The sequence below is a fragment of the Pagrus pagrus genome (genome assembly GCF_965226575.1).
Source record: "Pagrus pagrus genome assembly, chromosome: 21".
NCBI classification, from domain to species: domain Eukaryota; kingdom Metazoa; phylum Chordata; class Actinopteri; order Spariformes; family Sparidae; genus Pagrus; species Pagrus pagrus.
The window spans coordinates 16,224,730-16,280,914 of record NC_140208.1 but is presented as its reverse complement, the minus strand read 5'-3'; the positions used below and the strand labels follow the sequence as shown (position 1 = coordinate 16,280,914).

The following is a 56,185-nucleotide window of genomic DNA, read 5'->3' as shown; positions in this document are numbered from 1 at the left end:
AATGTTGCTGCAGCGCTGGATGAACAGGAGCAGACAACGAGAGGAACTCGACTTAAAATACCTCGGTGATTGCAGGGGTCCCGGATTCAGATTTGATTGAATGTTTTTTATAAAATCGTTTTCTTCTAATGCGCTGAAGCGTAAACTCACAGGTGCTTTGGTATGTTTCTTTTTGATGCCAGATAAATATCTACATTTCATATAGGAATACAGGCTAAAATAGATAAAGAAGAGCTAGATTATTTTAGGATCAGACAACAGCAGAAACTCAGTTTCTTTTCCAGTATTTGTTAAAAAAAAAAAAAAAAAAAAAAAGAAAAGCTCCCAACAGGAAACGCACATTCTAAACCCGACGGAGTAAAATAAGGAGAAAAAATGTGGACACATATTTAAAAAGAGCCTTTTTCTGATTTTCTTATAAAAACATAAAAACACACCCTTTCAACATATTCACCCTTCGCCTAAAAGCAGGGCTTACAACCACAAATGTCTTCACATCAGTTGTACAGTTTGACCCCAAATCCAAACCTCCGATTCTGTTCAGTGCATTGAGAGAGAAGGAGACTAACCCCACTTCCTCCCTCCGTCAGACCCTCCCAAACCCACCCACACACACCCTAAAAAAATCTAAATAAAATAATCTTCTCTGCAAAAGGAAACAACAAAAACAACAAGAACAAATATATATGTATACTATTTACAACATGTTATATTATGCATAATGCTGTACAAAGCACACACACACACACGCTCATGCACACGTACGCACGCACACCAACACTCACGCTCCGTTCATAAAGACAATCCAACAACCTGTACATGTGTCTCTGCACCTGAATAGGAGGATACAAGAGAGAGGTATTGACGTGTATGGCTTGACAGGAGAAGAAATCGTTTTCTGCACGCTAAGCACTGGACAGATTAATATTCAGAGTGTTAGAGACATACAGACGGCGCGTCATGGCGCCATCTTTGCTTGGAGAGCGCATGTGTGCACGTGCATGACCACACATACAGTACAAACACGCGCGCACGCTAAAGCGCTATTTACTTAGAGCTCATTAAATGCCAAACAGGGTCATCGCAGCCACTCTGCAAACACACACACACACACACACTCACACACGCATTTACACACAAAGTCCGAACTACAGTGTTTTTTGGTCCTGTTGGGGATCTCCCAATCACGTTGTCTTCTTCAAACTACCAGTATAAGACCATTAAAACCCTCCAAACCAGTGTGGTTTACATGAAGTCTCTCCTTCCCATATAGCCTCTCCTGCTGGAGAGCAAAGTCTGCCACCTTTCCTCCATACTGTACTCCAAAGTGCTCATGTCCTTGGGTCCTGTTCTTTTGTCGCAGTGACGAGATACTCCATTACTTCAGCCACAGGAAGGCTGAAGACTCTCGCTGCAATAAGGAGCCACACCTGATAAAGAGGTTAAATCTGGATCAGACTTTCACAGACTCCTCTAAGTGCCAGTACTGTCGGGCTTTATCCAGTGGGGCTAGCTCCTTCTCGTACAAGGGACAGATCAACACGCAGAGCATCAACTCTTTGTCTTGGTTTCCCTCTGTTCTGAGGACCATCCTGGAAGCAGTCAACTCCAGCCTTCAGGTCAATATTTGGATTTCTCTCCAGCTGGCGATGCTAGGACACGATGGCCATGCCGTCTGCGCTGATCAGCTGGCCCGTGGTCGGTTCGTAGCTTCCAGCCAGGTAGAAGAGGTCGTTCACCGTGTTGCCGGGCTTACGTTCGCGCATCAGGTGATCATACTCGGCCTTGCTGACCACCTGACAGCGATGGGAGATGGTCTGCACGTCATTCTCATCCTCATGGCTCGACTGATACAAGGCATTCTAGGAAAGAGACAGGAAGAAGGGTTGATACATCAGCAAGATAATCAAAATGTTGTATTGACACTTGCTCTCACAAGCGGTAAGATTGTCATGTTTGTGGTGGCAGTATCTTCGCTGCTGTTTTCTTTCTGTTCTTCCCACACATACCGTCTTTGTCATGTCTTTCATTGTGGGTTTTTTCATGATGAAGTTTGAGTTTCTGCAAGTGATCTTTTATGAAGTTGCTGCTCATTCGAACTAACCCAGCTCTTTTTAGATTTGTTCCAAACAAACCACAATTGCTGTTTGCTAGATATGCAAAACGCATGACTTCCTCTGCAGCAGAGACTTTCCCAGGGAAAGACCCACCTCACGCAGAGTATTCAGAACTGCAAATGGTAGCAGGTTCATGAACTAAGTGGAGGTTCAACCATTCGTATCAGATGGGAATAGGGAATAAAAAGGAGCAAAGTGGTAATATATTTATATGAAAATGTCACGGACTGTTACTTTGACCGTTCCCGTTTTAGAAATTGTACTTGCACTCCGTGGTCTTTACCTTGCCATCTCGGTGTCGCTTCCCCAGGCGAGTCTCCTCCGGGTGGTAGAACCACTTGACCCTGACCACCATGCTGGAGCTCCATGACTCCCAGAGGCTCTCCACTCTGCCCACGTAGGGCAGCTGGGGCCGGCCAGGTGACAGGAACACAGCACAGTCCCCGACACGCACCGTCTCCTTGCCCCGCACGATGGCCTTGTAGAAAAGCTTGCGGGCTTTGCCCTTCAGACCTCTCCTCTGTCCGGGGAAGAGAATAAAAATAGCACTCTCAGTGAATTTATTCAGTGAAAGGGGTTTAGTTCATCACCAAGCATGGCAAGAGTTAAGCCAAAAAAACACTCCTAAACAAAGAAAAGGTGTTGGCCGGTTCAATTCCTAGCACTAATCATAACACTTATCTTATTAAGTTCAAGAGTATGTTTGCAGGCAGACAAGTAACTCACTCTAAACAAGATAAAGGCAATAAAGCCCAAACTGAAGTAGAAGTTATGATTACAGTAACCATAACCTGGGTAACAGATCTATATATCTGCTCCATCTTATGATTTGTTGGGGCATGTGCGCACCCATGGGTCAGCTTCTTTATTAATCTGCACATCTCAGTCGGTGTTTACAAAGCAAACAACATGGCAGAAGGGAAGCTGAGAGTGGCAGCGGTTGCTCAAACTGTTTTGTTCCGTTATCTCAGGATCATGACTTAATAATCAGGATAACAAACTCAGAGATTAGCCACACGGAGTAAGCCTTACAGTGTAACCAATGTGTACAAAGTCTGAGGCAGAATAAGCAATGCCAAGAGCGCTCATATTTGATCATTGCATGTACTGTATATAATCAAGGTGTGACACAGCAGAAACTGGAACAACAATCGCTAACCTACTTAAGCTGTGAGGTTAAGTAGGTTACCGATACCCAAGGCAACGATTTTGAAAGCATATAACCAAGATAATGAGGAAAAAGTTCTGCGGCACAGTGACGAAAAGCAGAAAGGTTGCCAAAAGTATCTCTTATATCTTGGATTTGTCCTACCTGTGTTGGGTTGCCAGACCATTTCCACAGCTGGCGTCCAGGCAGAAGAGGAGTCATGTTAGGCAGAGGCTCAGGTGATGACATCCTCTGCCTCTTAGCTGTTGCTGGGTCCTTGGAGGAAGATTTTGACTGCTGGCTCGCAGGACTGCTTTGGCTCTGATGGTGACTGTTAGCAATTCCTTCTTTCCTCTTCAGCTGGGTCTTCACTGTGCTACTGTTAGCCACCATACTCCCTTTTGATCCAAACTCCTTCCTGTCTTCTGCTCTGTCGGCCCTCGACTTTGAACCCGAGACAGCCATGCTGGCTTTAGCCACAAAGCCATGACCTGGGGCTGAGGCGGAGGGAGATGGATTGGAGGTGGTAGGGTCAGGGCTCAGGAGGTCAGAGGTCATGTTCTGCCTGTTCTTGTGTTTGTCCTGCTGGAGCAGTGCACGGCGCAGCAGCACAGAGGAAGACTCTTCATCAGAGGAGTAAGAGGAGTCATTGTCAGACGAGCAGAGGGACGAGGAGGAGATGGAGCCGGAGGAGGAAGAAGATGAGGAGGATGAGGAGAAGCAGACAGAGAGACGAGAGAGAAATCGACCACCACGGTGGGACGAGACTGTTGCACTTCCTCCACGTGCCTCAGCGTCTTGACCATCATCCTCATCATCCTCATCCAGTTCAGAGTAAGAGCTCGGGCAGTCACTCTGGTAGTCCAAACTAAAATCCCCACCTTGGACTCCATGACCTGCTGACAGAAGATCCTTCCTCCGAGGTGGTGCGCCCTTTTCAACAGCCTCAGAACGGGCTCCGGCACTGTCTCTCTTCTTGCCATCCTTCACCAGCGAGGCAGGATGGATGTATCGCAGCGGTGCCCCTGCGGAGGCCAGACTCTTTCCTCCTCTCCCTTCACTCCCCCCCAGCCGAAGCAGGGCCTTGCTGTTCTTTGTTTTAGGAGAGGTCACTCCTTCATGGTCAAGCTTCACCAGGAACTGTTTCCTGTCGCGTTCGCTCAATGGCTTCCTGCTTCCAGCTGCCATTGCCGTGGGGACAGCTGGAGAGCAAGCAGAGGACAAGGAGTCCCGGAGCCCAATCGAGGCTACTGCGGTAGCAGGTCGCCCGACCACAGAGCCTCCAAAGGTAGAGTAGCCGTTGGCGATGCTACTGAATGAGTCACCTTCAAAAGGGGAGCCAAAGATGCCTTTGAAAGGCATGGGGGGTCCGAGAGGGTGGGAAGTGGGCCGATGAAAGAATCCCAAGTCCCGCTCACGTATCCTCCTCTGGGTCTTACGAGATGTCCCATTGAAGAGGAAGAAGTCAACTGGCGGTCTCTTCCTGGGCGCGGACCAGTTCAACAAGGAAGCGTTGCCTTTGGTTACAGTGTCTGTTACTGGTGTCGGCGTGCAGGCAGTCTTAGGCACTGAGTGGATTTTCTTCGGTCTGCCAACTGAAAAAGGAGATGGCAACAGAGAGGAGTTATAATCAATATGGACTGACAGGTCTGAGATTAATTGAGGAACTAAGAGCTTTGGAGAAACTTAATATCTTTATCTCTTTGATCTTCACCTAGACAGGTAAGTTTCGACATAATCATTAATCATAGTACAACAAACCTGGTAAACGTGTCTCTCCTTCCAGCTTTATTGTTCTATGAGTTTGTGATGAGTTTCATGTATGTCGCATAGCTACAGAAAGTGACACTGATGACACTTCATAAAGTAATGATTAATGTGATCATATAAAGGGTAAATGATAGGCGGCAGTCAAGGAATGCTCGCCTTTGACATGGAGGCATCTGATAATTGGTTGACAGTTGAAACTGTTAATGCCTGTAAATGTTTGGGGGATTTTAGCACGGCCTGAGGGGCTGTGTGTCTGTGTGCAGCTATTTACTAGTTAGACCGGTTCTTCTCAGACAACATAAATTATAGCTATCGGAATGATTCTCAGACCAACAGTTTAACTTGCACACATGAACCAGAGATTGCGTAAATGTTGATTAAAATCACCCTCCAAATGGACGAATCTTTGCAAAACGTTACACATTTGTTGGAGGGGAAGAGGATGCCTCACCTGGTCTTTTCTCCTGGGGCCTCCCTGCTGCATCCTCATTGGTTGGTTTCTCTGTGGGTGCGTCTTTCTTCTCCTGTATGGAGCTTCGTCGGCCTCGGCGACCAGGTGAGATCAGAAGTGCTGGAGAAGGTTCAGCGCCTGAAAGAGGAAAGAAATAAGAAATGAAATGCTGGACTTCTGTCTGTCTGTCTGTCCGTCTGTCTGTCTTCCTTTCTCTCTGTTTATACTCACAGTGGATTTGATATCCAGGGGGCAGAAGCCTGATGTTTGCGAGAGAGATCCTTCCTCTGTCTCCATCATCAAACTCCACCATCACACTGCCCTCCTTCTCCTCCTCACCTGGACCTCCTAAAGCACAACACACAGGACGGAGGACATGAGTCCCTGCAATGTACCAGCGTACCTGTGCAGAGTAAGTCTGTCGGTCCGTCTTGCTCACCTCGATGGACGTATCCAGGGTAAAGACAACGGGAGCGCTCGCTCCAGTAGGCACACACTCGTGTACCAGCAGTAAGGATGGCCTCGGTCTGGGGCCGCACGTCTAACACCTAGAAAAATCACAAATACCCGTGAGTAACTCATGTGGAATTTCATTTAAAGGTCCGCGCACATCTACCCACAAAACTGCAAAATGTTAAAAACATGCAGCCTTGACACGAAAACTCACAGCTTCCTGAAGTAGTTGTTCCAACGAGTAGATCCGTGGCCGATTTCCTCGTTCCCCTTCGATGACAACACTAAATCTAAGAGGAAAAAATGAAAGGGAAATTAATAAAAAAATATATATTTCTTTTAAAAGTATCATTTTCACTCTTAAATTCAAGGTTTGGTGCTCGGTTTCTGTCACTGGCAGCTTTGTTGGCTGTCACTACTGTGTTTTTTGGCTTTGTAATCGTCTAGACTTCTTGTTTGTCGAGATTCTCACAGCTGCCAGGCATTCAACCAGTGCTAAGTTTTGAACAAGACTCTTGTTGTATTGTGTCTTTTTAGTGCTTAACTAAAGGGTTTCCCAGAGGAAGATCCCTCTCTTATCCAACCATGCTTCCTGTCTTGGGATCAATAGATGACGGACTCTGCTCTTATCTCTGGAAGCTTCATGTTTTATTTTGTTTAATTTTTAGCGCACTTCAGCTGCACAATACTGTGGGAAGCCCTGAACTCTTTTATGGGTTTGTATCTTACATGTCAGGCAGGTCCAGGGTTTGGACACAGGCGGCGTACAGCAGCTCATCCTCCTTAGAGATCAGGATCTTCAGCCCGTCCACAAGCATCTCTTTACTCAACACGCAGTTTGGCAGGGCTGCGGAGGGAGGGCGTGGTGTGAAGATGGATGGATGGAGAAGATAAAGGGGGAGATATACATAATTTGTGAGCGGGTTGAATTATTGCTGTGTGACGTGAAAAGGAAGGCAAAGAGGGGTGTGCATGCATGTGTGAAAAGGATCCAGCATTCTTTTAAATGATGTGTCACTGTTTATGCCTACCAGGTATTCTGCAAGGCATGTTGGGGGGGAGGTGAGTCAACATTTTCTCCTGCGCCTCCTCCTCCTCTTCCTCTTCCTCCTCCTCCTCGCCCTCCGAAAAGCTGCTCTCCTCATCCAACCGAAAGCCGTCGTCGGCCGCAAAGCTCTGCAGGAGCCGGCTCACTGCGTGGCCTTTGGCCTGGACAGGAAGCAGGATATGACATCAGTGGGCAGAAAGCAGGATATGGTATCACTTCCTCATATGCCCAAATTAATCAACGGTAAACAGGATCTGCAGGTGACCGAATCAAGGCCGATGTAGTGAATCCATCAGTGCAAAACTACCGCGGGCGCCGACTCCTCTTGTAATGTGATATTTCAATTTAGCATGCAGGATTTTTTTCTCACTTGTCACCGTTTACTCAAAGGTCAAAGGTCACAGTCAGTCAGCTCTCGAACAGATAGACTAAGATATTGCCCGAGGACACGTCAACAGGGCGAACGACTGCTAATAAAGGAGCTTAAACTCTAATGTACATTCTCACCATACAAACACTCATACACAAACACACACACCAGATACTATCCATCTCCAGACCGGTTTAAGCTAGTCTATCTTGAGATGAATGATGGCTGATGATGGAAAGTCAGCTCACCCAACAGGTTTCTGCTTGTATTAAGGCTTTCCAAAGAAAAGACCATAACATTCAATGCATGAGAGGTAATGTGTGTGTGTGTGTGTGTGTGTGTGTGTGTGTGTGTGTGTGTGTGTGTGTGTGTGTGTGTGTGTGTGGGCGTGCATGTGCTGTCTCTTGGAGTTTTCCACATCAGGAGACCATATATTTTAGTGACAGAAGTTTCGTCACCAGAGGGCATGGGTGATTATTTCCCTTTAGTGCTGGTGGTGTGTGTGTGTGTGTGTGTTTGTGTGTGTGCAGGCATGCATGGGTGTGTATAGGGTTATGGCCAATGATTATCTTTATACTTCTGTGTTTGGTTTGGAGTTATGTGTTTTTGGACATTCCCTCACAATGAGTCAAAGACTAGAGCAACCTCGCGGCACTTTCTCATTAAAATGAATGTGGGTGTCTCGCCAACGGCTGCCTGCACGAATACAACAGGGCCGCTGGTGTGTTAATGCAGCAGGCAGGCATGCGAACACACACCTATGGCAAGAGTAAATGGTATATTTAACAAAGTGACTGATTTAAAGCTGATATACTGCCTTCCTGTAAGGAGTCAGAGTTATTGGTAGGTAGTTTAAGACATAATCTGTAGGATTTTCAAACTTCCTGGCAGGGTGTGGCTCACTTCGACAAGGAAGGAGCGAACATTAGGCGAGGGCTTTTCCAAATTCCTCCTTGCTTCTCTCTTTCTCAACCTTTATATACACACAGCAGAAGGAGTGACCTTCTCTGAGTCACCTTTTCTTTTATACTCACATTTCCAGTCAAGCTGACCCCTGTCCTGACCGCTGTTTTGTTCTTTACACGAAAAACCAGGAAGTTCCTTTTGATCATCAACTCATTCCCAAAATAATGTAATTACATTCCTTACTACGCTTTGACAGCGGTATTTTATTGCAATACTGATTATATAACCCGTCCGTCACGCCTCTAAAATTATCAAACGCATCTCACCTTTCCCATTTCAATCCTCCCTCCAATTATGTGTAAATGATCAGGGGAAACTAAATCGGCGTGAAGCACATAGATTCAAAAGATTGTTGAACTGTGGAAGAGCTTTTAGTTCTGATATTGAGACCAAATTTGCACAGCAGCAACTGATCATGATCAACAGGTATGAACCTCAGGAAGTTGTACAACGTATTAAAATGTTAAAGAAGGCATCAAGATGGGACTGAGACACTTGACACAGAAGTGAACGGTTGAAGCAGCTGAGCAGGGAAATGCCAGTTTTGTGGGTGATGTGATAGAGTAGTGCCATAAATCACTGCTGTCAGGGAGTAACTTACTTGGTTGAAAAGTTTTCAGTTGCAATAGTAAAATACTGCTCTGTCAGTGTAAGGTCACAAGTCACCATTCCTCACCAGACACTATGATGTCTCACCTTTCCCAGAATGCTGTGTCCCACTGAGCTCCTCCTCATGGCTTCCTTGCTGGCCCTGTTTGCTTCCATCAGCACTCCGTGGTTCCCCCGACTGTCCAAAAAGCCGCAGCCCACTGACGACACACCCCAGCCGGGCAGGTGTGCTCTTTTAGTCCCCTGGTTGTCTGGACATCCCCTTTCTGTGCTGGAGAGGCTCGGCCTTCTTGGCGCTCTCCTCTGATCTGTGCTGGACAGGCTCCCCATGCCTGAGCCTGGAGGGGACATCATGGCAATTAGAGGCATGATCTGATATCGGTGTGTTGGAACATCATCGTTGAAACTGATTTATCATGTTTTTGTTATGTCATAGCTTAGCAACCCGGGGGAAAACCAGATGAAAAATATGCACATGGGAAGTCAGGGGTAAGGCCATCCTACCCTAGCCTTTCAAACATGCGCTTAATGTTGTGAAAGTGTATGTTTTTACCATCTTTTTGCCTAAACCTAACCAAGTTGTTGCCTAAATGTAAGTTTTTAGCTCCCTAAACAAACATCGACATCAAACTGAAAAGAAACGAAAAAAAAAGTGAGTGAACTTATGAGCTGTTTCATAAGTTGTTTCATTAGTTGCAATGATAGTCCTGGAACAACATTAATTATGACAACACAGCAATATCAGATATACCAAAATTAGAGCTGGCAGATAAATTGCAGGATTAGATCTGGTAAGAGATCTTATTTAATGCCAGTTAAGAAATGTAGATTTAGTCATTTCCTGGTCTCCGAGAGAGATTGTTATTGATGAGATAAAATTGCTCAGCCTTCATATCAACATTACTAACATAACACTTACATCTGAGGGAGTGCATCACTCAGCAAGAAAAGAAAACACTAATAGTTGTACACATGTGACAATAGTTTGTGTTTGGGTGAAACCTAGCATTTCCAACCTGAAAATATTACACTTCCAAATTCCCTAGACCCCAAGCACATCATGTTTGGCTTCACCTTGAGTCAAAAACTGAACTTCATAAAGTAAAACAGTGTTCATATGGCAGCAGCATGTATAAAAGATCTCACCTGGAGGCCCTGGTCTCTTACTCCTGGCTTTCTGGTTTGCTTGGAGCTTGGAGGACTGCGACGATAAAGGCACAATCCCAGCAGGGTTTGCATGAGCTTCTTTAGAGGATGAGCTAATCTTGATGTCATCGGCTCCATCTTCGCTGTCGTAGCTGCCGTCCTCCTCCACCTCTGTGGAACCGCAGCATCAATATGATCAGTCAGAGAGCTTCAAGTGAGCTAAATGTAAACACTGTTAATTAAAGCCAGGGGCCCACTTAATGAGATGTATTGACAGCGAGCTTTCAATGTTCCTCTGGCACCTACAGTTCAGTTCACGAGCTTCTGGCTAAACTTACATCATCATAATGCAAAAGTTAGAGGAGCGAGGGAAACATGTCGCCATTGATTGATCAAACTTGTCTTGATAGCTGCCCAATAATGCAGTTTGTTTCTTGACTGCAGAAGCCAATGTTGACACACACACACACACACACACCCAAACATGGACACACACACAGAATGTTATTGGCAGCTGTGTGTCGCTGACTGCGGGGGTCGTGTCGGGTGTCGACACATCTCTGACACACTTGTCACTTACATGGCGTCCTCATCAACACTTTGCCTCAGTCACACACAAACACTGACCCACACACACATTCAACCACTACCTCACAACACCGTGAAGGTCAGTCAGATTCCAGAGTTTTTCCTGAAGTTTTGTCAGTTTCATATCAGACAGTCATCTTATTTAAAGTCAGGATGAGTTTCATTGTTCCTCCTCGACTCGAGCCACCGAGCAGAGCATTTTCACGGGGCTGGGGAGGTGAAGAAGAGAGGGGAGGACCTGGGTGCGACATTCTGAACGGGGCCAGAGCGGGCTCACGTTACCGTATGGTGTTGAGGGCAGGGGTGGCTGTGTTGCATGCCTGTGGCAAGTCGTTAACGGTTTTTAACGGTTTGACAGACGAGCTGGGAAGTGAGAGGAGGCTCCCTGATGACGGCAGACATCTCACTCTGAGTCGCTTCGTGTGTTCACACACACAAACACACGCGCACACGCACACGCACACACACACACACACACACACACACACACACACACACACACACACACACAAACGTACTCTCATAGCGAAATCTCACAATGTCTGGTTGATGTTCTCTGAGCCATCAGCCAAAATCAGCGTGACTCATGTGTGAAAAAGCCTATGAACTCTCTCTTCGCAGCACTGATGGACCATTTGAACATTTCTTTCACATACAAAGGGTTTAAAATAAAGGCCATAGAATTATTTTGGTGGCATTTTACATTTTTTATCAGCAGGCAATCATCTGCAGGATTTTAGAACTCACAGAAAACCCTCAGAAAATCCTTGTGTGGGATCCGGAGTGAAACTCACCGTGCTCTGAGCTCTCGCTGTCACTCTTCTCAACCCTAAGTTCATGTTTCTCAGATGTCCGGCCGTCCTTGTGGTGGTGTCTGTTTGGGTTGACGCCCATCAGCACTTTGGGCTTTCGACCCCTCTTCCTCTTTACAGTCTGACCAGCTGCCCAGTCCTCCTGCAGGTCTGATGGATTGGCAGCGGGAAGGAGTTTAGCTTTAGCATTCTTTTTCAAAGGTAACACAAAACGTGTGTTTACAGGTCTTGGGGAGGACTACATTACCCACAATGCAACTTTGCAATTGGAGGCATTTTGTCAGATTACATGCAGCTTTCTCTGGAGCCAAAGATGCTTTATACTATTTTTTCATATATGCAGCAATACTCCCCAAGACCTGTGAACACACTTTAATGAGTACATTTGGTGGATGTGTATACGCTCCCTCTGTATCTACCTTTTCTTCCTCTGCAGTGATTCTTGGAGGCATCCCCCTCACCAGGGGTCCCTCTGCAGTGCAGCATGCCTGCCGAAGGCGCACCGCGCTGGGCCGCAGCCTTCTGCTTCAGGTGGGTCACCCGCCTGGCCAGCCTGGAGCTCAGGGCGCTGGGCCGACCTCTGTGCTTACAGCGAGCTTTCATCTGCAGACGGGGAGCGGAACAGCTAATTATTGACTAATTTCTTTCCGCTAATTGAAACATCCAGGCAAGGAAAAAAAACATTAGCAGCAGGAAGTGGTTGTCAGTGTGTGTGGATGATCCAGGAGAGCGCAGAGGGACTGACCTGTGCAGAGCTGAGGCTGCTGAAGCCGTGATTGGTCATTTTCTTCCTGGCTTTCTCCTCCAGTAAATTGAGCCCAGCCCTGGAAAACATAAAAACACAAGACATAAATGAGGATTTATGGTGTATAAAACGGATCACAGAATCAATCTGATCACACATTTCCTTCCTTTAAAAGGATGCTTTTCGCTGTGACGCTGCCTCTTTGCTCTCCCTCTTTCTAGTTTCAGCTCCCTCTCTGCCGGGTTCACTCATTGTCTCACTCTCTTCCCACTCTGCTTCTACACTCATTTTGATGAGGTAAGAGACGGGCTCTGCCGAGTGTCTGCGCAGTTTGACGGCAAACACAGAAATATTCAGCGGCCGTGCGAATATGAAACTCACCACATGAAAGGATGAGAATTATCTGGTGTGAAGGAGAGTGGAGAAGAGACAGAGGGGGGAGGAGAATAGTTTAGGGGGAAGGGGAAGAGACAGAGGGAAAGATGAAGCAGTCTCGGGGGAGTCTGTCCGTTGACCGGAGCTTCAGGGCTCGATCGATAAACACTAACCTCTATTGAACACTACTCCTCCTTTTCTCTCTCTCTCTCTCTCTCCCTCTCTCATTCCTTCATTGTATGCATGCTCTCTCACACCACAGGCAGCCAGCACATACTCACACACACACACAAACACACACACACTGCACACACACTCTGACAGCAGCTGGTGTCTGAGGCAGGTGAATCCTATATTCCCACAGAGGGAAGGTTTGGCTCTCAGCATCTCCGCTCCCGGGAGAGAAGAGGAGAGGAGAAGAGAGAAAAACGAAGGGAAAAGAAGAGAAAAGAAGAGATCTATCTATGTAAAAAATTATCTTAAAAATATCTGAATGATTTGCTTTCCATCCATCCAGATCACATCTGTCGGTTGCAGCAATCCGCCCTGTTCACCTCCGACCCCTCTGAGCTTCTAAGCCTCAAAGTTGACCTCATGTCACGTCCTCATCAACTTTACAGCGAGAGCGCACATACTTGTTCAAATACTTGCATACTTCTGGTCTGGCAATATCATACAATACAATTCCCTCGAGTACATAGAGGAATAATTATGAATGATGAATTGGAAGAGCGACTCTGTCAGGCCTTAAAGGCACAGTATGTCATTTTCTGCCACTACGGGTCTCCCAATCAAAACAATGAAAAGTGTAGTATGCTGTAGCTGCAGTTAGCTATTTAGCTCAGTTAGCCGTGCAGCTAGTGGTCCAGACTGGGATGTTGGAGTGCAGATTGCATCCAACTGAATACCCCTCGTCTCACACTCCCCTACAGTGGCCGCTAAAAACGCAATCAAAGTAGATATGAAATGCTCGTTCAAAGGCATCGATTCTTAGTTTCAGGAGATTGTACACTAATGAGCACGTGTAGATGCTCAGGTGTCCACATACTTTTGTCCACATACTGTATAAGCGTGTACCAAGAGCCACCGTCGGTCGAGTTTGCTCACTATTCCTCTCTACCTCTCACTCTTTCACTGTTTCATCTCAACCCACGACTCTCACAAGGAGATGAAAGCGTAAACAAATGATACGACGCTTATTAATAACAACAGAAACGCTGCTCAGGCACGTAGCGACCAGCGCTACTAATTAAACAAGTTCTGTGTGAATGTGTGCGTGTGTGGTGCACCGGCGTGTACGACCAAAGCCTTTCATTGTCATTTTCATTAGCGCTTTCTAATCATGGTTACCGTGACAAACCTTGAGTTTCTCTAATCATTTTATCAAGGCGAGGGGTGCACATGCTAACAGAGGTGGGGCAGCATGAGAAAACACATTTATCATTATGACTGTTGAATACTGTGTGTGTGTGTGTGTGTGTGTGTTTCCAGCTCATGCAGGAATGTGTGTGCATGTCTGAGGTGTTAAATAATGTGTGGTTGTGTGTTGCAGCGGGTGGGGGTGGTGTTGAGTCGTTTATCACTGTAATAACTGTACATCAGGACGTTGTCCAGCTGTATTAATATATGCTTGAGGTTCGCACGGAATCAGGACATAATCAATGCAAGTGATAAATATGATTAAAAGTGATTAATGATGATTAATGAAGGCCTCATCTCCATTACCTTCTCTCATTTAAAATCACACCCAGCTCACAGCTCCCATCATATAACCCATTTTGTGCGCACGCCCATGTGTGTGTGTGTGTGCGCGCGAGCAGCTCCTTCCAGTGCCCAATCAAGCAAATCATCAGCTATAGAGCATTTGAATCAATTCAGCTGAAGAAGAACTTCTTGAAAATCAACCGTGCCTTTCACTAAAAACACAAACAGAAATCAGGATGAATGAGCGGGGCTTGCCAATCACACTGATTATACTGACGCAATATCAGGGGACTGACCTGAGTCTTTTGGAGCTCTCTGCAGCAGCTGGGCCGGGGGTGGACTTGCGTTTGCGGGGGCGGCCTGGCCCCCGGCGGGCAGGGCTACGGGCCGTCTCCTCTTTCCTGCAAAGAGGAAGACGAGGAGGAGAAGGAGGAAGATGGAGAGAGATCAAAGATGCGGTCAGGACAGCAGGAGAAATCAGGGGGAAACTTGTATCGGCTACAGGTCAAACTGCATTAGGTATGAGCAGGCTGCAAGTCCTGATAAATCAGGAGGATGCAGCATGACAGCAGAATTGTGAATGTTGGAATGCACGACTCAATCTAGACAAAAAGATGTGTGTGTGTGTGTGTGTGTGTGTGTGTGTGTGTGTGTGTGTGTGTGTTGTCTCTGCTCACTGGTGGTCGTGTTTCCTCTGTAGCTTGGCCAGTTCCCTCTGTTTCTCTTTGTAGCGGCGCTGTAGCTCAGCCAGCTGGACACGCATGGCCAGCTCCTCCCCTCCCATCGTCTCCATGGAGCCCTTCACTGGGCACACCTGACACACACACACATACACACACACACACACAACACACAGGCACACAAAGCAGGGGTATTTCAATGCTGAGCACAAACCAGGTTCAACAGTCACTGGATATGTGAAGTGGGCAGCTTGTGTTTGGACAGCTTGATGATGATTAGACGGATTTTCCTGCGACTAAAAGCTCACAAGTTCAGTCACTACAGCTGCAGTTTTTGCTCAAAGGCTTCTGGGAGATCGACCTGGTGCTGGATGTAAAAACTGTAGTAACTGGCATTAACAAAAATACAAATAATTAACCTTTAACTGATTAAAGGGTTATTTGATGCATTGTACATTCATTTATATTTTTTTAAATGTTTTATTAAATGTGGAATTTTAAAGGTGCACTATGTAGTTTGGGGGAGGAAACTTTAATCAGAACAGAAAGATCTTCATTGACTAATTTTTTATGCTTAAACAAACAAAATAAACAAACTGAATAAACAAAGTGACCTTAAAGGACAACACAATGTCATACATGTTTTACTTTGTTTATATGTGGCGGACCCTGCCACCTTTCTAGCTTCAAACAGTGTTCTGGGGACCTTATTTTCCTCTGAGAACAGCTTGTTTATTCAGTCATGGAAAGTTTGTATTATTTCCTTATTATTTTTGTAAATATTAAAATTCTGAGTTTGAATTTCTTCTTCAAAACAACATAGTGCTCCCCTTTTTAATGAATCAAGAATATAATATTTATTTGTCTTTATTTCTGGGACTATTCAAAGAGAGAGAAAAATGCTGATCCATCCCAACATCACCTTATCTTGTTATGCAATCAATTAAAATATATAAAATGACATTTTCTCCTTTTAATTTCTTCAAGATTCAGCCCACACAGCCACAGCCACTGAGGTATTTATATTGACCTATGATACCTCAGCACGCACACTACAGTGTTTGCATGATAAATTCTGATTATTTAGGTACATATGGATGATTTTGATGCCTATATTTGCATCACTAAATGGCTTCTAGCTGTATCATGTTTGTGTTTTAACCGTTTTCTAACGCTTGGTAAGAAAAACAAATGAGGTGTGTGTCCATTGTTCAACTCCACATTTTCAGCATGAATGATTTATGTTTGCATGCATAAAACACACAAACACGCAGCCTCACCGGCTCGTGGCGAGGCGTCCAGCTGCACTTCCGGCGCAGGTTGAGCCTCTTCCTGATTGGACACTGTTGCCCTGCCCCCGCGTCCACTGTCCCTCCCCCCATCTCCAGGGCGCGGGCGGCCGCCAGCGTGGCCAGACTGTGGAGGTCGAAGGTCAGCATGTCTTCACCTGCACGGAGACGGATCGTTTGGGTTTTAGATCGCTGCGTCACACGGCTGCTGACACGCTGTTATAAAACACGCTGTGCGCTGAACGGATTTATTTCTGGAGCGATGAAACCGCGCCTTGAAAAGTGGTGATATTTATGATATTAGCTGTGTAGTTTATTTGATGTATACTGGTGTTCCTGCTTAATCGTACACACACACATACAACACACACACACACACACACACACACACGAGGGGGAGCGGTGGAGAACGATCTCTACATCTGTCACTGTCATTAACTCTGTCATTGTCACAGCACCAGCAGATGAAACAGAATATTCATGAGACGCACACACACACACACACACACACACACACACACACACACACACACACACACACACACACACACACACACACGTAAACACACACACAAACCTATGCAAATAAAACACTCTGAACACACACATGCACCTACGACGTTTTCGCTGAGCTGCGCAGACATGAGTGTGTGTGTGTGTGTGTGTGTGTGTGTGTGTGTGTGTGTGAGGGAGAACTGGAGAGAAGGAGAGCAGGAGGGAAGAAGAAGAGGAGGAGGAGGAGTGAGAAGAAGAAGGGAGGGAGGGGACGGGGAGTAAAGGGGAGGAGAAGCAATAAGAGGCAAAGTGTTTATTGAGCTATCTATTTATTCTCCTACATCTCCTCATTATGGACATGGACAGAATCCAATTTCCCCTTCCAGGAGAGGAAGAGGAAGAGGAAGAGGAGAGGAGAGGAGAGGTTTTGGATCACTCACAGGCTGTGCACTGGAGCTGCAAGGCCTATTCACTGACATCTGACATTATTAAAACCTGTGTGTGTGTGTGTGTGTGTGTGTGTGAGAGAGAGAGAGAGAGAGAGAGAGAGAGAGAAATGCGGTAAACAGAGGAGAAGAAGAGTTTTCATCTGTGAAGCGTGGTAAAAAAAAAACGTGAGAACGACAGGTAACTCCACACAGAAAGAGAGAGAGAGAGGAGGGGAGAGATGCGGCTTTGTCCTGTCCCGGCTCGCAGAGGTCAACGCCATCTCATCTGTCAGACCTCCGAGCCAATGGCACGCTCTGGTTACCCTGACAGGATGACATCACCGCTGACATCACCGCGCCTAGTTTAGTATCCTGGAGGATGGCCACAATCGATAGATACCTTCCGCCCACAGTATGCCACACACTCTCACTCTCTCTCTCTCTCTCTCTCACACACACACATACACACACACACACACACACACACAGTAATAACACTGCACTGTGTCCCTAAAGGGGGGGCGAGGGGGTAATAAGAGGCGGCACAGGGGATTTCAAGGGGAGAAACAAAAACAGTGGAGGAAAATTAAAAACCATTACAGTTGATCTGGGCCTAGTCATCATTAGAGGCCATTAAGGAAGTTTATTGAGCTGAAATTCTAAAATAAAGGAAATGTGAGGGAATAAAGGCAAGTATGACACAAACAGCTCCTCTGCCTATGTGTAAATAGAAGTAATGGTGCTAATTTATACTGGAGGGGAAAGTCTCTCTTGATTCCTTAATCTGTAATTGCGATCTCGAGGGAAAGGCTGAGATATCCTTCCGCGTCAAGGAGCGGCATAAATGCATCTGTCTGGGATCGGTTTCATCTCCCAAACACATTCAGGATGACAAAAACGCCATCAGCGGTATTAATAACATTCCACGCAGCGAGGCCGGAGCGGGGTTTTAAATAAATGCGTTGCAATTTGGAGAACGTTTTCCGTGCCACGACAGGACTTATTGATTTCACACCTATTACGCATGCGAGCCACGTGCGTGCACATGTAAACAAATGCACACACACACACACACGCACACACGCACAGACAGCTGCAGAGCGACTTATGATTTTTACACTTATTAATTCCGTCAACAAGGCTTGCAGAGGCAGGATTTACACACAAGATTACATTGGTTTAATAAAAAATAAATAAAAAAAAGAGGAAAAAGAAGAGGCAGGTGAGGGGGAAAAATAACAAAGAGGGAGGAGGAGGAGGAGGCGCAGGCAGGGAACAGGCAGCCTGGTGGAGAGACACATAGACTCTGATGGAGGAGAGCAGGGATTCATCTGGGATTACTTAACAGCTTATACACACACACACACGCACGCACACACACTTGCCGCCGTGTGTGCACGCGCGCACACAAACACGCGCAAACACACACACACACACACACACACACACACACACACACACACAGATGCTGGCATAAATAAAAACACTTTCTCTCCGAGGGACGAGAGGAAAATAGGAGCGCTTACAGGAGAAGTGCTTTAAAGGAAAGGGTCTAATTAGCAAAGCAAGACGCCAGAGCCTGGGGGACATACTGGGCAGAGTGTGTGTGTGTGTGTGTGTGTGTTTGTGTGTGTGTCCTGGCTTGTGTCTGAAGCTCTGCTTGTTTGTCCATCCCTGTGTCCCTCTCAAACACACACACACACACACACACATCCTTCCCACAGGGAAAAACATGTTCTACAGGCAAGAACGTCCGAGTTGAGGAAGGAAGCGGGACAGTAAGTGGGAAATTTATTTGTGTGTGTGTGTGATAGAGAGAGAGAGAGAGCTGTTAGTGTGTGAGTCTCCACATCTGGGTTGCACACGTCTCCCAGACCCCTTTTTTTGGTTCACTGTGCAGTAAGCATGTGTGTTTGTGTAGACAAGAAAGAAGTAGGGTGACTTTTTTCAGATTTTCAGGGGCGTTCTGGTCCTTTTAACTGGGACACACATAATTATTGAGGACATTTCTACATTTTTGGTTCCATTTCACGAGCATCGCATAAACGTATGAAGGTTTAGAAAGTGGGTAATAATGCCAGATGTGTATGGTTGAAGAAAAAAAACATGCATTCTTCAATGAACTCACCCTCAGCGTCTTTCTCTTTGCTCTCCCTGCTCCTCTGCTGGATCTCCAGGTCGGCCAGTTCTCCCAGTATCTCCATACCGTGGTGAGGCGGAGGGCTCGGGGCCCGGACAGCAGGTACAGGTGGGTACAAGGCATCTCTGGTGGCGCACAGAGCGGCGGCAATCAGGAGCTCCAGGCTCCACATGTAGGCTCCTTGGAGCTGAGCCGCTGTGCTCGCCGTGGGAGGGAGGACGAGGTCAGAGGATGGAGGAGAAGCAGCGGGAGAGTTACATGGTAGTTCCACCAAGTTCTTCTCCTCTTCCTCATCATCCTCAACCACCTCTACATTCTCTCCATCTTTGTCCTCCTCCTCCTCCTCCTCCTCCTTCTCCTCCTCTCCAGGCACAGAGACGGTACATTCTGTTGGTTCAGGCCTCGTTTTCTCTCCCTCATCCTCCTCCATGTCCTCTTTTCCATGCTCCCTATCATCCTCCTGCTCTTTGGATAGTTGAGGCTCCTCCAGGCTCAGAGAGAGCTCTACTTTCAGGGCTTTGCCTGTGGCTGACGCTGGGCAGGCTGGATCTGGGAGCGGAGCTGGGGAAGGGCATGGCGGCAATCCAGAAATCTCGCTCTGGGGCTCGGAGACGGAGCATCCTTTCGCTTCCAGCCTCCTTTCTTCCTTCTCTAACTCTGGTACTCCACTCTGGGATGCCACCACCACTTCGCAGTCTCTCTCATCCTCTTCCTCCCTCCTCTCCTCTTCTTCCGTGAGAGGCTGGACGTGGCACGGACGTGGGAGGGTTTTTGAGTCAGGCTGTGCCGGCTCCACCTCGACTGCCGTGGCTTGTTCGGCCAGGCGAGCTTCAGGAGGCGAGGGCCCGGCCTTGTAACCCATGGTGATCGGAGGGTAGGTGTAAACAGGTGGTAGGTCTGGAGGAAGGAGGAGAAAGAAAGAATGTTTGATAAGTCTTCTGATATAAAACCCAACAAACTGTACATAAAAATTATTTACAAGCATCTACGGAAAACATACAATCTCCATTTTCTTTAAAGGAGTAATTATTTTTATGCCTAAACAAACTGAATATCTCTTCAATTTCATGACAAACTGACCTTAGAGGACAACACAACTTCATACTGTTTTACTTTCTTTATATGTGGCGGACCCTGCCACCTTTCTAGCTTCCATATTTGAGAACCTCTGAGAACAGCTTGTTTACTCAGCTATGGGAAAAATAAATATTTCTGAATTTGTATTATTACTTCATTAATATTGTAAATATTAAAATTCTGAGTTTGGATTTCCCAAAACTACATAATGCCCCTTTAAGTCAGTCCTTTCCCTTGTAAGTTCATTGCCATTCTGTTCAGGCAGACAGGATGAAGCACGTGATTACAGTTGGCATAATACACTGACAGCAGGGTGCAGCAAACACAGGGAGTGTGTGTGTGTGTGTGTGTGTGTGTGTGTGTGTGTGTGTGTGTGTGTGTGTGTACAGTAGTTTATATTATATGTACTGTATGTGTGTGTGTGTGTAGAAGTGTGAGTGAGTGTATAGATCTACGTGGGATATTGATGACACCCTGCCGTTTTCCTGTGATTGCAGCGCCGGCCCCGTCACCCCCGCGCTCTTATTATTGATGGTATCCCTCCGCCCCCTGACAACACAGCTAGATGAATGCGTATCCTTCCGCCTGTACTTCTCAAGGACCCCTGAAGGATAAGGAGGGTCTGTCTGAAGATTTCACTGACCTTCCCTCTTGTTACACACATGCCGGCTCGGACGCACACGCGCCCACGCTGGCAGGTCACACATACACACACTGAGTGCCCATATGCTTTCTCTGACCTTAATGGCTGACCTGCCCGCTGTCCCTCTTTAGCTTGCACAGAAAAAAAAGAAAAGAAAAACTGCACACACACACATACACACTCAAGGACACACAGAGCAAGAGATCAGCCATGCTTCAAACAATTTCTGCAAAATCAAAAGAATAGCACGCTTCAAAGACCAGTGCTTCATTTCTGTAGCAGCACACTCCATCTCTCACTCCCTCTCGTTTTTCCTCTCTCACTCTACGTCTCCCTATCTCTTGTCTCTCACTCTCTGTCCTGGATGTCGTCTATTTTTCTGACTGTAAATCCAAGCTTCTCCACACTCACCTGGCTCAAGGGATTGTGGGTAGTCCTGAGGTGGCTGTCCCTCCCCTCTGTCACTGCCCCTGTCCAGCCCCTTAGAGAGGTGCGACGGAGCAGGACTGAGGGCCGGGGAGCGGGGTGCAGCGGCGGCCGGGCTCGGCGCAGGGGTCAGAGGGTTGGGCGGGTGCGACCGCCTGGACGGGGAGTGGTAGCAAGGTGACTGACGGCTGCTGGGACACATCCCCGGAGACGGCGTGGGCGTCTTGGGCGGAGGAGGGGTGTGTGAGAAGGGTTTGGCTACGTGAGAGGAGGCAGTGGATGAAGAGGAGGAAGAAGAAGAGGAGGGAGTTCTGGAGGCGGGAGATTCATGAGGAGAGTCCTCGATGGTGATGGCGTGCTCCTCGTGTTTTCTCTGCGAAAGAGGAAGAAAATGCCATCTTAGAGAATAATGTTCATGTTTTTGTAGAAATACCAGTTTTGTTAAAAGCAGTGATGGAATGTAACTAAGTACATTTACTTAGGTACAATTTTGAGGTACTTTACTGGAGTAGGTCTATTTTCTACGACTTCATACTTCCACATTTTGAAGGCATATATTGTACTTTTTACTCCAATACACTTATTTAATAACCTTAGTTACTAGTTACTGTGCAGATCACATGCTGCATCAAATCCAAAGTGAGAACATTTTAAATGTATCTATTTTTTCAGCAATGGGATAAAAAAAATCACAGATTCCAATGATCAGAAAAATATCGGATCTGATGATTGATAGACCAATAGTGTGAATATTTGCATAATTGTATTTTGATACATAAGTAGATTTATTGCTGGAAAATTACTTTTAATACTTAAATACATTTCATTTAATACCAGATACTGTCAGACTTTTACTCAAGTACAATTTTTAACACAATACATTTTTTTTGACTCAAGTATGACTTTATGGTACTCTTTACAGCAATGGTTAAAGTAGAGAAAAGAGTACAAGTTAAGTAAAAGTAAAGATATTGTGTTAAAATGATATCTAATGGTAACGTGATAATAACGTGTAAAAGTAAAAGTATACTGAATACTATGAGTTGACCCATTAACTAAAATTATCCAATAAATGTGATCAACTAAAAAGTGAAATATTTGCCTCCAAAATGTAGTGCAGTTGAAGTAGAAAGTGTCAGAAAATCGAAATACTCAAGTAGTATAGAAGTACCTCAGTACTTGAGTAAATGTACTCAGTTACATTCCATCACTGAGAAATGCATCATGTTTCATATAATCTAATACATTTCTACATTGTACACTAAAGGGATCAAACGCATTTTTTAAATCTAAAAATGATCCAAAAACTTTATCTTCCTGATGTTTTATATCTCAAGCAGGAGATCCAGCAGTTTGCTTTGAATAAACAGATTAAGAGGTAGTAAAACACAATCCACAAAAGGCACAATTACCAAAAAACTCCTCTGACAGAGAAGCCATGAAAAAAGAAATCCGTGTCAGCCACACTGTGTGATTGCCAAATGATCTGGCAATGTGAGAGTGCAAAAGCAGCACACCAACGCCTCAGTTAAACCTTTTGCCAAGACAAGAAGAGGAAGTCATTGGCTCAAATGATTATTGCTGAGTGGGTTTTTGCATATGCTTTTCTTTCAGTGTTTAGAAATCAGGGCTGCTATGACTACTGGTGCTGCATTCTAGTCCTGACTGCTCAGAGAAGGAAGATGTATTGCATAAGATCACAATATTTCCACACTTCCTCATTTGCCAATTTCTTAACAGCGTTTCACAAGCGTACGAAAAAAATGAAACCTCTCTCTGAATGCGCCTGGGTCATATTAGTGTTACCTGTCCTAAGGAGTGACGCTGCATGTGCTCCATGGCTCGCTGCTGCTGCTGCTGCTGGTGCTGATGCTGCAAGGCGTACAGGTCCTGTTGCCGTAGGAATGAGGAGCGGGAGTAGACGGGGTGATGCTGCAGGTGAGAAGGAGGGCCCCTGCCTCCGTACACAGGGGGCCACAGACCCGACTGCTCCAGAACGTCTAGAGTCGGGAACGCAGAGAGACGATTAGAGATTTTTAGGGCATTTTGTTTGTTGTGAATAATAGAAAACTAGTGTTAAAAAGAAGTAAGTAATTTCTATATTGTCTTTCTGTTTTATTTTTTATTTATTTTCCTATGTTGGGAAACACATCTTCCTAAAAGCTCCACCCAAGCATCATATGAATTCAGACACACACACACACACACACACACACACACACACACAGACACATCCCTCCTTGGCTGCCTTGTCGCTGGGAACCTTTGTTCTGTGAGATTAGCCTGAGTGGGCTAATGTTTCCCAGGGGAAGGGTTCAGTGGATGCACTTCCCCTCTCTGCAGGAACTCCCACGGAGCGAGGCAAGGGAGGCGGGAGATAATTAAATTTCACAGCCTGTTTGCAAGGCAGCGTTGACACACACACACACCACACAAACACACACACACACACATGCACATATAAACACACACACACACACACACACACACACACACACACACACACTCCTTTCTCTCTCCAGCAATGGCTGAGATGTACAACACAACCCTTAACACTGAGTGATGTCTCATGTTGTTCCAGACATGAACACAACTAACTTTAGACGTCCACATACACGCACACACCGACACACACCAAGTCAGTCCATACACACCAGCGCTCCACCACAAAAGAGATGAGCGCCAGTTAAAATGGTTTGCATAACGCCGGGCACATGCAGAGGGGGTGGGGGGGGAGCGATGGAATAGCTGCTCCCATTAACGAAGCTATAAAACACGGTCCCACTGACAGAGGGACTTAGTTGAGCATTATATTATGATTAGCCAATGATACTAAAACTCTGGGAGAGAAATGGCAGCAGCTCTGACGGTACAAATGGTGGGAAGGCGGGAGGTAGGGGGCAGTAAGTACGGCTACACAGCAATGAATATGGGCTCTGTTGGAAGTGTGTATGTGTGTGTGATGTCGGTGTAAAGGGACGCTCAGCGTACCTAGGTGATGATGAGGCCCGGGTTCTGTCGGTAGGACCACCAGCGGCGAGTTGGGATCTTGGGTGAGCGACCCCAAGACGGGCTGCAGAGGACTGGGCAGACCTGGTGGGAAGCCGGGACTCATTCCCACGTGGCCCAGACCTGGAATAAAGATAATCACAGTCAAATGAGAGAAACATCCAAATACTTATTTGAATACTCCAAAAAGATAGGGCTGTGCTTAGTGGGTAAATATTGGGATGCACTCTACAAACAAAAACAAAACCTAAAGAGGAAACTGTTGGTGTCTGTATTGAGGAGCAGGAGAAATGTGAATCTTCAATTAAATGCTTTTATTGTATAATTAGCTTGTTTATGAAACAAGTTGAGAAAACAACTTGTCTTGGTCTTGATACTCTCTGGTCTTGGTTATGGGTGTTCTTGACTACAACACTGAGGCCAGTGACAATGTTATGGTGGTATCTTTCAAACTCAACACCAACTGAACGATGTTCGAGCACTGCTTGAATGGAGTCAGATAGAAAAGTATTTACACACCAACATCCTAGACTTCAACTGCAATCATAGCATTGTGCCTAAAAATGGGCAAAAATGAGCATAACTCCCTAGGTGCCATGTTTCTATCGCTGCTGATTGGAGCTGGAGTCGATAAATACCCGTGACTAGAGTCATGAGTCATGAGTCATTTTACCCGGAAAGGAATGTTGATTGTATGCTTTACCACTGAAGACAAAAGCCAGATGTTGGTGGGTGTGAAAGGGATATAAGCTCCAGTTTGCTCTTTTCTACATGTTTTACTAATTTTGTCTCTGTAGCTCATTTATAAAATGCAATTGTCATTCAACGTGGAGCCCATCAACAAGTGTTTTTACGTTTATTGTTCCAAACACCTCAGTTTTTCTCAAGCAAATGTTTCCAAAAAAAATAAATAAAGGACCACTGTACTCAGCATTAATAACAATGGAACAATGGTCGAACACAAAGACAAAAAAAAGAATGCAAAAAATTGATCAATATGATATCCAAAAAAAACTCCCACGTACCACCCACACTGACTGACACTAGATGTCAAGAGAACAATAAAAGAAATTATTCAGTATATGAAAATAACATGTTGGCGGTATAAAGCAAAACTCCACTCACTATATGAATGCCCCATCCAGAGGGAGGGACTTCCTGTCCTTTGCATCCAGTGGTGGTGAGCGTGTGCAGCAGGGTCGGCCCCCAACTGACCGGCCCCTCCGGGAACCAAGAGGTGAGAGGTCAGGTCACCATGGCAACTACTAGAAGGGTGGATCCTGGCGAACTCCACGCGCTCCTTGTTTTCCCTGTCGTGAGGGTACTTTGTCATTACCTTGATTATCCCTCACATTGTCATCATCATCATCATCCTCATGGCGGTCATTATGATCATTATCTTCATCCTTGTCATTTTCATTACCACTACTACCATTATAATCATCAAGAAAAGGAAATATGACGGCAACAGGAACAGCCATCATCCTGTGCCTCGTCTATGAGTTCTCATTATGTGTTTTCTTCCCTTAATATGACTACATAATAAGAGCCTGATACTTCAGAGACATCCGTATTAGTCCCCATAACATTAATGCACCACATCTAGGAGAGAGGGAGTGAGGGGGTGCAGAAAAACCACATCAAAGGGTGAGAAGAGTAAATGGAGTGAGGGGATGAGAGAAAAGAGAAGCAGAGCCTCAGACTGGCAGAGAGAAGCCGGGAGAATAAAAGAAGTGCAGCTTATCAGATGAGAGGAAAAATGAAAAAGATGCTACCCACTGCATGTGTGTGTGTGTGTCTGTGAGTGTGCGTTCAGATGTGTTGGTGTTTGTGGATCTACCTGATGATCATTTCTCTGTCTCTGTCCAGGTGATGAAGGCTGATCTGTTCTTCTGTCATCCTCTTCCTCTCCTCTGCTTCCCGACCAAGAGGATACACGGGGCGCGACACCCCTGAATTAAAAACCAAAGTAACAACGCGATGGTCAGGCACCAATCAAAAACATCACGAGATGACAATGTCATCATTCCACATTTCCCAGGAGGCCTGGCTAGCACTTTATAATAACCATCATAATGAAAAGGTACATTTAATTTAATTAATTTAATTAATTAATTAATTAAAAAATTGATATTTAGTCGATAGTTATTTCACTGTTAAGAAACACTGAAATGCAAGAACCAGGAAATGTAAGACATTTCAAAAGCTGCTCTCAAGTATTTAATCCAGGTTTCATACAGCTTCTTATGAATAAGATTCAAGCACTTTCAAGGCACCGTAGCCAAATATTACAAGACTCTCAAAGCCTTTATCATCACATCTTAATTATGAGAAATGCAACTGGGAAAATTTTGATTTGATTTAGATTTTTGATTTACATGAGTGATTGTGTAGATGAAACACCCGTTTATGTTGAAAATCAAGCATTTTTCAAGATGTCTATTCAAATTCAAGCACAATCTCAACCTTTGAAAAAAATAAAGGTTAAACTGAAGCATTTCTCAATTTTGGAGGCTTTACACAAATCCTGTTAATCCTGGATTTTTTTCCTTAACGCAGTCTAGAGCACAGAAATAGCACTGACTTGCAGTACGAGCAGCATAAATGATGTCTGACCTTTCATGCTGGGCAGTACCCTGCCCTGTCTGCTGTGTCCAGGGGTGTTGTCTGGGGAACGATGGGGCGGCCTCGCTACCGCAACTGCAATACCAACCGGAGGCTGTCGCACCTCCCCTTCACCTGCCTCCCCCGCCTCCTTCCCGCCTCTGTCTCCCCTCTCACCCTCGTTAGTGGACCCTCGACGGGGAGGAAGCGACTGTTTGGGAGGGTCTTGCAGGGAGGTGTTGTTTTTAACTCCACCTCGGTCCCCCTTCTCTGATCTCTCTCCACCCTGCTTTAGGCAGCCCAGACCTCCAAAGGGGCCTCGTTGTGGCAGCAGCAAAGGTTGCTGGGAGCTGTAGTTCATTAGGTTCTTCATGGCACTGCCCTCACCCTCAGTGGTGTGTGACGAGGAGCGTGATAGAGGTGGAGGCTGTTGAGAATGGGGCTGGTTCTGGTCACTATTTGGAGCTCTGTTGCTGAGCCCTCTTACTTCACCATTACCAACTGACGCATGATGGGAGGCTTTTCTCTGGTCCTCTTGGTAGCCCCCTCGAGCCCCCCAGGAAGGTGTTGTCTGAGCTCCGTCTCTTCCCCTCTCCTCTGTACTCGCTCCATGCTGCTGATGCCGTATCCTTGCAACTTTTTGCCCCTCCCTGTGAGCCACTGACCCCATCCTCCCATCAGGATGAGGACCTGAGTGGGAACAGTCCTTGAAGGGAGGAGTGCTGGTGTCCGTGCCATTCTTGGGCGTACCCTGTCCGGCACCAGGGTGTGTCGCCTGGGCATCTAGTGGGAGTGATGGACGGTAAACATCGTCCACAACCTCTACATCTCTGAACGATGAAGATGCTTCAAGGCTGCAGGACCGCAACTCAGGCTGAGAGCTCCCGTTGGAGCTGGGTTTGTGGAAGTGCTGCGTCTGGTGGCTCCAGTCAGGGGGTTTGTCAGCCTTGCCATATCCCAGCTGCTGCTGGTGAGGCTGGGACTTGTCCTTCTTCTGGCAACTGCTAAGTCGGCTGAGGTGATGAGTTGAGCTTTCATAAGCTCCTTCTCCACTCTTGTCCTCTCCCTTTCTCCCACCTCCTCCTGCTCCACGACAGTCAGTGGATGCCAGGTCTCCCAGTGGTCCAACTGAGGGCACGTACGTTGGGCCAATGACTTTCGCCTCCCTGCCAGATCCTCCAGGAGTGGATGCCGGGTCTTTGGATGGCGTCAGTGTAAGAGGGCTTGGGGGACAGTAAAACTCAGGATGAGGATGGTGATGTGCATGGTGTAGCCACCCTCCTGCCACTGTGGAGCCCATGTGCAGGGCATGAGGAGGAGGTGGCGGAGGGGGAGGAGGAGGCATGGAGTAGGAGGCCACAGAGTGGGGGGTTGGAGGTGCCAAGATGGCTGTCACTGCAGCTGCACCTCTTCGCATACATTCATTGGAAGAGGCTGAAGATTCACTGATCCTCATCTCCCCATTTATGGGTCCATCCTTGGAACACCGCCTGCCACCTCCAGATGGAGGTCTACTCACCCCACCACCACTGCAGCTGCTCAGTGTGCCTCCCTTTCCTCCAGAGCCAGTCTCTGCTACTGAACCACCCGATAGTTTACAGGCACTCATATGTTTTGCCTCTTGACTGCCTGAGTCATTGTCTCTGTACTCCTTGTGTCGCTCCAGAGGGTGTCTGTGGTCCTCCTCCCTGCCCTGCGGTGCAAGGTGAGGAAGGAGGGCATGGTGGGGGTGGGGATAAGCTTGGTGGTGGTGGCTGGATGGAGTTGTGGCAGAGTTCGGCTGATGAGAATGGTGATGTTGAAGCTGATGCTGTTTGTCTTTGCTCTCCTGGTGCCGCTCCTTGCTGCTCGATCGCTCCTTCATTTTGGACACGGATGAAACTGCTTTCTCACCCGCATCCTTGGTGCTCTTGCCGCTTCCTCCCCCATTGTCTGTCTCTCGGCTGCAAGAGCCGAGCGGGTGGCCCGGGGCGGTCCTGGACAGCGGAGGAAGGCTGTGAGAGGTGGAGAGCAGAGGGGGCTGGGGAGGAAGGCCTCTCAGGTAGAAGTGATCTGGGAGGAGAAGAGAAGTGGATCTTTAAAGTTGTCGTTTATAGAAATTTGGAGAAATTTAAATGTTTGTTGGAAAAAAAGTTTGAAATTTTTTTATTAAAAGTACAATGTTTCGAAATGTGTTTCTGTGATATCAAGAGAAAGGAAAGAATGAATGAGATGTTGTCAAATTGAAAAGCTACCAACTGTTTTTACTCCTACGGTGAGCGCTGATTAAGCAGTTTGGGCAAGTATAAACATAGCACACACACTCCAATGCCTACCTTTTTGAGTTTCATAGAAGCGGTGCTGTCCATACAGACCATTGCTATGATGGTCCAGGGGACTCATGGGGAGAAAAGGAGAAGCGAGACTTCCTGAATAGCTGGGGTACCCTGTCAAAGGGAGGGAGAGAAAGAATTGATGTTTCTCCACAGCGTTGACATTCAGCAGCCCTCTAAACAAACAGTTTATCTCTACAATCTATCATGAAATGGGGCCATTTTGGAAAACACAGAAAAAAAATATGGCCAGTTTGTGCAACTTTCACCATAAATGCACTTTTTTGCACAAACACGCCACATCAGTTGACATTATTTACAGTGGACAAAGTGGTGACAAAAACCACAGCCGACAGCTACTGCCAAGTGTTCACAGCATTAAACTGGATGGAATTTGCTCTTCTGCAAAACACATTTTTCCCAAACCCAAGACAAATAGCATTGCAACCCCCCCCCCCTCCTCAAAACACACACACACACACACACACACACACACACACACACACAGTTCTCCCAGGAGGTCACTGGGAGGTGACTGGTCGTTCCACTCTGTTCCTCGTCTTCAAGGACGTTGAACTGCATCGTAGGATAGAGGAGGTCTTAGTGGTTGTGTTGATGAGGGTGGATGAGTGAGGGTCGGTGTGGGTGTGTGTGGGGTTGTGGTTGAGAGGGGGTGTTATTGGAAGGGGGGAGGGCGGAAAACTCACCACAGGTCCACGCACATACACAAGTACACAACCGCACATATGCACCGGAGGCACACAACTCCACATTGTGGGACCAAAAGGCTTAGATTGTGTGTGTGTATGTGTGTGTGTGTTTGTGTGTGTGTGTTCTCCAGCAGCTGGTTTCATGCCCCACAGAGTGTCCTTGCCGGCCCGTTAATTGGCAGCCGTTAAAAGTTTAACGGTGGTGGCCAAAGTAAACAGCACTCCATAAAAACTCATCCTACGCATTCCACAGTCGCACTGCAAAACCACCAACACCCCCTCACTGCTCCCAGCGTGTGTGTGTGTGGGACTCAGTGTGTCTGCGTGTTCATGCCGCAATGTAAATGCATGAATGTGTACACTGTGTGTTTGTGTGAGGGAGTGAGTGTGTGTCTGATTACTCTGACTGGTTAACAACCAGTGAATCTAAATGGCGACAATTAGCCAAAAGGCTCTATCAGCCATCTAAAGCCAATCCCCCGGGTAATGATGAGTGATAAAACTCAGGAGGGAGGGAGCGAGGGAGGGTGGGGAGGTGAGAAAGAAGAAGAGGGGAACAAAGACGGCAAAGGGGGTGAAAGAAGGAAGGGAAGAAGGGATAGAGGAGGTTGGCGATTGAAGGAACGATGTAAAGACAGTAAAAGTAAAGGAGACACCAGAAGAACAGGGCTGTCAATATGAAAAGCCCCCAATCTGGTGCTGCTGTGAGGCGTATGGAAAGAGGAGTGTGTGTGTGTTGCGGAGGCTGTGTGTGTGTGTGTGTGTGTGTGTGTGTGTGTGTGTGTGTGTGTGTGTGTGTGTGTGTGTGTGTGTCTCTGAGAGGGGGAGGGGGTGGAAGATGAAGGAGGAAGTGAAAGGGAAGTGGAGAGCTTTGAGATGGATGAGATGAGAGGAAAGAGGAAAGGGAGGTAAGGAGAGGAGCGAGAGCACATGAGAGAGGGGACAAAAAACAAGGACAGGTGTGGAAGAGGGAGAGCGGGTGAAGATGTGTGTGTGTGTGTGTGTGTGTGTGTGTGTGTGTGTGTGTGTGTGTGTGTGTGTGTGTGTGTGTGTGATTCAGAGAGAGAAGGAGAGAGAGAGACAGAGAGAGGGAAAGAAAGACGCTTGTGTGTGTGTGTGTGTGTGTGTGTGTGTGTGTGTGTGTGTGTGCGTGTGTCTGTGTGTGTGTGTGTGTGTGTGTGTGTGTGTGTGTGTGTGTGTGTGTGTGTGTGAGGGAATATGTGCTGTTTTTCAAACAACTGTGCATTTCTTCGTGAATATGTCTTATCTGTGACAATGTGTGTATCTATAGAGAGAGAGAGAGAGAGAGAGAGTGTGTGTGTGTGTGTGTGTGTGTGTGTGTGTGTGTGTGTGTGTGTGTGTCTGTGTGGTGTGTATCAGCCAGGTTTCTTCTCTCTGTGCTGGCTACGCTCCACTCTCTGGACCGTGGCCAGCTGGCAGACCGCCTACCGGAGCTCCCTGGCTTGAATTCTTAAAAACAATCATTTGTAGTGTGTGTGCGCGTGTTAGTGCATGTGAGTGTACGTGTGTGTGATTGTGTGTGTGCAGACATCAAAGCTGAGCCACACAGACACAAAATCTGTCTGATAGGCACACACACACACACACATTCTTGCTCTCTCTCCACCACCGCTGCTCTCTCTTGCGTTCGCGTTAAAGTCCTGCCTCCGACTCTTTCTATGAATCTGATTTAAGACACGAGTCACTCCGGGCGACATTAGCGCTCATTTTCAGGGCTTAACTGTTGCTATTTATCGCTCGATGAGCTGCAAATGAGGCAGTTGTACAAACAAAACTCTTGTCTCCTCTCAAGCTTTAAAGCTGCATCAGGAGAGATTTCGGTGTAAAAACACAGCTCTTATGAGTTTGTCTCAGGAGCTTAAAATCACAAATTTGTGTGGAGAAGTGTCCTGTCTGCACGAGTGAGAGGCAGCGCGTTCGACTTATTTGTCCAAATTAAATTCTGGTGTGTACACTTCTCTACCAACAGGATGTGACAGATTAAAATTCAGAGTAGGGGAATAAAAACTGCCCCATAAACAGCTGCTTCCTCCAGAGAAAGTTGGACTTTCTTGCTAAATTATCTCTAAATCAGTGGGATTTTCTTGGTTGCGCCCAAAATATTGCATTTGTTTGGCAAATGGTTTGAGGGATAACAGGCAGGGTGCTGTCAAATAAGTCCAAAGGATCCTTTTTCACTGCAGACATTTTCATGTGTCATACCAGGAACCAATAATGATGGCTCCACTAAAGCGACACCAGGACATTTAAACTGAGTCATCTGACTGGAGTGCACTCATCATTAATGTTATTGTTTACACCTGGGTATTTCCTGCTATGAACTGAGTTAAAGAGCATTACTTTGCATGCAGGGCTGTCCATAAGGCGGGAAAAGGGGCAAAACTTTCTGGGGCCCAGCTGCTAGGGGGGCTCATGGAGGCAAGCAATAATCATAGTAGTGAAATTTACTTTGAACCAAAATACTCACCTTTACTTATTAATTTGATCACAATAAAATAAACATTTTCTTTATTGTTGGGTTGGTCAACGTAGCCTGTTTCATAGTAGAAATCCCCCCCTTCTGAAAATGGTTATTAGCCTTTTTTGTACCCAACGTTAACAGCGCATCGTGGGCAGCTGGTCACATGACCAGAGAAATGTACCGATCTAAACTAAGTACTAGCTAATGCTGGAGTGAATTTCCTTACTATGACAGGACCTGAAGGATGCCAGAAAAGAAAGGAGACATTGTGCATGCTTGACCAACACAGGCTACACCCTCCGACGACCATGCAAACATTTACTAGCTGCAACTGATTGGACAAATGTCACACATGAACTGTCTGCCCCGGGATTTCGAACTGGACCGACACGGCTCGTTAGGAAACTTTCTCTTTTATTACAAAAATAGTTCACTGAAATGTGCGCAAAAAAATAAGCCATGAAGCTGTTAAGTCTGTCTTCATTTTTACTCGACGACGGTTAGTCTGTTTCCAGGAGCTTCCAGAGGCGGCAAGTCGTGCTGGAGAACCCTGATGTGCAAAACGTAGCCTGGTCGTCAACACTGCATTTCAATAGAAAGCCGAATGCGTTGCATGGCTGCTTAAATGACAATGAATGGGAAGTGTAGAGATGATGGTTCCTGTGGACACGTAGCAAAAGACTAAAACAATAATGTCACAAGCAACTTTTCAGCCAGGCTGAAGAGGCAAACGCCATTCACTGGACCCTTTCAGGGGACCAGCCGTTTCTGTGGGCGGCCCTGTTTCTGTGATATCAAAGACAACATATAAAATTAACGTCTGCACTGAAAGCCGGCTCCGTTTAATTCCTCTGGAGACGTCAAATACCTTCCCAAGGCGACACCGCTGACTGTTATCGTTCTCTCGCGCGTATTCTGTGAAGAACTGGTGAAACGTGAAATTCGGAATCGGACCGTTTTCAGTTAGTTGAGAAATACGGCCTGTGGCGGAAGCTGTTTTTCTGTCAAAGTCATTTTGGAGGTTATCTCTTTAGACCCATCTTGCTGTCAAAAGAGAAATCCTCTTACACACACACACACACACATACAGAAACACAAGCACACACATACCTGAAAGGGACAGATAACTAAGTCGAGCTCACACTTTGACCACAAACGGTTAACAGTCGAAAGAGGACATGATGCATGTGGATGCGCAGGTTTCTTTTTGTGTGTTTGTGTGTGTGTGTGTGTGTGTGTCTGATCAGGAAGGGGGCCGTTGGAGGTCGGTTAGCACAGAAGGGGCCCCGAGGGTGGGGCTGCGGTCAGAGGGGGAGTGGGCTGTGAAGAGGGAGAGGATGGTGGAAATGGGGGTAAGTTTCAGTGTGTGTCTGTGTGTGAGGGGGATGTGGGACCTCATGAAACTTAAAACTCACCCCTAAAAGAGAGTAGGGTTAGAGAGATGACTGAGTGAAAGTAAAGGAGCCTGAAGCTGAATTGTAATGTGATTTTTTCTTTTACTCTATGAAGATGTGTGAATTTGAGTTTTTGTTTGTGTGTTTATGGGTTGGGACAAGAGGAAGAGGAAGTTTTTGGTCATGCACCAGTTTTGAAAGTGTCACGGTACTCGAGCTCTGAACTAAAAAAAACAGCCACAGACACGAAGCCACACACTTGCCTACATACAGAGCCAGACGAGAGTTGTGTGTGTGTGTGTGTGTGTGTGTGTGTGTTTCTATAAGTAGCATCATCTGAGGCGTCACTGCTGTGCGTGTTTGGCCTCAGCTCAGTGTTGGTTAAACCACTTAATGGCTCCATCTCGATCTAATCCCAAACCAAGACCCTGGATTAACCAGAGACCCGAGCACTCTCGGCTGTGTGTGTGTGTGTGTGCATGTGTGCGTGTGTGTGTGTGCGTGCGTGCGTGTGTGTGTCTTACCTTCATGTGAATGCGGGAACCAGATAGGGGAAGCCCTCGAATGGGGTCCAGCCCTGTAGGAGGGGGAGGAGGGGGAGGCGGCAGGTCCCGAGGGGTGAGGAGGGTGGGAAGGCGGGGACCCCATACTGCTGGCCAGGAAGGAACCCATGAAGGAAGCACCTGAGAGACACAAAGGGCTGGAGGTTAGAGAGATGGTCGCTGATCAAGACATTCGGCTAGCGAGGGGTGGTGTACTGAGGTGCCAATGAGCATGCAAACCACAGAAGAAGTACTGAGAAGCTAGAGCAGATGTGCCATCAAACTTCCTCATAAGCTTAAAAAAGAAATGCATAAAGTGCACACTTCTGCACGCCTGCTTTTAAATCCTTTGGCTGTGATTTAAATTCATGCCCAGATGTACAGTATGTGTCACTTGTTGCTTGCAAACTTGACTTCACCATCAATAAATACTACGTGGCAACAAACGTGGTAATCTTCATCTTTGAAACATAATACATAGCAGGGCTAAATCACATTTTCCCACAGCATCGTGACAAGAGTCAGTGTTTTTTGATATCACTTAAATATCACATTTTCAGAAACAAGAACCCAGCAGGTGTTTCTGGCTGGATTTATCTCCTGTCGGAAGGTAAAAAGTCAGACAGATCTGGGTGGTATTAATATTACTGAGTAGTGCTGTAAAAAATGAAATTTCCTGACCTGCCCCAGAGAAATTAATCCCTTCAAGCTACGTTCACACTGCAGCTGGAAGTGTCCCAATTCTGATCATTTCTCCTCACATGTGACACACATATCTGATTTTTTTTTCTGTTTAAATTATGATCAGGAAAAAGCTTCAAGGTGACTGAACGGTTATAAACTGGGGCCCGAGGCACGTGACTGACACTCAACTTGTATTTCGAATGCACCAATATGAATTTGTCGGTGTTGGTAACTTTCACCTGAGCATGTTATTGTTTGGTGCGAGTCTTGGTTAGCACTGACCTCAAATGATAACCGTGGATGCTGAATGATTTGATTTTCAGCCCCATGGAGGCAGTTTCACCTGATTTTCTACTAAAGCTCTAATGTGCTGGAGGAACAGAAGAAGCAGAAGGTAGGCAGGAAGAATAAAATAGGAAAGTAATTTTACACAGCTTGATTTTTTACTCATTCATTAATATCACTTGTGTTTTTTGTGGGCTTTAGCATTTGAAAAGCCTTCAAACTAATGGATTATTTTCTCTAACTGGGCTTCCTGGACAGCAGCGACTGCCTTTGTTTTAGCGCAGGATCGTTTTCAGTCGCTTATACTTTTTGCTGCTGTTGCTGCTTAAACTGTAATAATGAATCTCCAGAAGATACAAGCTAAGGTCTCTGAAAACGTATACAAAGAAGGGTGTCATGGGTACCCACATGCCCCTTCTACCCAACCTGTTCAAGGCGGGAATGTGGCGATGTTATTTGGCAAGGCCGAATAACACACACAGGCGCCCCATTCCCGCCTTGAACATGTTCTGTATAAAACACGCAAACATTGTTTTTCCGCCTTTAAGCCGAGCAGCAGAGGTAGAAACAGAACTGAATCCTAGTTCACTGGACGCTGACGCTGCTGTTTAAGCCTCTTTTTCTTAAGGAACGGTGGCATGCTATCCAAAATCAACACCAGCACCGGTTTTGTTCAGTGTAATGAGGACTGTGTTACCAGCAGCTCAAGCGGGTTGATTGGTTGATTTAACTCTGGTTGGGTACATACAAGCGTAAAGGAAATAGCCTCACAAATATAGCTGAGCGACCCATAGAAGCATAATTCTAAACTGTAGTTGAGTGCGACTCCTCACAACACATTACCCACATTCAGACTTTCTATTTTGAACGTTACTGACAAAGATCTGGAAACCCAACTCCAAGATCCCCAACATATGCTGCATCCAGATTTTCTATAGCCTATGATCATGGCAATTAGAGATAACAATGGAGAGAGAGGACTTACACTTAAATCTGCTATTGCTTGACCAATCATATTCAGGGATAGAGTGGAACTTGAAATAAAAACCCACTTTTACGTCTTAGACGTGAGCAAGAGCGAGCTTCGTATGTTCTAACTCATCTTGTTACAGTTTCAGTAAACCGAGTGAGCAGGATCAGTTTAGTTTGGCTCGGTTTGAACGTATCTCCACTTATCAGCGTGCTCTCATTTAGCTGAACAACCCGAACAGTTGTAGGGGAAGGAGGAAACAAATCCATGGGGAATCAGGTAATTAGTCACTGGATGGAAGGAGGGAGAGAGAGAGAGGGAGAGAGGTAGTGGGTTGGGTCGTTACCCATAAATGTTGCCTCGCATCAGAGACGATTACCACAACCACAACAGTCCGCATTGGAGTCGCACACACACGAACACGAACACACACACACGTACAGTACCCTCACCTCAACCACGACTCGACGCCCTAACAACCACAACCACAAGTGCCTTCAACTGTCTGCCAATCTCTCTCTCTCTCTCACACACACACACACTAGAAAGAGGGCATGGGATAAATCAAGAGATAAATGGAGCAGTGGTGTGTATTAAGAGACAAATCAGAAAGAGGTGTGTGTGTGTCTATTTATACAGCTGGATCTGAAGCAACAACACGCACACACACACACACACTGTACTCAATTTAAAAGTAGAAATCCCTCCATCTTTCGCTCTTGATATTTTCATTCTCCGCTGTCATAATAAATTTGGAGGGCCGAGGAAAAAAAAAAGACTCGTCCAAAAACTTTCCCTTCCAGACATTTATTTTCTCTTTCTCTGTCTCTCTTTCGTTCTCTCTCTCAGACAGGATATTTTTACAGTGTTTTTTTTTTTTCTTTTTTTTTTTTTTCCTCCTCCAAATCCTCTTCTCGTGTACAACTGTAGATCAGTGGCCTTTCAGCCAGTCATAATAAAACACAGCTCATATAAGACTCAGGCTGGTTTCACAAGGCCCCCTGGCAGTGCAGACGCTCTCACACACACACGCACACATCAAATAGAGACCGATACACACACACACAGTCACACACACATGGCTCACTGTACCTCATCCACTACAACAGACAAAAGAAAAGAGGGCCCGTTTTCAGCTGAGCGGCCATGCATTTTTGAAATTACATGAAGCATCTTCAAAGGGCCATAAAAAGTGAACTTATACAGACGACGACATTTCAAAAATTAGCCACACTGATTTCAAACAGTAGTCATATTGATTGGTAAATTTGGTGGAATTCCTTGTTGACTTTCTTCCCACTCTTTCATCTCCACCCATCCCCCATTCCCCCATCTTTTTTCCATTTACTCAATCCTTTCCCTTTCTCCTCTTTTTCCCCCCATCCCGTCCCTTTCCTGTCACCTCCCTCCCGCCCTTCTCTGTCTGTTTTCTGTTGGCGAGTTGGGGAGAAAATCATATTTGCCCGCTCCCTCTGGCCTGCTGATATGGAAAATCATCTCGGAGGCCAGCCACTAACGTAAACCTTATTTCTGTCCCTGTTTTTTTTTTTTGCTCTCCTCCCCTTCTTCTCTTCCTGCACTCTGTTTCCGCCTTTGTTTTATCCCGATCCACACATTCCCTTTCCATCTGTCACCGCTGCATCCTCTCATAGCTTCCCGTAGCTCTGAGCAGAAACGCCAAATGATGAATGCGAACGCGCCGAATTACCCACAAGTGATGAGATGTATCAGAGGAAGATAAAACAGGAGCATAACAAACGCTACACCGACTCTTGTCATCGCTGCGTTTGATTTTCTGATCCATGACAAAAATTCAACTCTGACCCAAGTGGCATCATGATTATGCGCGGATTATTACTATATGTGCATATGTTATTTACCATAAATACAAGCTGCCGACTGTGGAAACAGCTCCGTTCAGTCTCCGTAGTGGTAATTAAAGTAGAAAATGTGCTCGTATGCCTCCCATTTTTCCCAGTTGGCATCATGACTTGGAAAAGTGTGTCAACACACAGGCAGCGAATCCTCCAATGTTGACAATCCAAGGTAATAAAAATCCAAGTTTCTATTCAGACTAATACAGTCAGCTGTACTTACAGTGAGCAAAATCTGCTTTAGTTTATTTATGATTGACTGTAATGTGATTTGCTGAGGGGAAAATCCACTCAAAAACACTTAAACACTGTTTTATAAAAAACAAGAGCTGGAAACGTGCCTCGGTTTTCTGGGCAGGTTTCGCTGCTTGGCATATTTTTGGTATTCTCATGGATAACGGGGCCAAACATAAATTTTGGGATGTCGTTATGTTTCCAGTGGAGCCGCGGCGGAGTTTGATAGCAGCAAATCTGGAGATTCAACAGTATAAACGTCAGGATTTGGTGTCAGTGCTTCTGAATTTAACGGCAGAGCTTCTGAGGCGATGTTTTACACTGATGTTTAACAGTCGCACGGGTGGATTCTGTCTACAAAAGGCAAAAAAAGAGTCTAAATTCTCCACAGAAAGTAGCTTTTTAACTATTACTCCTGTTAGTGTGGGACTATTTTAAGGGGGAAATTTAAAAAAAACCCAAAGGATATAAGAAGTTGGCTCCAATTCTGCAAAAAAAAATAAAAAATACAGCATATTTTATGAGTGCACTTATGCTTTCACACCTTTGTGACACTCTGTGATAGCTTTAATTAAGAATGGATCAATCAGGTCTGCTCAAAACATTTGGCACTCGCGATCAGAAGTGGTAACATTAATGCAAAATCCAATGTGTCTGTTGATGAAAAGCAAAAATCGTCAAGGTAATGATTTTAACAGATCCGTCTCGCATTTATTAACTTATGCACAGTACATGCAGTATGTTGCACGAGCCAGAAGGAAAGAAAATAAATAAAGAGTACGATACAAAATAACCCTGCACCCTCTTTTGTGCGTTGGTCTCAGCAGCTGCAGAAGAGTGTTTGATGAAATCTACGGTGAAACAAAACAACAAGACAACAGACCTGACTTGTCCAAGGTTGCTAACCATTCTGAGGAGAGGAATGGAGGAGGAGGAAGAGGAGGAGGAGGAGGAAGAGGCAAACAGGATAGGGCGAAAGGAGGACACCAAAGGGAGCGGCGATGGCGGTGATATTACGAATGTCACAAGGAGAAAGAAGCAAGCACACATACAGTCAAATTCTTCACTGAAGCTCTACGAATGGACTGCTGCTGATCAATACACACATTCTCACACACACACACACACACACACACACCTGGAAGGATGACGAGTTAAATCGATCAACATCCGATTGAAGATCAATATCCTCTCGTGTTCCATTGTCACATTTGCCAATTAACGAAAGCCTCCGTCCACACACTGATAAACTGAACTCTCTCTCCCGAACACACACACATTTTCTGGTAGCCACTGACGACTGCGAGAGCTCGAGAGCATGAGAGTACAGTCTCAGTGTGTGTGTGTGTGTGTGTGTGTGTGCGTGTGTGTCAGAGGTTCTGACTCTCGTTAGCTTGGCTGTTACGCTTATTGCCGTACACTTGGCAACCTCTCGTCAGTCCGACCCTTTCATAAGCCTCCAACCACCAAGGGCCCTGGCACTGAGCCTTCAATCTGTGTGTGTGTGTGTGTGTGTGTGTGTGTGAGAGAGAGAGAGAGAGAGAGAGAGAGAGAGAGAGAGAGAGAGTGTGCCCGTGTGTGTGTGTACGTGAGGGCAGGAGTCAAGCCAGACCTTTCTGATCTGTTTTGACACCACGGAATTGCACAAGTGACAGGGCTACTCAAACAAGGCGGTTGTGGAAGGCGCTTAGACACACACACACCGACACACACACACACACACACACACACACACACAAAGGTCTGTAAAAGCATTATGGCACTGGGGACACAAACACATTCAATGTGTGAGTAAGCGCCCGAGCGGTGCTTACAAAGAAAACGTTCAGGGGAGAAAAGGAGTTCTTTTGCTCGACTAGATCCAGATAGCATTTTCCTTCTGCTCTATCTTATTATTCATCAATTGACTCATTCATGTTAGAGAGAGCAGGGTGTGCAAGCAAAGCATGGCATGTCGCCTGGGATGAGCGGCTGTACTGAATCACATTACGGCGGGGAGAAGAGAGAGGACAGTGGAAGAGAAGGGGAGAGTGAGAGAAAGAGAGTGGAGGGGAAAAATGAGATGAAAGAGCTACAAATGAGAGATTTCCCTGTGAGGCGCATAAATCAGCAGACTATGAACAGCACAGCTCAAAGCCTGACTCCCAGGCTGCGGACCAGAGCCCTTGCCATCCACACACACACACACACACACACACACACACACACACACGTCCTCTCTACTACTGCATGCACAGGACTACTGTAGCTACATCCCAATCTCTCTGCACCTACATGTGTGCCATCAAAAGCCAGTAAGGATGCGAAAAAAAAAACCACACCATCGTCTGTGTGTCTCCATGGAAATTACAGGAAATAAAGGCAGGAGGAATTCAAAAGAGCAGCGGAGAAAACGTGCAACGTTGCACCTTGTCTGAACCCGGCCTGAGAAGCCACAAAAAAAAGCACTCCGCTGTTGTTTTCCATCGGCGAGCGTGGCCCACAAACTGCACCCGTAAACTGTGAGCGAGGAGGAAAATGTTCCTGCTTTTGACCACAGACTTTTTGGACGCCACACGCCCACCCACCCACGGTAGGAGGAAGGACCATATATGGTCGTGGAAAGCAGGAACTCAAAAACATATGAGAGATTCTTAGGAAGCAGGAAGGAGGGAGGAGGGGGGTTGTCAGAGTAAGTTTTTCCATGTTTTACCAAAGAAAACAGGGGAATACGGGTCATACGAGACTGGCTCCGCTGCCTGGGTCAGAATGACACACACACTCACACACACACTAATTAAAAGCAGAAGGTAGCTGATATTTCAGGAAAGCCTGCGGTGAGACTCAATAATGCAATTGCTTCCAACTTCTATGTGTGTGTATGTGCGTGTGTGTGTGTGTAGGTGTATGTGTGTGTTGGCAACCCCCCGCACACCACCACCACCATCACCCCCAACAGTTGCTTTCCAGCTCTGGTTAACAGTGAGGAAGCCTGTTCTGGGAGTTCTGGTCATCCGACAAGTCTGTGCCACACCCCTGTGGTCCATTCAGTGTGCAGCCACAGCAAACACACACACATCCATACACACATTCACACACCGACTGTAATGATTTGTAGATGCATGTGCCTGCTGCTGGATGAAATACACCAGGGGGTCAAGAAGACGCCAGGAAGAGCCCAAAGTGAGTGTGACAGAGAACACGTCACCGTGAGCAGAGAGCAAAGTGGAGCCAGAGATGAACAGATAAACATGTGTTTCTTCATGAAGTACATGAACACAATACGGGTTCACCACTTAACAACATTTTACTATTTTCTGGTTACGTATTACAACAATTCCTATTAAACGCTGTTCTTCAGAGCTGCATTATCTGACCCTGTTACTTATCAACTCACTATTAAAATTACGGTTTAAAACCATGACAGCAGACGTTAACAATTTATGGAGACTGTGTGGTGCAACCGTTCAATATTTAGCCTGAATAGTTAAATATTATAAAAGAGAACCAAGAGAAGACCGTAGGGGATGATACAAGGTCCTTTAAATGAAGTTTAAATCATTCTAACCTTTCACCTGCTCTGCACTGAGAATGTTTAAGTCAGTATTGTATTTTTTTCTGGGCTAAAATAACTGATCCTCAGCAACATTTTTGAAAGAGACAATTTCCATCCAGCTAGACAAACTTGACTTAAACAGAGCCACCCATCAGTCAATGTCAGTAAAGGTTGAGCAAAACTTTACTTTCTGTAATTTAATTTAATTTGATGTTATCATTAATGAGCAATTTTAATAGCATTACTGTGCTCTGTCAGCAGACCAGCAACAGCACGTTTGATGGTTTGCATATTCATATCAACCAACAGATCCTCTAAACCAGATATAATCAATATTTGTATATATACAAATGATCACGTGACTATTTGTGTGCGAAAGTTATAGCTCATAGTGACAAACCCACTGAGAATCGTGTTCTCCTTAGCACTACAGAGTGCTTCTGCATCTTTTTCCCAGCCATCAAACCTCTCAAAGTCCACTGTACGCTACTAGCCTGACATCAAATAGCAGACAGGTAAAGTTAGCGGCAAGCTGGTGAACATAGCGGAGCATTTATCAGCTAAAGGGGCCAGATATTTTGCTATGGAGTTGGTGGAGACCAAAATAGAGCTAAAAGAAAGTAATTATGGGACTGAGAGTCATCAGGTGCACACAAACACAATTCGAAATGAAGCTAAGTTGCTCCGTAACTGCTGGATGTGTAGATAAGCATCTTTTTGCTAACAATTTAAACAAATCCACAAAGTGGGCTTATTGTTTTGGTCTTCTGGAGCGCATCTTTACTGTTTCGTTTCTCTCTCACTGTTTCCATTGCATAATTTCCAGCTATAACAACAGTTTTCAGCAACAGATCTCTAAAAACCAACTGTTCTCTACTTGCTTAACTCCAAGCTGCAGGCAGACAACGTTAGAAACCAGCTGGTGAACATAGCGGAGCATTTAGCACCTGAAGAGACAGATATTTTGATAAGGAGTTGGTGGAGACTAAAAATAAAAGAAAGCAGTTATTAGACCGACAGTCATCAGGTGCACACAAACACGACTCCAAATGAAGCTAACGTTGCTCTGTAACTGCTGGATGTGTAGATTAGCATCTCTTCCCTAACACATTAAACAAATCCACAAAATGTGCTACAATAGCAACAGCAAATAAAATGACTTTGATGGACTACAGTTATTTATTGTCCAAATTGTAGTAAGAGTGTAGTTCACATTATAGTGAACTGAGACTATATATCATCTTAGATTTTGATTGATTTACCAGACTGATGTACTTTTTATACACACATGCCTGTAGCTATTTCATAACATTGACATTATTATTATTACAAATCTTATTGTGTTAATATTTTGTGAGAGTACCAATTGTCGTCCCTACAATATTGTTGCAATATTAAGGTATCTGTCACCCAGTCCAGTTACAAAGTGCCTTGAGGAGATGTCAAAATGTTGAGAAGGGGATATATATATACTGTGTATTGCCATGTAGCCTAAAAATATAAGCCAGAATATTGCTAAAACAAATGAAGCTTCCACAGATTTAGATCAAGTCTTGCTATCAGGAGTCGCTTTTCATTTGCAGTGAAGTAGTTGGGTCTTCACTTAACTTTTATCATAGACTAAACTTAACGAAAAGCCAAAACACTTCCTGCTATTTTTTCCATGAAGGTTTGTGATTGCGGCCTCAGATTCGCAGCAGCGGCGCAGCTTCTCAGCTAAAGTTAGCTCCAGCTCCAGTGGAAACAAACACACCTACGCAGCAGAAGCGAAGCAGTGGGGCGGTTGCAGCGGAGAGGACAACATCCTTTAACCAGCAGACCCAGATTCAAGGTATCCATGTCAGCCAGCCAGCATCCACCCTGCTGAAGTGTCCTTGAGCAAGACACTGAATCCCTCCCAGCTCTGCCACCGGCTGTAACTGACCCTGCAGTCTGATCCGCCAGCAGCCGAGAAAAGGTGAATCTCCCAACGGGGGATCAAATATCACATTATTATTACAGTATGCTACGTACAAGCCATCTACAGTGCTTCCTTCAATCCCACACAACGGAGAGTCATATCTCCGTATCACCGGAGCAGGAAGTGTGTGTGCGTCTATGTATAACTGTATGTGTGTGTTCAACCACGCTGCACCGTATCACCCTCCATCATCGTGAGTTGAGGGGTTGTGGTTCCTAGAGAAGCACTTTACTTAAATTAGACCCTCAACGGCTCGACATGCAGGTGTCAGCGTGAGTATATTGGTGTGTGTGTGTGTGGGCGTCAGACAGTCATTGTGTGTGCCAGTGTGTGTGTGTGTGTGTGTGTTTGTGCATGTGTGTGTGTGTGTGTGAGAGAGAGAGAGAGAGAGAGAGAGAGAGCGGAGAACAAGAGAGAAGAGCGGGATCAGCAGACTGAGCACTAGAGAGAGGCAGCAAGGGAGCGAGCAGAGGAGGAGAGAGGGAAGGAGAGAGGGAGGGAAGGAGAGAGGGAGGGAAGGAGAGAGGGAGGGAGGGAGGGAGGGAGGATGGGAGCCTGTGACGGAGTGAGAGAGGGAAAGAAAGCAGGTGAGAATAACCTAGTCTGACCTTATTTCAGCATGGCTTTTCCATTCTTTATATTCTCTCATTGCTGTCATATTTACACAGGAATAAAAGATTATTGGAGAGATCCACGGAGAGGAAATAAAGAGGAAGGAAATGAAAGGGGAGGAAAGGAAAACAAATAAAAGAGAGAATGAAAAAAAAGAGGCTGAAAAAGATTTCAGGGCTGCAACTAACAATTATTTTCATTGTCTATTAGTCTGCCAATTATTTTCTCTATTATTCGATTCAATCATTCAGTCTATGAAATGTCAAAAATGCCTTTCGTGAACTAACACCCCAACACCCAGAGATATTCAAGTGACAGTGATATGAAGCAGGAGGGGATTAAAAAGCTAGAACCAGCAAATGTTTTGCTTTTAAAACGGCTAAATTTAATTGAACTCTACCTCACATGAAGTGGAAAGTAAGTGCAAATAAAATCCACACAATCAAAATAAATAAACACTTAAAGGGACAATTATGAAGTTTTGGAGGAGAAATTATAACTCAGAATTTTAATATTTACAGTATTAATGAGGTAATAATACAAACTCAGAAATATTTATTTTTTCCATAGCTGAATAAGCAAGCTGTTCTCAGAGAAAAATAAGGTTCCCAGAACACTGTTTGAAGCCAGAAAGGTGGCAGGGTCCGCCACATATAAACAAAGTAAAGTAATTGTGTTGTCCTTTAAGGTCAGTTTGTTAATTCAGTTTATTCAGTCATGAAAACAAATGTGTATTTAGTTTGTGCAGGCATAAAAAAAATCAGTCAATCAATATCTTTCATTTCTGATTAAAATGTCTTCTCCAAAACTTCACAATGCACCTTTAATTAGAACTATTGAAAAGTAATTACCAAAGGCCGTTTTAGCTATTTTTTGCAGTGATCAATCAATTATTGCTTTCAAACACTTTCAAACAACATATGTAACGGACTAAGGATATATATCTATTTAACAATAAACTTAATGGGAACAATGACACCAGTGCACTGACACAGTAAACTTACTGTGAATCTTAAAAAATACAAATCATCTCAAGCATCTTTTTCTGCATCAGAATCTCTTAAAAAAGATGTTTCATTTCGGTGCATATCGGGCGACATATACACAGATACAGATATATCTGTGATTGGCCAACATATAAGTTGGGCTTTCATTATTTGGCTTAAAGAAAACCACCTTTATAAAAGCACTAGCTCTCTCTCCTTTACAGACACAATAAAAGCAGAGGAAAAACCAGGAGGATGTGCGCACAGCCTTCGGATTAAGACAGGTAGACACATGCTATGAATTAAATGTTATTGTGTATTGTGATATATGTTAAGCTGAGAACTTTATGTGCAGAAATCAGAAACATTTGAATGGAGTTCCTGACATATTGGGACGGATCTTGGCTGCACAGTGTGTATCAGCATGTCACGTTTCTAAGATATTTGTCTTCTTGAGATTACGTATGTATTCCTATGATAGTACATTGTATGCAGTAATATGTAATTAAGCTTTGGCAACAACACTAACATCCATGCCACTAAAGCTGATGTGATTTAAGTAAAAGACGAAGCTGAAACAAACGGCGGAGCCGATAAAACACAGACCGACTGCACACACATGCAAAACGCAGAGATAAGTGCGCACTCGCACACAAAAGACGTCCCTATATTATGCATGCACACATGCTTCCAAACATTACAAAAACACACATCAAAACGACCGGAGAAGACAGTAGGCGGTTATTAAAGAGACAAAAGAGAAAAATAGAGAGAAGGAGAAGAGACACTTTACCAGCAATCAAAGACGTAGAGGAGAAGAGAAGAAGAGAGAGACGTAGAGGTGGAGAGAGAGCCACAGAGAGAGGGAACGAGAGAGAGAGAGAGAGTTTGCTTCTAATCAGCCTGGATCCAAAATTTAGACAGGCACACACAGAGGCACAAGCAGTCCCAGTAGGATTAGGACCTCGGCACTGTGTGACTGAGAGTGTGTGTGTCTGTGTGTGTGTGTGTGCACACGTCCCACGAGACTGATTAGCCATGAATGACTGATGACGGATCTTTGTTGTTTTTTTGTTTTTTTTTTGTGTTTTGTTTTTTCCCCCTCTCTCTCCCTCTCACTCGATCTCTCGTGCTCTCTTTCCTTGTTTTCTTTCTCACTACTCTCAGCTCGGGCAAGAGCATGGGAGGGGATTCTCACACACACACACACACACGTGCATACACACACACACACATACATACAAAGCTGCACACACACAGCTCCATGTATATTCAACGAAGCCTCCTGAATATACTTAATGCTTTCATGTGTGTCACTGTGTAACGATCCATGCTGTTCCACACAGCTGCTTCTCCCTTTTTCTTACTCTCTTTCCCCACGTCACAAACACACGCAGATATGAACCTATTTTCTATTTAAGAGCACATTAGCTGTCTTTCACACCACATTCTCTGTCTGTTCAGTCTCTACCACACCAGCAGACACAGCAGCAGCGTGACTCAGAAAAACCCCTCACAGCTCTCTTGGATTCGGGGGCGGGGGGGAGCAGTCCAACCACTCTGCCTTCTTTAACCTCACCTCCAGATGAACCTACGGCCCCCTCCATCCATCTGAGCCCCCTGACAGCAAAACAAACTGGACACAGACCCGCCTGAATGGAGGCCATTACAATATGAATGAGCCAAACAGAGCTGAAATGAATCGAATAGAGGGCTGAAAACACAACAGCCGAGGAAAAAGGGCCCCGGCTGAGTCGAGCGAGTCAGCTCGAGTGACGATGAGTCAGGCATAAATGTGACCCCGGGACGGAGAGAAGCGAGCCCCGGCTCAGGTGTCGGTTGCCGCCTGCGATAAGGGTTGCCGTGGTTGCACCGCCTGGCTGTTTTCAGGGGGTGCAGACCTGTGGATGTGGCGAGACTGTGACATCATGTCTGTCCTCCCCCCCCTTCGCTAAGTGATGTCACCTCCCTGTCAAGTCGCGTAAACAGGGGATTGCCTTGACCCCTTCTGAAGCAGTGGAAAGCCATAAAATAGCAGGGAATTATAGTGTCTGCAAACACACACACACACACACATTTGTGCACACACCGATGTCCACTTTCTTCCTCGTGCATTCATAGCATGAATACCAGCCACAGCGAGCCACACATACACATAAAACATGTTATATGTGATCACACACACACACAGACACACACACACCCCTCCTCCTGTGCAGAGTAAGAAGCTGTTTTAGCCTTGTGTTTTGCGGGCTGTTTAAAATGTCATTTTTCTCTCGTTTCTCCGACTTCAAAAGGCGCCGCGCTGAGCTCTCACTCCCTCTTGCCAAATCCTCCAATCGTTTCTGATTTAGTGAGTTGGCCATGGGCCGAGTAGCACCGGGACGGGCCCGTTAACAACCGGCCGAATGGTTGGGGGTGGGGGGGTGGGGCGGGGGGATGCAAGAAAGAGAGGTGGGAGAAACAAATGAGGCAACGTGGAAAAGGAGAGGAAGCCGGCTGAAATTGAGACAGAAATAGGAGGAGTGCTGAGAGAGGCTGGTCTGCTAACAACGAGAGGAGGCGATGGGCGTGTGGGGAGTTTAGACAGAGATGGGAGCTGGATATAAGAGGTGGTGGTGGTGGTGGTGGGGGGGATCGATTGAGAAGAGAAGGAGAGAGGGAGAGGAGTGGGGAGGAGGAAGGAGGGCTGGAGGACCACTCGAAAACGCAGAGTGAAGGGGAAGTGAAAGAGGGAAGCAGAAGGAGAGGAGGAAGAGGGAGGGCGAGCATGTGGTTAAAGAGGAGCGAGGAGCAAAGGCAGGAGGGGAGGTCTGGCCAGAGAGGGACAGGCGAAGAAGAGGAAGAAGAAGAAAAAAGGGGGAACAGGGGAGAGAGAGAGAGGGAGAGAGGGAGCGAGAAAAGAGCACATGGACACAGGAAGTCTGGCGCTCTCCATTCACATGCCAAGTCATCAGATGGTGGTGTGTGTTCACACCCCGGAGATGTCGCAACCAAACGCACCCCCGCTCCCTTCAAATCACTGCTACCGACAATAAGCAGCTGTTCACATGTTGGATGAGAGTTGGAGATGAGACAAAAGTCTTCTGTCACTGCGGCAAATGTGCTCCAGAACAAACGCACGCTTCACTCAAGATATCAAGAAGAGCTTTCTGTTAATGCATTCAAATTTTTTTTTATCTTTCCATTGATGTGACCTTTCACTCTCGGTCACAGTTACCGCAAGGTCAATTTGATTAGACGCAGTGAAACGTTGAGGAATATATTTAAATGGTGAGCCATAGTGTTGCTTGAAATATCAAAGCATACACAAGAGTCTCATTTGTAATGGAAATGACTTTAATGACTTTACTTAATGACTTAATGGCTTAATGCCGTTAATGCGTCAACAAATTTCAAACAGTCAGACTCATTTAACTGATTTCTTTGGCCTTGCTGCATATTTCATTTCAACTTTTTTTGGATAAGTGCAGCACTGATGTGGCTGTGAAATCATCTGTATAATATTTAGAGGCTGACTAAAGAAGGTGTGTTTGCAAAATGTGATTTTTATAAAAAGACTGTTGACGGAACGTGTTTGCTGAATGAATGTCTCTAAATGAAAATTCATCCAAACACCAAAAATGTTGCGTGTTAGACACAACAAGCTCAAGTTTTACCTTTAAACTGTCACACATTTGCCTGTTACATGCAAAACTGCAAAGGATACACATGTTCACAATCAGTAACAAAAAGTGACGTGTATATTTCAAATAAAGCTAGAGGTTGCAATCACAGGAAAATTACTCGCCAACAATTTTGAAAATCAATTAATAGTGTGAGTCATTTTACAAGCAAAAGTGTCAAACATTTGCTGGTTCCAGCGTCTTAAATGTGAGGATTTGCTGTTTTTCTTTGCCGTTTGTGACAGTAAATGAAGAAATTTGGGTTTAAGACTGTCGCTCACAGCAGCTTTAACTAAAATGTGGCTATTTTGACATAAGCGTTAGTCACAGCAAGCTCAAGTTTTACCTTTAAATTGTCACAAATATACCCATTACATTCAAAACCGTTAAGGATACAGATATCATTAACAATCAGTAATCACATGTAAGTTTGAAAAAGGCAGAGGTCGCAATCACGCGGGAAAAATTCCCCAACTATTTTGAAAATTGATTAACAATTAACAAAACATTTGCAGGTTCCATCTTCTTAAACGTGAGGATTTGAGGTTTTGTTTGTCATTTATGAGAATAAATCAGTGTTAGAGGTGGTTTAAATGAAAGAGTCTTTGGGTTTTTGGACTGTTGGTTGGACTTGATCAGCGTTTTTCACAATATTCGACATTTCATCGACTAATTGATTAATCGTAAATGTATCAGATTAATCGATAACGGAAATAATCATTAGTTGAAGTCGTAATACGGTTTAATTTTTTGGGGATATGTTTTTTTTTTAATTGAATCGACAGTTTACACTCTGCTCCTTCCTCCCTGCGTCCAATCGCAGCTCGGCTGGCTGTAGCCTCCACCAGCTGTCTCCTCCACACAGGGGGTCGTCTTGCACGCTGCACCCTGGATGTGCCCCTTGTACCCTGGGTAGCTCTGGTGAGGTGAGGGTGGGGGCGGGCTGGGTCTGTCTGAGACTCATCCACTGCTGACTCATCTCATACACACACACACACACACACACACACAGGCAAGCGTCTCCCCTCTCTCTCGCTTTCACTCTCTCGCACTCTCGAGAGGCAGCGGAGAGACGGCAGGCTGAGGAGCCGGGGATGACGGCCAGTGGGTGCCGTCAGGCGGTGGTAATCTGACTGGATTACCAACCAGGTGGAAACATTCAGCCTCTCTACTCCCTCTACTCCTCCTCCTCCCTCTCTCCCCCTGCTCCATCCATCGATCATTTACATGCTCATATTCTCTTTTCACCCTTTCTATCTTGCTTTTCTTTCATCCCTTACTGTTGCCTTTTAACATAATCAGTACCCTAGACACACACACACTCACATACACACACAGACTTTTGTACAAACTACGGCCCTCTACAAGAACACGCACACAGAAACTTCCACACACACTCATATACTCATATTTTCTCTCCACGTCATACGAGTTGTTTGTGTGTGAAGGTGTGTGCAGGTAGGAGGGTGAAGGGGCGTGTCTCGTCTGCGCTGCCATGACGATCAAAGCCAAAGCCGACAAACTTCCAAGAGATGAGAGATATTACTGACAGCACCGTGATGAATGGACAGGGCGGCAGCATGCAACACACACACACACACACACACACACACACACACTTTTATAGCAACCAAATGCAGAATCTAACTGCGAGATCTTTTGCCTCACTAACAAGACTGAACTGGAAGAAAGGAGGGGAAGAAGAAGAAGAAGAAGAAGAAGAAGAGAAGAAGAAAAAGGTCATGGAAGTGAGAGAAAAGAAAGAGAGACGCGGCGGAGAGGTTATCTAGTTCAACCAAAACATTCTGATTATGGTTTATTACTTTTTCAAAGGCCAAAACACAAGCAGCTTAAGAGAGAAACCCTGTGTGTGTACAGTATGTGTGCACAGCTGTGCATGTGTGCACACATGTAGCATGAATGTAGGCTCTTTTTGTCTGTATTACTAGGTCACACACACACACACACACACACACACACACACACACTCAACGCTCTCACACATACACAGCCATGTAAACAAAAACCGTCTGCTGTCTGGGAAGTAACACACCTGTTCAATGACAAGCTCTGCCACGCCCTCCATAATACTGCACACCTGTGCTACTGCAGGCTAAACCTAACCTTAATCACACACACACACACTCACACACTCATGCACACACACACTTGCACAACTACTGCCCAGGGGGCTAACATCACAGAAAAGGGGGGAAAGAAAGAGAGGGAGAGAGAGAGACTGTAATAAAAGCAAAGCAGTGAAACAGGGAGGGGAAGGAGAGCAAGACAGACAGAGAGACAAAGGCTTTCCCACTGCTCCTATCAGTAATCTAAACGCCTGTGTAATATCATTGTGGGGTTTTATCAAACGGGGGCTGCGTCTTATGGCGTTGGTATGCGGCTGTCATTCCATCACCTTGTCAAGCGTGACCATATTCAAGCAGACACCATGCTGATCTAAATAAGAGGCTTCGGCAAATTGATGGATTGCAGGTTTTCCGGGATATGAAGAAACAGGAGGAATGAGAGGGTGCTTTTTTTTAAACTTTGAATATCTGTAAGTGATACACCCGGTTTGGTCTTGTGAGAAGGTAAAAAAAAAAAAAGAGTGTGTGTGTCTCTTTCCAAAGATCTGAAACAAACCCCCCGTAGTAAACCCCCCCACTTCTACCCCGGTATGGCCAACCCAACATCATATCTACCCCCTGTGCCGAGGCCTAGGGCCAGGCATACAGCTTTCTGAATCTCTAAGGGGGGCGAGCACAAAGGTAACCCCCATCCTAACCTCCCAGCAAACACACACACACGTACCCCAACCCCCATCCCAAAACAACAATCCTCTATGCCCATCATGTCAGTCAAAACCCCATCAGGGACATGCATGGAGAGTCTGGATATCTGGAATCTCAATACAGTGTCATGCACCTTGAGACCCAGTGAGAGGCCCTCTTGAATATATTTCAATAGCATTATCACCCCGCATTACTACGCCTTTTCCCCCCCTTTCAACGTCGCAGAATCATTTTTAAATTGGACCATAATACATGTCAGCGAGTAGCAGTATCAGTCAAAGTGGAGGATAATCTGTTTAAATCGTTATGCAAGTCAGATGTGTGTTTGTGGAAGCAATCCCAGCATCGGTTGGAGGTTCAAAAATGACATGGGCATATTTTTGGTGCAATCCTTTGAGCCAGATTTAAAGGAGACCTGCAGCTAAATGTCTCATGAATTATATAAAATATTTTATCAATATAGAATAAATTACACTTGATGAGTTATTTTATAATACATGTAAATGTAGTATAACATACAGCTATAATTATGTAAATTAAATAATATGTATCATACAATAAAACTGGCTTGTATTTAATAATAATATATACTACAATGTATTTAGTTCAAAATCAGTTGACATTAACACATTTATTAGACATTATGGCAATAAATATGCTACATTTTAGAGTAGATTTAAAACGTTTTTGAATTATAAAAATTAATAAATATAATTCTTTCACTACCACATAATCTACTCATATTGTAAATTGATTTTAGAAAATAAAAGCATATATAATCTGTACATTTACAGTAAAAAATTTAAGATTGTAGATTTACATCTACGCACGTGCTCTTTAGAGTCAGGAGGAGTGTGAGAACATTTCTGAAGACAAAACAAGCTCACAACAAAAATATTATTGTTTTTAACTCGGGCACGAAGCAGCCAGGTCCAGACCCAGGACCTCAAATGCACCAAACGTCAAACTGCTTCAGCATTCGTGTCTGCGCCGCGTTCAGTGTCCTCACCGGAAATGTGCAAAATATGAATTTTGTCCTAAATTGCAAAAGTTTAAATCGCCGGACTGGACGTCAGCGTCGATTCTGCTGTTGTGTAAAACTAATGAATATGCAAATAAGTGGAGACAGAGGATGTGTGGATCCTACACACAACAGACGATATCATTCATAGGGCCGCGAGTCCCAGCGTCTATTTAAAGAACCCGCTGCATTCGCAAATGATAATTAATGAGATTTCTCATCGGGCACGTTCACATTCATCCAGTTAGTCCAGTGTATAGACACTGTATGATTTCGAGCAGAGGCTTTCTTTCTTTCTCTCTCTCCACACACCCCCCCACCCCCTCCTATTGAGACAGGATACCAAAGCTACTTGTTAAATCTAATGCATGCACTGTCAACCCATTCGCACCCCGTCACGTCCCCGCTCAATATAGAAACCGGATTTTCTGGTATTACCCGCACCTCTATTAGCCAGAGCTCCCCTCCACTCCCCCCCATCACCACCACCACCATCCACCTCTTCTTCTTCTTCTTCTTCTTCTTCGACCCCCAGTTTGTGACCAGTACAAACCAGCATGTGCCCCCCGAACGCACCAGCAGACCCAAACCACCACCGTGCACCTTGGAGCCACAACAGCAGAAACCAGGGGAAGTGCTCAGCTAATGGCTTTTAATTTATTGTTTAATGGGAAATATAAGCAGTGGAATTACCCAATTCTAATTAATTACGCCAAATGACAATGATTAGTACTTTACTAATTGATGAAACCATATAAATCTGTGACAAGATTATGCTACAGGAAACGCCTAATAATCCCTGTGTGATAGGAGCGAATAATCCCAGAATATATCGAAAATCACAAAAGGGTTCAGACAAGAGCTGGAGGTGTGCCGTAAATTTAAAGTTAATCTAATTTGCCAAAGAGGCCAAGTTTCCTTAAGAGAGACATTTCCAGACACGTTCCATATTTTTTTTTTTGCTTTTACGCGAGGCTGAAACTGCTAAATTATTTTTTATTTTCAGATATTACACGCAGCCCTGTCATAAACAGTTCATTAAATTAAGTAAAACATAAAACTCTTTAACGTGCCATACGCTTTTTTTTGTGCGTGCTAATTTCTAAATGCCCACAAAATCTGAGCAATTTCCTTCCACAGTAAATTCTAGTTCGTCCCACTGAGCGTCCCAAGTTTGTAATATGGAGAACATATGCTTCAGACAAAAGACAGGAACTGGCTGTTTTTTTTCCCCCAAACACACACTCGTCGTTTATACACATGAGAAGAAGCCGCGTTCACCACTGACCTGAGTGCGGACCCATGGAGAGGTGGGACGAGTAGTATTTTCCCGGCTGGAAGTGAGCGGGGTGCTGCACGGAGCCGTGGCCGCCTGGCGCCATCCGAGACGCGGCGCTGTGAACCAGCGCGCTCCGCTCCGTCAGGAGGTGGTGCGGTGGAGCGAAATCTCGGCTTTCCATCCCGGTGAGAAGAACCGATAAATCCCAAATCCAAAGTAAAATCCGGAGGCACCGAAGGTCTCAGGCAGCCAGATGCAAATAATCCCTTTTATGAACTTCGGGCTCCCCTCGCATTGAGCGGAGTTTTGGCTTTGCAGGGCAGAAACTGAGTCCCCGTCATGTCCTACAAAAGAGAGAGCAGGAGACACGTCAAAGCGCTGACAATAATGAGCCAACCAGGGATGTAGTGCTGAAGAAAAGGCTGAACTGGGAGACAGTCGCTGTTCATGTTTAGACAAACAACCAGCATTTACAAAAGCAATTCAAATTTGACAAAAAAAAACACCAAAAAAAAGCGCTTGAAAAGACCACATTTACATATTATTCTCACCGCTTTGTCTCAGCGATTCATTTAAGGGCGATTTACGCCAACAGAGGAAGGTGAGTAAAGTCTGTCCTGCAGATAAAAAAGGTGGCTGAACTGAGTTTATGTGGATTTACCCCTGCACTACATCGTTGGCCCCAACAGAGGAGTCTTTGCTCCCCCCCTCCCTGCTCCTCCTCCTCCTCCTCCTCCTCCACCGCCTCCTCCTCCTCATCCTGTGACCGAACACGATGCAAATAACGCACACGGGAGCTTTCTTTATCAGCGAAAAGAATGGGAAAAGGAAAGGGGGAGATTTGGCTCAGGTACAAACAAATGGTGCATATACAGTACAAGAGTTCACAGCGGTGAGGAGCCCTTTTTCTCCATGAAGGACGAGCTGTTAAGTCTCTAGATTGAACAAGGGCTGGTCATAAACAAGCTGGACCCGTGTGTGTGTGTGTGTGTGTGTGTGTGTGTGTGTGTGTGTGGTGGGGGGGTTCCTGCATTAAATAAAATATGAAGAAAATACTTTTTTTTTTTCACCCTCAAGTCTGTCCGCCACCAAAAGTGAAATAAACACACGCGCCTCAGCCCTGATGAATGGTTTTTGTTTATGTAAACGCAGTTGTCATAAAAATCTGACTCACTGTGCGTCTATTTAATATTTAACACGTCGTTATGTCACTTTACAAGATATTCTTGATTCCTGTTTTTATTTGGGAAAAAAAAAAAAAAAGGGCGATAAAACACCAGGTTGATATAAGATCCAGCAGCCACACACACACACACACACACACATTTCAGCCTTGGATCAATAAGTGTTTGATGTACAGCTTTTATAAATGAAAACTGACTTTACTGATCGCTGTTTTTTTTGTACTTATTTCTTGATTTTCTTCACAGTCACCAGGACTCTTGTTTGTGGCGTTGCTTATTAATGGAAACGGCGCTGAAACAGCCATTTCTGGGAGTCAGCAGCAGTGGCCCCCATGCATCTCCGCTACACGTACAGTGCATGTAGGCTACACTGTAATCACAAACACAAATCAAATCACCTTTATGCTCCGGTGCGAGAGAGCGGGGCAATAAACAGTGAAATAGACTAGGAAATCATCGACTTTATATGTATGCCTTATAGCCCGGGTCATTTACTTAAATAGGGCTCCGTGTGACGCTCAGATAGGGAGAGCAGGGCGCCTGCGTTCTCCAAACACACCTCAGCAGTCCAT

At 45.4% G+C, this 56,185-nt stretch overlaps 1 protein-coding gene across 1 annotated transcript; it reads right to left on the bottom strand.

Annotated features, from left to right (window-relative positions):
• Positions 1 to 295: 295 nt before the first annotated feature.
• On the bottom strand, positions 296 to 54,764 carry bahcc1b (BAH domain and coiled-coil containing 1b). Its single transcript, XM_084341915.1, has 27 exons — positions 54,439 to 54,764; positions 34,515 to 34,673; positions 29,408 to 29,518; positions 27,105 to 29,144; positions 26,329 to 26,440; positions 25,614 to 25,798; positions 24,471 to 24,611; positions 23,286 to 23,479; positions 21,465 to 21,852; positions 19,322 to 20,230; positions 16,262 to 16,428; positions 14,979 to 15,115; positions 14,598 to 14,702; positions 12,223 to 12,301; positions 11,897 to 12,080; positions 11,460 to 11,627; positions 10,078 to 10,248; positions 9,019 to 9,269; positions 6,970 to 7,147; positions 6,668 to 6,785; positions 6,153 to 6,228; positions 5,925 to 6,033; positions 5,717 to 5,833; positions 5,486 to 5,623; positions 3,430 to 4,859; positions 2,401 to 2,637; positions 296 to 1,862 (listed from the first exon to the last, which is right to left on the bottom strand). The coding sequence occupies exons 1-27, from the start codon at positions 54,608 to 54,610 to the stop codon at positions 1,653 to 1,655; spliced, it is 8,286 nt and encodes a 2,761-aa protein (XP_084198041.1). The 5' UTR covers positions 54,611 to 54,764; the 3' UTR covers positions 296 to 1,652.
• Between the last annotated feature and the right edge of the window lie 1,421 nt (positions 54,765 to 56,185).

Excerpts from the sequence above, each read along its gene's own strand:
- bahcc1b (XM_084341915.1), bottom strand. The coding sequence starts at position 54,610 with ATGGAAAGCCGAGATTTCGCTCCACCGCACCACCTCCTGACGGAGCGG. Across the intron at positions 11,628-11,896 it reads TCACTGCAGAGGAAGAAAAG|ACCTGCAGGAGGACTGGGCA; the intron begins GTAGATACAGAG and ends CCAATCCATCAG. Across the intron at positions 7,148-9,018 it reads GACACAGCATTCTGGGAAAG|GCCAAAGGCCACGCAGTGAG; the intron begins GTGAGACATCAT and ends CTTCCTGTCCAG.